At 37.5% G+C, this 72,089-nt stretch overlaps 2 protein-coding genes across 9 annotated transcripts; one reads left to right on the plus strand and one right to left on the minus strand.

Moving 5' to 3' along the window:
* Positions 1-21,721: 21,721 nt before the first annotated feature.
* Positions 21,722-42,746, minus strand: kif2a (kinesin family member 2a). 6 transcript variants are annotated; one of them, XM_075468107.1, is made up of 22 exons: positions 42,551-42,746; positions 35,057-35,151; positions 33,661-33,783; positions 32,594-32,648; positions 32,154-32,276; positions 31,881-31,925; positions 30,438-30,538; positions 30,233-30,328; positions 30,081-30,135; positions 29,823-29,985; positions 29,420-29,510; positions 29,221-29,284; positions 29,008-29,099; positions 28,777-28,919; positions 28,367-28,571; positions 28,072-28,182; positions 27,889-27,956; positions 27,503-27,595; positions 26,146-26,293; positions 23,224-23,325; positions 22,864-22,999; positions 21,722-22,725 (listed from the first exon to the last, which is right to left on the minus strand). In XM_075468107.1, the coding sequence occupies exons 1-22, from the start codon at positions 42,609-42,611 to the stop codon at positions 22,640-22,642; spliced, it is 2,256 nt and encodes a 751-aa protein (XP_075324222.1). In that variant the 5' UTR covers positions 42,612-42,746; the 3' UTR covers positions 21,722-22,639. The 6 variants fall into 6 exon arrangements, with proteins under 6 accessions (XP_075324222.1, XP_075324221.1, XP_075324225.1 ...); XM_075468106.1 differs by having other exon boundaries at positions 27,470-27,595; XM_075468110.1 differs by lacking the exon at positions 31,881-31,925.
* A 5,028-nt stretch (positions 42,747-47,774) lies between these two features.
* On the plus strand, positions 47,775-56,042 carry LOC142382359 (protein unc-45 homolog B-like). Of its 3 annotated transcripts, none has more exons than XM_075468114.1 (20): positions 47,775-47,901; positions 48,605-48,766; positions 48,864-48,900; positions 49,035-49,210; positions 49,404-49,493; positions 49,630-49,797; positions 49,931-50,096; positions 50,245-50,415; positions 50,501-50,672; positions 50,803-51,103; positions 51,264-51,358; positions 51,612-51,753; positions 52,091-52,231; positions 52,345-52,472; positions 52,777-52,843; positions 53,497-53,610; positions 54,609-54,724; positions 54,847-54,964; positions 55,059-55,214; positions 55,349-56,042. In XM_075468114.1, exons 2-20 carry the CDS (start codon positions 48,605-48,607, stop codon positions 55,619-55,621), a joined length of 2,793 nt encoding a protein of 930 aa, XP_075324229.1. In that variant the 5' UTR covers positions 47,775-47,901; the 3' UTR covers positions 55,622-56,042. The 3 variants fall into 3 exon arrangements, with proteins under 3 accessions (XP_075324229.1, XP_075324228.1, XP_075324230.1); XM_075468113.1 differs by lacking the exon at positions 47,775-47,901 and adding an exon at positions 48,096-48,161; XM_075468115.1 differs by lacking the exons at positions 47,775-47,901; positions 55,059-55,214; positions 55,349-56,042 and adding an exon at positions 48,096-48,161 and having other exon boundaries at positions 53,497-53,602; positions 54,847-54,960.
* The last annotated feature ends 16,047 nt before the right edge of the window (positions 56,043-72,089 follow it).

Raw genomic sequence — 72,089 nt, forward strand, 5'->3', positions numbered from 1 at the left:
CAAGATCCTCATCTGTTATGTCATTCTCCTGTAAAAAAGGATAAAAATAGTATCATTTATCTTCAAGGACACATTTTAACAATAAAAACACAGATTGAGATCATATGGCAGAAACATAAAGATGAAAAATGTATGAATAAAAGCAAGATCCTCATCTCTTTTGATGCTGTTCTCCTGTAAAAAAGGAAAAAATTAGATTAATTTATCTTAAAAGACACATTTTAACAACAAAAACATTGATTGAGATAATACAAAAGTAACATAGATGAAAAATGTACGAATAAAAGCAAGATCCTCATCTGTTATGTCATTCTCCTGTAAAAAAGGATAAAAATAGTATCATTTATCTTCAAGGACACATTTTAACAATAAAAACACAGATTGAGATCATATGGCAGAAACATAAAGATGAAAAATGTATGAATAAAAGCAAGATCCTCATCTCTTTTGATGCTGTTCTCCTGTAAAAAAGGAAAAAATTAGATTAATTTATCTTAAAAGACACATTTTAACAATAAAAACAGATTGAGATAATACAAAAGTAACATAGATGAAAAATGTACGAATAAAAGCAAGATCCTCATCTGTTATGTCATTCTCCTGTAAAAAAGGATAAAAATAGTATCATTTATCTTCAAGGACACATTTTAACAATAAAAACACAGATTGAGATAATACAGAAGTAACATAGATTAAAAAATGTATGAATAAAAGCAAAATACTCATCTGTTTTGATGCTGTTCTCCTGTAAAAAAGGAGAAAAGTTGATTAATGTATCTTAAAAGACACATTTTAACAACAAAAACATTGATTGAGATAATACAGAAGTAACATAGATGAAAAATGTACGAATAAAAGCAAGATCCTCATCTGTTATATGTCATTCTCCTGTAAAAAAGGATAAAAATAGTATCATTTATCTTCAAGGACACGTTTTAACAATAAAAACACAGATTGAGATCATATGGCAGAAACATAAAGATGAAAAATGTATGAATAAAAGCAAGATCCTCATCTCTTTTGATGCTGTTCTCCTGTAAAAAAGGAAAAAATGAGATTAATGTATCTTAAAAGACACATTTTAACAACAAAAACACAGATTGAGATAATACAGAAGTAACATAGATTAAAAAATGTATGAATAAAAGCAAAATACTCATCTGTTTTGATGCTGTTCTCCTGTAAAAAAGGAAAAAATTAGATTAATGTATCTTAAAAGACACATTTTAACAACAAAAACATTGATTGAGATATTACAGAAGTAACATAGATGAAAAATGTATGAATAAAAGCAAGATACTCATCTCTTTTGATGCTGTTCTCCTGTAAAAAAGGAAAAAATTAGATTAATGTATCTTAAAAGACACATTTTAACAACAAAAACATTGATTGAGATAATACAGAAGTAACATAGATGAAAAATGTACGAATAAAAGCAAGATCCTCATCTGTTATATGTCATTCTCCTGTAAAAAAGGATAAAAATAGTATCATTTATCTTCAAGGACACATTTTAACAATAAAAACACAGATTGAGATCATATGGCAGAAACATAAAGATGAAAAATGTATGAATAAAAGCAAGATCCTCATCTCTTTTGATGCTGTTCTCCTGTAAAAAAGGAAAAAATGAGATTAATGTATCTTAAAAGACACATTTTAACAACAAAAACACAGATTGAGATAATACAGAAGTAACATAGATTAAAAAATGATGAATAAAAGCAAAATACTCATCTGTTTTGATGTCGTTCTTCTGTAAAAATGTAAAAAAGTTGAATAATTTATCTTCAACGACACATTTTAACGATAAAAACACATATTGAGATCATATAGAAGAAACAAAGATGAAAAAGTGATGAATATAAGCAAGATCCTGATATGTTTTGATGTCGCTCTCCTGTAAAAAAGGAGAAAAGTTGATTAATGTATCTTAAAAGACACATTTTAACAACAAAAACATTGATTGAGATAATACAGAAGTAACAGATGAAAAATGTACGAATAAAAGCAAGATCCTCATCTGTTATGTCATTCTCCTGTAAAAAAGGATAAAAATAGTATCATTTATCTTCAAGGACACATTTTAACAATAAAAACACAGATTGAGATCATATGGCAGAAACATAAAGATGAAAAATGTATGAATAAAAGCAAAATACTCATCTCTTTTGATGCTGTTCTCCTGTAAAAAAGAAAAAAAAATAGATTAATTTATCTTAAAAGACACATTTTAACAATAAAAACACAGATTGAGATAATACAAAAGTAACATAGATGAAAAATGTACGAATAAAAGTAAGATCCTCATCTGTTATGTCATTCTCCTGTAAAAAAGGATAAAAATAGTATCATTTATCTTCAAGGACACATTTTAACAATAAAAACACAGATTGAGATAATACAGAAGTAACATAGATTAAAAAATGTATGAATAAAAGCAAAATACTCATCTGTTTTGATGTTGTTCTCCTGTAAAAAAGGAGAAAAGTTGATTAATGTATCTTAAAAGACACATTTTAACAACAAAAACATTGATTGAGATAATACAGAAGTAACATAGATGAAAAATGTACGAATAAAAGCAAGATCCTCATTTGTTATGTCATTCTCCTGTAAAAAAGGATAAAAATAGTATCATTTATCTTCAAGGACACATTTTAACAATAAAAACACAGATTGAGATCATATGGCAGAAACATAAAGATGAAAAATGTATGAATAAAAGCAAGATCCTCATCTCTTTTGATGCTGTTCTCCTGTAAAAAAGAAAAAAAATAGATTAATGTATCTTAAAAGACACATTTTAACAACAAAAACATTGATTGAGATAATACAGAAGTAACATAGATGAAAAATGTACGAATAAAAGCAAGATCCTCATCTGTTATGTCATTCTCCTGTAAAAAAGGATAAAAATAGTATAATTTATCTTCAAGGACACGTTTTAACGATAAAAACACAGATTGAGATCATATAGAAGAAACAAAGATGAAAAAGTGATGAATATAAGCAAGATCCTGATATGTTTTGATGTCGCTCTCCTGTAAAAAAGGAGAAAAGTTTATTAATGTATCTTAAAAGACACATATTAACAACAAAAACATTGATTAAGATAATACAGAAGTAACATAGATGAAAAATGTACGAATAAAAGCAAGATCCTCATCTGTTATATGTCATTCTCCTGTAAAAAAGGATAAAAATAGTATCATTTATCTTCAAGGACACATTTTAACAATAAAAACACATATTGAGATCATATAGAAGAAACAAAGATGAAAAATGTACGAATAAAGCAAGATCCTCATCTGTTATGTCATTCTCCTGTAAAAAAGGATAAAAAATGGTATCATTTATCTTCAAGGACACATTTTAACAATAAAAACACAGATTGAGATCATATGGCAGAAACATAAAGATGAAAAATGTATGAATAAAAGCAAGATCCTCATCTCTTTTGATGCTGTTCTCCTGTAAAAAAGGAAAAAATTAGATTAATTTATCTTAAAAGACACATTTTAACAACAAAAACATTGATTGAGATAATACAAAAGTAACATAGATGAAAAATGTACGAATAAAAGCAAGATCCTCATCTGTTATGTCATTCTCCTGTAAAAAAGGATAAAAATAGTATCATTTATCTTCAAGGACACGTTTTAACGATAAAAACACAGATTGAGATCATATAGAAGAAACAAAGATGAAAAAGTGATGAATATAAGCAAGATCCTGATATGTTTTGATGTCGCTCTCCTGTAAAAAAGGAGAAAAGTTTATTAATGTATCTTAAAAGACACATATTAACAACAAAAACATTGATTAAGATAATACAGAAGTAACATAGATGAAAAATGTACGAATAAAAGCAAGATCCTCATCTGTTATATGTCATTCTCCTGTACAAAAGGATAAAAATAGTATCATTTATCTTCAAGGACACATTTTAACAATAAAAACACATATTGAGATCATATAGAAGAAACAAAGATGAAAAATGTACGAATAAAGCAAGATCCTCATCTGTTATGTCATTCTCCTGTAAAAAAGGATAAAAAATAGTATCATTTATCTTCAAGGACACATTTTAACAATAAAAACACAGATTGAGATCATATGGCAGAAACATAAAGATGAAAAATGTATGAATAAAAGCAAGATCCTCATCTCTTTTGATGCTGTTCTCCTGTAAAAAAGGAAAAAATTTGATTAATTTATCTTAAAAGACACATTTTAACAATAAAAACACAGATTGAGATAATACAGAAGTAACATAGATTAAAAAATGATGAATAAAAGCAAAATACTCATCTGTTTTGATGTCGTTCTTCTGTAAAAATGTAAAAAAGTTGAATAATTTATCTTCAACGACACATTTTAACGATAAAAACACAGATTGAGATCATATAGAAGAAACAAAGATGAAAAAGTGATGAATATAAGCAAGATCCTGATATGTTTTGATGTCGCTCTCCTGTAAAAAAGGAGAAAAGTTGATTAATGTATCTTAAAAGACACATATTAACAACAAAAACATTGATTGAGATAATACAGAAGTAACATAGATGAAAAATGCACGAATAAAAGCAAGATCCTCATCTGTTATGTCATTCTCCTGTAAAAAAGGATAAAAATAGTATCATTTATCTTCAAGGACACATTTTAACAATAAAAACACAGATTGAGATCATATGGCAGAAACATAAAGATGAAAAATGTATGAATAAAAGCAAGATCCTCATCTCTTTTGATGCTGTTCTCCTGTAAAAAAGGAAAAAATTAGATTAATTTATCTTAAAAGACACATTTTAACAACAAAAACATTGATTGAGATAATACAAAAGTAACATAGATGAAAAATGTACGAATAAAAGCAAGATCCTCATCTGTTATGTCATTCTCCTGTAAAAAAGGATGAAAATAGTATCATTTATCTTCAAGGACACATTTTAACAATAAAAACACAGATTGAGATCATATGGCAGAAACATAAAGATGAAAAATGTATGAATAAAAGCAAGATCCTCATCTCTTTTGATGCTGTTCTCCTGTAAAAAAGGAAAAAATTAGATTAATTTATCTTAAAAGACACATTTTAACAATAAAAACAGATTGAGATAATACAAAAGTAACATAGATGAAAAATGTACGAATAAAAGCAAGATCCTCATCTGTTATGTCATTCTCCTGTAAAAAAGGATAAAAATAGTATCATTTATCTTCAAGGACACATTTTAACAATAAAAACACAGATTGAGATAATACAGAAGTAACATAGATTAAAAAATGTATGAATAAAAGCAAAATACTCATCTGTTTTGATGCTGTTCTCCTGTAAAAAAGGAGAAAAGTTGATTAATGTATCTTAAAAGACACATTTTAACAACAAAAACATTGATTGAGATAATACAGAAGTAACATAGATGAAAAATGTACGAATAAAAGCAAGATCCTCATCTGTTATATGTCATTCTCCTGTAAAAAAGGATAAAAATAGTATCATTTATCTTCAAGGACACGTTTTAACAATAAAAACACAGATTGAGATCATATGGCAGAAACATAAAGATGAAAAATGTATGAATAAAAGCAAGATCCTCATCTCTTTTGATGCTGTTCTCCTGTAAAAAAGGAAAAAATGAGATTAATTTATCTTAAAAGACACATTTTAACAACAAAAACACAGATTGAGATAATACAGAAGTAACATAGATTAAAAAATGTATGAATAAAAGCAAAATACTCATCTGTTTTGATGCTGTTCTCCTGTAAAAAAGGAGAAAAGTTGATTAATGTATCTTAAAAGACACATTTTAACAACAAAAACATTGATTGAGATAATACAGAAGTAACATAGATGAAAAATGTACGAATAAAAGCAAAATACTCATCTGTTTTGATGCTGTTCTCCTGTAAAAAAGGAAAAAATTAGATTAATGTATCTTAAAAGACACATTTTAACAACAAAAACATTGATTGAGATATTACAGAAGTAACATAGATGAAAAATGTATGAATAAAAGCAAGATACTCATCTCTTTTGATGCTGTTCTCCTGTAAAAAAGGAAAAAATTAGATTAATGTATCTTAAAATACACATTTTAACAACAAAAACATTGATTGAGATAATACAGAAGTAACATAGATTAAAAAATGTACGAATAAAAGCAAGATCCTCATCTGTTATGTCATTCTCCTGTAAAAAAGGATAAAAATAGTATCATTTATCTTCAAGGACACATTTTAACAATAAAAACACAGATTGAGATAATACAGAAGTAACATAGATTAAAAAATGTATGAATAAAAGCAAAATACTCATCTGTTTTGATGCTGTTCTCCTGTAAAAAAGGAGAAAAGTTGATTAATGTATCTTAAAAGACACATTTTAACAACAAAAACATTGATTGAGATAATACAGAAGTAACATAGATGAAAAATGTACGAATAAAAGCAAGATCGTCATCTGTTATGTCATTCTCCTGTAAAAAAGGATGAAAATAGTATCATTTATCTTCAAGGACACATTTTAACAATAAAAACACAGATTGAGATCATATGGCAGAAACATAAAGATGAAAAATGTATGAATAAAAGCAAGATCCTCATCTCTTTTGATGCTGTTCTCTTGTAAAAAAGGAAAAAATTAGATTAATTTATCTTAAAAGACACATTTTAACAATAAAAACACAGATTGAGATAATACAGAAGTAACATAGATTAAAAAATGATGAATAAAAGCAAAATACTCATCTGTTTTGATGTCGTTCTTCTGTAAAAATGTAAAAAAGTTGAATAATTTATCTTCAACGACACATTTTAACGATAAAAACACATATTGAGATCATATAGAAGAAACAAAGATGAAAAAGTGATGAATATAAGCAAGATCCTGATATGTTTTGATGTCGCTCTCCTGTAAAAAAGGAGAAAAGTTGATTAATGTATCTTAAAAGACACATTTTAACAACAAAAACATTGATTGAGATAATACAGAAGTAACAGATGAAAAATGTACGAATAAAAGCAAGATCCTTATCTGTTATGTCATTCTCCTGTAAAAAAGGATAAAAATAGTATCATTTATCTTCAAGGACACATTTTAACAATAAAAACACAGATTGAGATCATATGGCAGAAACATAAAGATGAAAAATGTATGAATAAAAGCAAGATCCTCATCTCTTTTGATGCTGTTCTCCTGTAAAAAAGAAAAAAAAATAGATTAATTTATCTTAAAAGACACATTTTAACAATAAAAACACAGATTGAGATAATACAAAAGTAACATAGATGAAAAATGTACGAATAAAAGTAAGATCCTCATCTGTTATGTCATTCTCCTGTAAAAAAGGATAAAAATAGTATCATTTATCTTCAAGGACACATTTTAACAATAAAAACACAGATTGAGATAATACAGAAGTAACATAGATTAAAAAATGTATGAATAAAAGCAAAATACTCATCTGTTTTGATGTTGTTCTCCTGTAAAAAAGGAGAAAAGTTGATTAATGTATCTTAAAAGACACATTTTAACAACAAAAACATTGATTGAGATAATACAGAAGTAACATAGATTAAAAAATGTATGAATAAAAGCAAAATACTCATCTGTTTTGATGTTGTTCTCCTGTAAAAAAGGAGAAAAGTTGATTAATGTATCTTAAAAGACACATTTTAACAATAAAAACACAGATTGAGATAATACAGAAGTAACAGATGAAAAATGTACGAATAAAAGCAAGATCCTCATCTGTAATGTCATTCTCCTGTAAAAAAGGATAAAAATAGTATCATTTATCGTCAAGGACACATTTTAACAATAAAAACACAGATTGAGATCATATAGAAGAAACAAAGATGAAAAAGTGATGAATATAAGCAAGATCCTGATATGTTTTGATGTCGCTCTCCTGTAAAAAAGGAGAAAAGTTGATTAATGTATCTTAAAAGACACATTTTAACAACAAAAACATTGATTAAGATAATACAGAAGTAACATAGATGAAAAATGTATGAATAAAAGCAAGATCCTCATCTGTTATATGTCATTCTCCTGTAAAAAAGGATAAAAATAGTATCATTTATCTTCAAGGACACATTTTAACAATAAAAACACAGATTGAGATAATACAGAAGTAACATAGATTAAAAAATAATGAATAAAAGCAAGATCCTCATCTGTTATATGTCATTCTCCTGTAAAAAAGGATAAAAAATAGTATCATTTATCTTCAAGGACACATTTTAACAATAAAAACACAGATTGAGATCATATAGAAGAAACAAAGATGAAAAAGTGATGAATATAAGCAAGATCCTGATATGTTTTGATGTCGCTCTCCTGTAAAAAAGGAGAAAAGTTGATTAATGTATCTTAAAAGACACATTTTAACAACAAAAACATTGATTGAGATAATACAGAAGTAACATAGATGAAAAATGTACGAATAAAAGCAAGATCCTCATCTGTTATGTCATTCTCCTGTAAAAAAGGATGAAAATAGTATCATTTATCTTCAAGGACACATTTTAACAATAAAAACACAGATTGAGATCATATGGCAGAAACATAAAGATGAAAAATGTATGAATAAAAGCAAGATCCTCATCTCTTTTGATGCTGTTCTCTTGTAAAAAAGGAAAAAATTAGATTAATTTATCTTAAAAGACACATTTTAACAATAAAAACACAGATTGAGATAATACAGAAGTAACATAGATTAAAAAATGATGAATAAAAGCAAAATACTCATCTGTTTTGATGTCGTTCTTCTGTAAAAATGTAAAAAAGTTGAATAATTTATCTTCAACGACACATTTTAACGATAAAAACACATATTGAGATCATATAGAAGAAACAAAGATGAAAAAGTGATGAATATAAGCAAGATCCTGATATGTTTTGATGTCGCTCTCCTGTAAAAAAGGAGAAAAGTTGATTAATGTATCTTAAAAGACACATTTTAACAACAAAAACATTGATTGAGATAATACAGAAGTAACAGATGAAAAATGTACGAATAAAAGCAAGATCCTCATCTGTTATGTCATTCTCCTGTAAAAAAGGATAAAAATAGTATCATTTATCTTCAAGGACACATTTTAACAATAAAAACACAGATTGAGATCATATGGCAGAAACATAAAGATGAAAAATGTATGAATAAAAGCAAGATCCTCATCTCTTTTGATGCTGTTCTGCTGTAAAAAAGAAAAAAAAATAGATTAATTTATCTTAAAAGACACATTTTAACAATAAAAACACAGATTGAGATAATACAAAAGTAACATAGATGAAAAATGTACGAATAAAAGTAAGATCCTCATCTGTTATGTCATTCTCCTGTAAAAAAGGATAAAAATAGTATCATTTATCTTCAAGGACACATTTTAACAATAAAAACACAGATTGAGATCATATGGCAGAAACATAAAGATGAAAAATGTATGAATAAAAGCAAGATCCTCATCTCTTTTGATGCTGTTCTCCTGTAAAAAAGGAAAAAATTAGATTAATTTATCTTAAAAGACACATTTTAACAATAAAAACACAGATTGAGATAATACAGAAGTAACATAGATTAAAAAATGATGAATAAAAGCAAAATACTCATCTGTTTTGATGTCGTTCTTCTGTAAAAATGTAAAAAAGTTGAATAATTTATCTTCAACGACACATTTTAACGATAAAAACACATATTGAGATCATATAGAAGAAACAAAGATGAAAAAGTGATGAATATAAGCAAGATCCTGATATGTTTTGATGTCGCTCTCCTGTAAAAAAGGAGAAAAGTTGATTAATGTATCTTAAAAGACACATTTTAACAACAAAAACATTGATTGAGATAATACAGAAGTAACAGATGAAAAATGTACGAATAAAAGCAAGATCCTCATCTGTTATATGTCATTCTCCTGTAAAAAAGGATAAAAATAGTATCATTTATCTTCAAGGACACATTTTAACAATAAAAACACAGATTGAGATCATATGGCAGAAACATAAAGATGAAAAATGTATGAATAAAAGCAAGATCCTCATCTCTTTTGATGCTGTTCTCCTGTAAAAAAGAAAAAAAAATAGATTAATTTATCTTAAAAGACACATTTTAACAATAAAAACACAGATTGAGATAATACAGAAGTAACATAGATTAAAAAATGTATGAATAAAAGCAAAATACTCATCTGTTTTGATGTTGTTCTCCTGTAAAAAAGGAGAAAAGTTGATTAATGTATCTTAAAAGACACATTTTAACAATAAAAACACAGATTGAGATAATACAGAAGTAACATAGATGAAAAATGTACGAATAAAAGCAAGATCCTCATCTGTAATGTCATTCTCCTGTAAAAAAGGATAAAAATAGTATCATTTATCGTCAAGGACACATTTTAACAATAAAAACACAGATTGAGATCATATAGAAGAAACAAAGATGAAAAAGTGATGAATATAAGCAAGATCCTGATATGTTTTGATGTCGCTCTCCTGTAAAAAAGGAGAAAAGTTTATTAATGTATCTTAAAAGACACATTTTAACAACAAAAACATTGATTAAGATAATACAGAAGTAACATAGATGAAAAATGTACGAATAAAAGCAAGATCCTCATCTGTTATATGTCATTCTCCTGTAAAAAAGGATAAAAATAGTATCATTTATCTTCAAGGACACATTTTAACAATAAAAACACAGATTGAGATAATACAGAAGTAACATAGATTAAAAAATAATGAATAAAAGCAAGATCCTCATCTGTTATATGTCATTCTCCTGTAAAAAAGGATAAAAAATAGTATCATTTATCTTCAAGGACACATTTTAACAATAAAAACACAGATTGAGATCATATAGAAGAAACAAAGATGAAAAAGTGATGAATATAAGCAAGATCCTGATATGTTTTGATGTCGCTCTCCTGTAAAAAAGGAGAAAAGTTGATTAATGTATCTTAAAAGACACATTTTAACAACAAAAACATTGATTGAGATAATACAGAAGTAACAGATGAAAAATGTACGAATAAAAGCAAGATCCTCATCTGTTATGTCATTCTCCTGTAAAAAAGGATAAAAATAGTATCATTTATCTTCAAGGACACATTTTAACAATAAAAACACAGATTGAGATCATATGGCAGAAACATAAAGATGAAAAATGTATGAATAAAAGCAAGATCCTCATCTCTTTTGATGCTGTTCTCCTGTAAAAAAGAAAAAAAAATAGATTAATTTATCTTAAAAGACACATTTTAACAATAAAAACACAGATTGAGATAATACAAAAGTAACATAGATGAAAAATGTACGAATAAAAGTAAGATCCTCATCTGTAATGTCATTCTCCTGTAAAAAAGGATAAAAATAGTATCATTTATCTTCAAGGACACATTTTAACAATAAAAACACAGATTGAGATAATACAGAAGTAACATAGATTAAAAAATGTATGAATAAAAGCAAAATACTCATCTGTTTTGATGTTGTTCTCCTGTAAAAAAGGAGAAAAGTTGATTAATGTATCTTAAAAGACACATTTTAACAACAAAAACATTGATTGAGATAATACAGAAGTAACATAGATGAAAAATGTACGAATAAAAGCAAGATCCTCATCTGTTATGTCATTCTCCTGTAAAAAAGGATAAAAATAGTATCATTTATCTTCAAGGACACGTTTTAACAATAAAAACACAGATTGAGATCATATAGAAGAAACAAAGATGAAAAATGTACGAATAAAGCAAGATCCTCATCTGTTATGTCATTCTCCTGTAAAAAAGGATAAAAAATAGTATCATTTATCTTCAAGGACACATTTTAACAATAAAAACACAGATTGAGATAATACAGAAGTAACATAGATTAAAAAATGATGAATAAAAGCAAGATCCTCATCTCTTTTGATGCTGTTCTCCTGTAAAAAAGGAAAAAATTTGATTAATTTATCTTAAAAGACACATTTTAACAATAAAAACACAGATTGAGATAATACAGAAGTAACATAGATTAAAAAATGATGAATAAAAGCAAAATACTCATCTGTTTTGATGTCGTTCTTCTGTAAAAATGTAAAAAAGTTGAATAATTTATCTTCAACGACACATTTTAACGATAAAAACACATATTGAGATCATATAGAAGAAACAAAGATGAAAAAGTGATGAATATAAGCAAGATCCTGATATGTTTTGATGTCGCTCTCCTGTAAAAAAGGAGAAAAGTTGATTAATGTATCTTAAAAGACACATATTAACAACAAAAACATTGATTGAGATAATACAGAAGTAACATAGATGAAAAATGTACGAATAAAAGCAAGATCCTCATCTGTTATGTCATTCTCCTGTAAAAAAGGATAAAAATAGTATCATTTATCTTCAAGGACACATTTTAACAATAAAAACACAGATTGAGATCATATGGCAGAAACATAAAGATGAAAAATGTATGAATAAAAGCAAGATCCTCATCTCTTTTGATGCTGTTCTCCTGTAAAAAAGGAAAAAATTAGATTAATTTATCTTAAAAGACACATTTTAACAACAAAAACATTGATTGAGATAATACAAAAGTAACATAGATGAAAAATGTACGAATAAAAGCAAGATCCTCATCTGTTATGTCATTCTCCTGTAAAAAAGGATGAAAATAGTATCATTTATCTTCAAGGACACATTTTAACAATAAAAACACAGATTGAGATCATATGGCAGAAACATAAAGATGAAAAATGTATGAATAAAAGCAAGATCCTCATCTCTTTTGATGCTGTTCTCCTGTAAAAAAGAAAAAAAATAGATTAATGTATCTTAAAAGACACATTTTAACAACAAAAACATTGATTGAGATAATACAGAAGTAACATAGATGAAAAATGTACGAATAAAAGCAAGATCCTCATCTGTTATGTCATTCTCCTGTAAAAAAGGATAAAAATAGTATCATTTATCTTCAAGGACACATTTTAACAATAAAAACACAGATTGAGATCATATGGCAGAAACATAAAGATGAAAAATGTATGAATAAAAGCAAGATCCTCATCTCTTTTGATGCTGTTCTCCTGTAAAAAAGGAAAAAATTTGATTAATTTATCTTAAAAGACACATTTTAACAATAAAAACACAGATTGAGATAATACAGAAGTAACATAGATTAAAAAATGATGAATAAAAGCAAAATACTCATCTGTTTTGATGTCGTTCTTCTGTAAAAATGTAAAAAAGTTGAATAATTTATCTTCAACGAAACATTTTAACGATAAAAACACATATTGAGATCATATAGAAGAAACAAAGATGAAAAAGTGATGAATATAAGCAAGATCCTGATATGTTTTGATGTCGCTCTCCTGTAAAAAAGGAGAAAAGTTGATTAATGTATCTTAAAAGACACATATTAACAACAAAAACATTGATTGAGATAATACAGAAGTAACATAGATGAAAAATGTACGAATAAAAGCAAGATCCTCATCTGTTATGTCATTCTCCTGTAAAAAAGGATAAAAATAGTATCATTTATCTTCAAGGACACATTTTAACAATAAAAACACAGATTGAGATCATATGGCAGAAACATAAAGATGAAAAATGTATGAATAAAAGCAAGATCCTCATCTCTTTTGATGCTGTTCTCCTGTAAAAAAGGAAAAAATTAGATTAATTTATCTTAAAAGACACATTTTAACAACAAAAACATTGATTGAGATAATACAAAAGTAACATAGATGAAAAATGTACGAATAAAAGCAAGATCCTCATCTGTTATGTCATTCTCCTGTAAAAAAGGATAAAAATAGTATCATTTATCTTCAAGGACACATTTTAACAATAAAAACACAGATTGAGATCATATGGCAGAAACATAAAGATGAAAAATGTATGAATAAAAGCAAGATCCTCATCTCTTTTGATGCTGTTCTCCTGTAAAAAAGGAAAAAATTAGATTAATTTATCTTAAAAGACACATTTTAACAATAAAAACAGATTGAGATAATACAAAAGTAACATAGATGAAAAATGTACGAATAAAAGCAAGATCCTCATCTGTTATGTCATTCTCCTGTAAAAAAGGATAAAAATAGTATCATTTATCTTCAAGGACACATTTTAACAATAAAAACACAGATTGAGATAATACAGAAGTAACATAGATTAAAAAATGTATGAATAAAAGCAAAATACTCATCTGTTTTGATGCTGTTCTCCTGTAAAAAAGGAGAAAAGTTGATTAATGTATCTTAAAAGACACATTTTAACAACAAAAACATTGATTGAGATAATACAGAAGTAACATAGATGAAAAATGTACGAATAAAAGCAAGATCCTCATCTGTTATATGTCATTCTCCTGTAAAAAAGGATAAAAATAGTATCATTTATCTTCAAGGACACGTTTTAACAATAAAAACACAGATTGAGATCATATGGCAGAAACATAAAGATGAAAAATGTATGAATAAAAGCAAGATCCTCATCTCTTTTGATGCTGTTCTCCTGTAAAAAAGGAAAAAATGAGATTAATGTATCTTAAAAGACACATTTTAACAACAAAAACACAGATTGAGATAATACAGAAGTAACATAGATTAAAAAATGTATGAATAAAAGCAAAATACTCATCTGTTTTGATGCTGTTCTCCTGTAAAAAAGGAAAAAATTAGATTAATGTATCTTAAAAGACACATTTTAACAACAAAAACATTGATTGAGATATTACAGAAGTAACATAGATGAAAAATGTATGAATAAAAGCAAGATACTCATCTCTTTTGATGCTGTTCTCCTGTAAAAAAGGAAAAAATTAGATTAATGTATCTTAAAATACACATTTTAACAACAAAAACATTGATTGAGATAATACAGAAGTAACATAGATGAAAAATGTACGAATAAAAGCAAGATCCTCATCTGTTATGTCATTCTCCTGTAAAAAAGGATGAAAATAGTATCATTTATCTTCAAGGACACATTTTAACAATAAAAACACAGATTGAGATCATATGGCAGAAACATAAAGATGAAAAATGTATGAATAAAAGCAAGATCCTCATCTCTTTTGATGCTGTTCTCCTGTAAAAAAGGAAAAAATTTGATTAATTTATCTTAAAAGACACATTTTAACAATAAAAACACAGATTGAGATAATACAGAAGTAACATAGATTAAAAAATGATGAATAAAAGCAAAATACTCATCTGTTTTGATGTCGTTCTTCTGTAAAAATGTAAAAAAGTTGAATAATTTATCTTCAACGAAACATTTTAACGATAAAAACACATATTGAGATCATATAGAAGAAACAAAGATGAAAAAGTGATGAATATAAGCAAGATCCTGATATGTTTTGATGTCGCTCTCCTGTAAAAAAGGAGAAAAGTTGATTAATGTATCTTAAAAGACACATATTAACAACAAAAACATTGATTGAGATAATACAGAAGTAACAGATGAAAAATGTACGAATAAAAGCAAGATCCTCATCTGTTATGTCATTCTCCTGTAAAAAAGGATAAAAATAGTATCATTTATCTTCAAGGACACATTTTAACAATAAAAACACATATTGAGATCATATAGAAGAAACAAAGATGAAAAATTGATGAATTAAAGCAAGATCCTCATCTGTTTTGATGTCGCTCTCCTGTAAAAAACAAAAGAGAAAAAAAAAGAGTGCTGAGTGAAGGTAGGAGCCATCACTGCGGCAGTCTGAAGAAGCTTCAAGCGGCTTCCTTCATTTGGAGCGCATCTCTGAACACTTTGCTTGAGTCACAGCGAACTCCCTCATTCAGCATGCAGTGGAGACCCTTACCTTCAAAGTTTTGAAGTTCTTGAGAAAAATGATTGATTTTCTTATATTATCCTTTTTTCAAAGATTTTCCCAACCCTAAACTGCTCAACAAACAACAACTCGGCCATAAAAACTGCAGCCAGAATATAAACTGTGGTGACTGTCCAGTCTGACATCAGAGTGATGTCACTTTAGAATATGAAGGATCAGAGAACTGATGTCATAAGTGAGAACACCAGTGTTGCCATAGTTACTTTGAAACAGTAATCTGACTACTCACTACTGACTACTTCTTTAAAAAGTAACTTAGTTAAGTTACTGACTACTTGCTTTTAAATAGGCTTACATGTTTTTTAAATGAAAAATAAATAAGACAGTCTTTCTTGACTTTACTTATAATATCAAAAAGACCTCTTACGTAAAAAAGTAATACATAACCCCCCCCAAAAAAAATTCACTTAAAGCTGCGGTCGGCAACTTTTTTTTAGTCATATTAGCTTGAACTGTCATGGGATTCTGGAAGTAGAATATTAAATAGGCCGTTTAGGAAAAATAACGAAATCTGTAGCTCCCTCTGAAGCCTGTAATCATGCTTGCAAAAACCGAGCGCTCCCGGCTGTTTTTAACCAATCAAGTTAGGGTGGAGGAATCCTACCTGTCAATCACAGCTCGTGCACACGCTGCTGAGCGTGAGTCTGCCCCAGCTTGTGTGCGCTCACACTGGTGTGAACTCACGTGCACAACCTCGTCCACAGAGGGGGAGGGGTTTGGGGGGCGATTCGGAGCTTGTTAGAGGTTGGGGGAGGGACCTGAAAGTTGTGTCAGTTCGAATTTTCCGACTTTAGACTCGCAATTTTGAAAACCTGCCGACGGCAGCTTTAACATAAATACTTATAACAATAAAATAACATACTCGGAATCTAACGGCACTCAGGCCTATGTAAATGAATGAACATGTAGGCATATATTGAACATCCCATTGAACCTGTAGTTGTCTATCATTAGAGCAGCAAGAAGTTGTTTTATGAAACAAAAACAGTATAAAAAAAAAAAAAAATCAAAACCCTCTTTCTTCACTTCATTTAACTGAAATACTTATTACAAATTAAATGATTTTTTTGACTTCATTAAATCTAACTTAATTACTTCTTATAAAAAATAAAGTAGCGTTTCTTGACTCAATTTAACATAAACAGTTCTTTAAAAAAACAAAATACAATAGACATTCTTGACTCCATGCATTTAACTCTGATTGCATCCATCCATATGAATTACGGTAAAACTTAAAGGGGAACTCCGGGGCATTTGAAGCGCGTTTCCATTGCTAGAGGTTGTCAAATACTGATAGTAGGACACAGAGAGGTGCAAATCTGCGCTCCCTGTGTGGAGATCGCGCTGTTCGCACAGCGTGTCATGCGAGGCTAATACATGGTGGCTAAGGGGCAACTGCTAACCCGTCCACGTAAAACAACAACTTGCACACTGCAGAAACGTCACACCACTTTATAAACCATCCGACAATAAAGTCACAAGCCTTACCATCAAAACCATATGCATGGTTCTCACATTACTGGCATGGGGACGTTACAAAACAACTTTATAAACAGCATGTAACTCACCGGATAGTTGTAGGCTCGCGCATGTGAAAGCCCAAAAGAGTCGATGGACGATAATCACATATACAAAACAATTATTTTCTCTAGAAAAACTGCGTTCAAGTATTTAAAACATTACAACAATACATGCCCAGTAATATTGTTGTAATGTTTTAAATACTTGAACGCAGTTTTTCTAGAGAATATAATTGTTTTGTATATGGGATTATTCTCCATCGACTCTTTTGGGCTTTCACATGCGCGAGCCTACAACCAGCCGGTGAGTTACATGCTGTTTATAAAGTTGTTTTGTAACGTCCCCATGCCAGTAATGTGAGAACCATGCATATGGTTTTGATGGTAAGGCTTGTGACTTTATTGTCGGATGGTTTATAAAGTGGTGTGACGTTTCTGCAGTGTGCAAGTTGTTGTTTTACGTGGAAGGGTTAGCAGTTGCCCCTTAGCCACCACGTATTAGCCTCGCATGACATGTTGTGCGAACAGCGCGATCTCCACACAGGGAGCGCAGATTTGCACCTCTCTGTGTCCTACTATCAGTATTTGACAACCTCTAGCAATGGAAACGCGCTTCAAATGCCCCGGAGTTCCCGGTATTTTCAACATTAAGCCTCTTTTATGAGTCGTCTGCAATGTTTTAGAACCCCCCTCACCGCTTTTTTGATGTTTACTGCTGTCTCCGGTATTTGCCTAATTTTGATTCTTCTCAACCTGCTTCAGAATGGCAAGTCATATGCATGTACAAAAAGGTCCGTAAAAGCACCATAAACGTCCATTTTCAAAATCAACTCACCGGAGTGGTTACTGGTGTGCACTGGTAATCCATATCAAGTTTCGTGGCGAAAAGTTGCTTCTGTCGTGTTTTATTTGACATTTTGTACTGGATGTTCGTTGATATTACTCCGCCACCGCTAAGAAAATAGTTAAAGCATGAACGAGCCTGTATGTGGGTTTTAACTCGGATTCAGATGTCAATGACACCAGGCCGTCAAAGATGAATGGTTTGAGACACGGATCAGGCATTTTGTCACCACAACCAGGGCTCTCATCACGGGGTTCTTTTTTTTCACAAAACCAACACCTTTAGTTTTAGAATTTGGCTGAGTTTTGCATTTTTAAAGCTAAACAATCAGCAATGACATGTCCAGGTTTGTGATAGTAGAAACATTCACAATTTTCTTTTGGAATTGCAGTTTTAACCATGTGTGTCTGCGGCACAGAGCTAATACGCGTCTTTTCATTAACAATGAAGGTTGACTTATGAGTAAGCACATACTCGTCTGCGAGAACAGCAGCAGATGCCAGAGTAGTCACCTTCTGTTCATTTAAAAACACCACACGATCTGGAATACAATTTTTAAAGTCCTCCAACAGTATTAACTCACATAAAGAGTCATTACTGTTGACTTTTGATGCCACACAACACTTATCAAAACTAATGCCTTTCTCTCTGGCAAACTCGACATGCGTTTGTCCAACAGCTTTCTTTTGTTGTCGGAACTTCTCTCTATATGTTTCTGGGATCAACTCATAAGCTTGTAAGACAGCAGCTTTAACCATTTTATAATTTAAGCTGTCCTGTAAAGGAAGCGCTGCCAACACCTCCTGAGCTTTACCAGAGAATTTGCATTGTAACAAAAGAGGCCAAGTGCAAAGCACCAGCAATGCGTTCAAATGCTGCAAAGTATGAATCAACCTCAGATTCTCTGAAAGCAGGTACTAGGGAAATACACTTACTAATATCGAATGGGATAGCAGACATGGAGGTGAAACCTGGGGTCTCAGCAGAGGAAGGAGGCGCTCGAGTTTGGGCCTCCAGCTCAAGTCTACGCAGCTTCACCGCTTTATCTGCCTCCATTTCCAGCCTCCTGGTCTCAAGCTCCATGAAAAATAAAAAATAAAGATTCTCCTGACAGTCAGAAAACTAGTGAGAACTCCAGGGACCTGCCCCCATCACAAATAATGGACATGTTCCCATGTGTCCCCAGAAACAGAGTTAAAAAAACTGGAAAAGTGGGATTTTCCAATCTAATCAAATCCACTGTTCATCTTTCAGGTGATGTGTCCAGTCTGTGGAGGGAGGTGTTCCAGAATGATGTCACTAGAATGTTGAGCATAGAATAATGGAACATAGAATTAATGGAGGAGAACACACACACACACGCAGTCTTTACCTTGACCACAACCTATCATACTTCTCATTTTAACCATAAAAAACGAGTTTTGACCTTCAAAAACCCCTTTAAACCAGTAGGGCCCACCTTTAATTCAACATTTTTGACCCCACAAGCATAGTGGGCTCCTCATTTTTAAACCTTATGAATATAGAAGCGTAAACACACACACATAATAAGAATTAAATATACGATCCATGAAGTTGTATGTTTACTACTGTTACGACCCCAGGTCTAGGGGATCAGGGTGATAACATAAATGTGTCCAGAGGGGAAAAGTAAAGTTTAAAATAAGTTATTACAAAGAAAAAGGTTCCATAAACAAGACAGGGGGTACACTTTAACCACACAAACTACTAATTGGAAGCACTAGAGTCAGCTAACTCAAAATGTTAAACCGAGCAAAAGGTGGAAGTACAAATTCCATTGAAGTTTCCATAAACAGTTAACAAAAGGCTGCAGCAAACAAAGTTGGGGATCAGCTCTATAAATTCTGTTCCTAAGACTGTCCCCTGAGGGGAAATGAGTTCAGGAGCGTTTTATAGAGTGCAGGTGGACCTCATCGTTGACTAATTGGCTTGTCATCTCCTGCTGGTCCAATAGGGTTGCTCTGCAGCTCCCAGGCAGCCAATCACCGGAGAGTGCTCCCACACTTGAATCTGCATGAAAAAAACCACAGAGACTGCACAGCCTCTAGAGGCCAGGGGCCGTAACAACTACGCTGACACACATGTAGCATATAGGCAGGTAACCTCTACTGATAACATGCTGCTGTTGAGATCTCTGTTGATACAAGCTGGTTTACTCTCCAGCACAAAAAGCCCAGAGCAGAATTAACCCTCAGGTGATTTCAGCACTTTGTTTGGTTGAAAATACAGGGTGACACTTTTGAAAGTTAAAAAAGATAAGCTCCTGAGAATCTAATCCATCACACAAATGACAAAGTTTCCTCTAAAACTACGAATTAGTGTTGAGGATTTGGAGAAACAAATCCTTAAATTTCAGGCTACGTGTTTGATTATTTCTTTGAGTACTGTTGTTTTCTCTTTGTCAAACTCCCTATACTGAGTTTATTTCTCATTGAAGTCCAACACAAAGTCTCCTTGTAGAGTATGTCATGCCTGCCCCCCAGCGCAATGTCCTTATAATATCCAAATGAGCCAGTGTGAGAACAGAGAATCGGGTCCTTGGATTGCTAAAAGTTGCCCATTCACACCAAATGAACGCGTTCTGGTGACATTAGCTGCTTTCTATTCTTTTCTGCTTGCTTGTATGTTCCATGTTTACTTGGATACTGTCTATAAGTCCTTATTCATGGGATTTCTTCATTTCTTTTGAAAGCCCTTCATGGTTTAGCTCCACAGTACATTACTGACATGGTTGCTGCTTGTAGCAGGTCACTTATGTCATTATTACACTTTGGTAATCTTAAATTCAGACATAAAAGCTTTTCCCCCTTGTTGTTAGACACATTTGTCAGGTTCACCCATATGTCTTTGAGTTATCAATGATTACTGAGCTTTTATTTGTTTCTATCCTTAGTTATTGTCCTTTTATGAATACGTTTTAATAATTTTTGATTCTACTCTCCTGTGATATTTAACATCTTACCTTCTATTACATACTTTTCTTGTAGTAAAGGTGACTTAATTTGACTTGACATCTCACACAAACCATCACCATTGCAGATAAATTAGTGGCTCAATCCACCATCCTCTTCATGTAAACAGACCACTGCCTTTTTCAGAATACTTTCTGGATCATTTCGCTGAATTATTTCCATTCCTTTTTATTTTCCTTGTGGGAAATACTGTGACCATTAGTATGCATCAGTTTTTTTTTAACTTAACAATCCAGATCAACAATTTTTAAAGTTAAAACAATCTAATACAGGATATCTTTGTCCATAATGTATAAATTATATCCTGGTTCGATAACCAGGAAATAATAATACATGTTTTTATTCAAAGAAATGATGTGGGAACACACAGTAAGCTTTTGAATGAATGCAAAATAAATGGATTTCCCTAAATTGATCGATACCATAAAACATATTAAAGCCACGAGACAGAACTTGATGCACTGTATAGACCAAAGCTCAGAGGGACCATTTCTACTCAAAGTTGGGTTCAAAGTGAAGGAAGTTAATCCATTTATTTCCATAACCGATTGTCACACAGGCCATTCAAATGAAACATGAATCTTTTATTACGTCATCCAGCATTACATCCGTTGCAAACACTGAGAAACATAACCAACGGTCGGTCAAGTTGCCTTCACTATACATTTATTAATCTTTTTTTCTAGTTTCTTTTTTATAACAAAGAGTTAAATGGGTGGAAAACATGTTTTACATGAAGTAAGAACTTTTAAGTCGGTTGCCACATAAAAATGACGTAAACTGGCGTAAACTGAAACAGACTACATGTAAAAACCTCTCAGGGACAAGAAGGAAAGAAACACAATGGAAGGGCAATGTGGTCAAAGACTTCTTCCAAAGTGGTTGAAACTTTTAGCGGAGAGGAAAAAGAGATCACCTACAATGATATGACTTCACAACGCCAACTGAGGACTTCTAAAGCAGTGTCGTCAGTAAGCTATTACAGAGTGCACATGCAGAAATGTCAGCCAGAGCAACGAGAAATCAAAATACTGTCGGAAACTTTCAATTAGGATCTCTTCTCAAACCGGGGCGATAATATTCTGCTAAAAGATGTATAAACAAGTATAAAAGAAAAATAATTTAAGAACAGGAAAAGGAAACTAAACATTCTTCATATGGGGGGGAAAGAAAAAAAAAAAAAAAATGGAAGGAAATGAAATTATTTCCTTTCCTATATTTTCAAACAGGATCGGAGTGAATGAAGAGTCAGTTCTTTTAGGAGGGCGATTAGAACAAATACAATTCCTCGAGCCTGTTGGCATGTTAGACAGTCCTTTTATTTGTGTTTTCACAGCTGCTACTGACAGCTAGAGTTGTGCCAAACATCTAGTGGTTATGTTTCTGTATGTGCCACTTAAACCTCCCGAGCCTTCAGTCTCTAAAGAGCACGCGGCCTCTTCGGATTGATCTGCTTACTGGCTTGCTCCTCCTCTTGAAGTGTCGAACGGAAAGACTTCACTTTATCTGTTATAGAGCAGAAAAGATGACATCAGTCAATAAAAAAGTGGAACTTTAGCTTTACGAAATTAGCCGACAAAAATAAAAACATGGATAGGAGCAGGATATAGTTTATTAGGGAAGTGTCCAATGCTTCTGTCATACCTCGGAGCTCAGTAAGGATTTCTATTTTCTGGTCTAGGATCTGCTCCAGCTGGGTGGCATAAGATTCCACATCATAGTCCACCTCCTCCGTCATCTCCAGCAGCACTTTTTCATCTTCCAGCCACCGGATAGACTCCTTTTCAGATTAAAAAATAAAGTAAACCCATAAATGTGTTAAAGTAGCTTTTATATCTTAAGAGAAACAATCAGCGATATCAGGACTGAACCTCTGTCATCTCTACGTTTCACTGTCAGACATGCAGCTGTCGTTTACATAACAGCATTATCAGGTGACCGGGGGGGGACGGGGGGGTTTTAGGTAGGAGGTGTGTGTATCTGTGTGTCTTTTGTATGTTTAACCTGGAAAACAGCTCTGTGGTCTTCCAGGACCTGCTCCTCCATCTCAACTAACTGAGACACCGCCTCATGGAAGGTGAAGAGCTGCGGGGACACTTCCTCCTCCTGGGAAACATTTACACGATGAGCAGGAAAGACACACTGAGGTCAGTGCTGAAATATTTACACAGTGAATATTCACTTTACAGTCGACAAAACAGATTCTTTAAAGCGGTCACTCTTAGAAGCAAGGAAATCATTCAGGTCCTTGAAAATTGCCCGTATTTCTAAGGTCGGCTGTCAGATTCTGCTCTGCAACTGTTGAACTCGTGTTGAACTTCATGCTATAAGAGCCTCTACGCTGGGAGTGAGAATGAAATGGTTTGGAGTAGTGTTGTTCCGATACCAAAATTTTGACTTCGATACGATATCTGCCATAAATACCTCGATACTCGATACTGAACCGATACCACGGCGAAAATCTTAAAAAAAATAAATAAATACAAAAATCTGGAAAAGAGATGAATAATGGTCCAGCCCGGTCTCACTATGGTTTCATTTTCAGCGGCTTGCTCCTTTCCTGCTGTTTGAGCAAATTACTACAGAGCAAGTATGAGCACAATCTCTTCTGTTAACATATTGGCTTTTGCTTAACAAGCTACTTTTCTGTCCAATATCAACGTTGGAACAGTGAACACATTAATGACTGACTTACACATTTAAAATACCATTTTATTTGAAACAAAACAAAACATGCCACTACATGGTATATGCCATTACACTATGGTGGACAAACGTACATCAGAGAATTGCAGTGAAGTATTTCAACCTTTACAACCTTTAACTTTTATGTATTTTTAATGCTTCTTGCACTCCCTGCTGCAGTGCTTTTATTTTATGTAAAGCACTTTGAACTGTTTGTACATGAAATGTGCTATATAAATAAATTTGATTTGATTTGATTTACACTCAGAATAAATAATTTAAAAAATATAATTGCCAAAATAAATAGCTACTTAACATGTTTTAAGAAAAGTAAAATTATTGCTTTCCTCAAGAACAATGAAATCCCAAATACACTGTCTCTCAACCTCTGAACATCTGCAATATGTCACTTATTTAAAATGTCCACCTAGAAATAATTATGAAGACATTGACTCCCAAGTCACGTAAAACTACATTTTTACTGCCCATGCGTAGGGTCCCACATGGTAAAAATACGTTTTTACGTTTTTTTATGGATTCTAAATCTATACATTCTAATGCACATTCTGTGTGATTTTTGTAATAATGTGATGAACAGAACTGACATAGATGGCAGTCAAAAACTGGTGTCATCATCTGGACATTTTGATCATTACGCCAATGGCTTTGCGTCAACTCAAGAACAATTTTGATAACGCTACATTGATTGTTGTGCATTTCCGCATTTTGTCCAATCGCAGGTGTCGGTTTCCAGAGGGTGGCGGTAAAGTAACATAAACAAACAACAAGAAGGAGAAGAAGACACGCGACAAGTCTAAGGAGGCGGTCTTATGAACAGGTTAGCTTTGCAACATGCGACACGACGCAAATCCTCTGACCTAAATATATGTAAGTATCTAAAGTGCGACAGGCTGAAAGAGCGCACGTTTCACAAAGCCCCGATATCTCAGTTTGTTGTTGATTTTGGTGGATACCCGCCTTGGTTTAGCTAAGGATAGCTCGCTAATGGCGGCACCTAGAGACACGCAGTTTTGACCCACAAAGAGTTTAAAGTCTTAGCTTTCAAACGAGCCATAACATGTTTCAGTGGCCCTATCCCATAATATGCTGTGACTGTACCAAAAACGTAAAAAAAAAATGGTTTAGAACGCTGGGATTCTACGACATAATTCCGTAAACACCGCCGGTATTCAATGTGTTAACAAAACGGCATATATATCATGACATTACCAGAACTGATAGAATATTAAATAGCATTTGCAAGTTATGCTTCAGTCAACATTACTAATGTGAACAACATGCCCTTTCATAAGCTAACCAGTTGAGAATGATAAAGGCTCTATGGTAAGAATAGCCTACAGTTGCTACCTCGACAAGTGTTGGGCAAAAAATGTTGTTTCATTCACTCGATAAGAAAGGGGCTGTTCGTGTAGGGCTAATGGTGATTTCAGTCACATTCGCTAACCTGTCGGTCTTTGAATTCTTTGTACAGCAGGGGATGTCTGTCAGCGAGGTGCTTTGCCATGTAAGACGTGTTCCCTCCCTTCGTCTGCACTCCTCTGTAGCGTGTTTTACACACCGGCTTTAGTGGGTCTGTTGGCTCGCCCTCGCCATCTGCGAGGTAAGCCAAACAATTCCAGATTTCGCTTCTCCCGTCTTTTTCGTTTGCAAGCCGGGGACGGTCGGCAGGAGCTTCCGAACTTGTGGCCATCTCTAGCTACTCTCTCCCTCACTCACCTCCTGCTGCGTGTAGCTGAGTGCGCGAGATGAGGAGGAAAGCAAGTTAGGCACGCCCACTAGCCCCTGCGTGCGTGGAGTGTGACCAGAGAATGACAAACTTGGCGTGGCTCGCTGATCGTTATCTTAAGAGCAGTATCAATACTAAAAAAAAAAAAAAAAAAGTACGTATCGCATCGTTTTTTGCGTCAGGGTATCATGATACCTTTCTAGTTTCGGTATACCGTCCAACACTAGTTTGGAGTGAAGAAGGGGTTGAGTTAAGCTACCAGTTCAATTTCTAACACTGGAAACTGATCAGATGATTGATTGAAAAGCCAATGCAGACATTTTTGTACATTTTCTTTTGTTGATATTTTCTTTTTTCTTGCTAGTTTCTTTTAACAAAAAGATATCGATCAAAATATAAAAACGTGTTTCTTAGAAATCAAAGAATTTCAATCCCTCTACCCCTTCCTAACAATGTAGTTTTCAGTTGAAAAGAGCGCGTCTTCCTGTACTTACATTCTGCTCACAGAGCAGTTTGAGGTCGTCTCTCTGCGGCGACATACTGAGCCACTCCTCATCCAAAAGATCCAGCTGGTTGACTGGGTGGATGTTGGGTCGTACCCCCTCTATCACTTGGTTGGGATCAACCGTCAGTTCCTTCACCCTGCAGACCAAAGGGACACCAAACTAATGACGATCACTTCAGCACAGACCCTGAACGTGGCTGTTGGGAGTTATTTGTGGGGATCAGAAGTTGGACAAAGTATTGCTGAGGAAAATGAAAAAAAAAAAAATAGAGCAAGTTTTTGTTTTTTTGTTTCAAGTTTCCAATTTTGAGAATAAAGTTGTAACGCAGAGAATAAATTTTAGAGTTTTGTCGTAAAATAGAAAGAATTTTTATGCCACACAAAACCTATTTTTAAGCACAACGTTTCCAGATCATCTACACAAGGGATTTTGTAGATATAATCAAACTATATACGAATCTAGTTTGATTGTTTTCCAGCTTGACTTTAATCATGATGTGTCAGGTTTGTTCTCGACATCAGAAATGGTATTTCAACTTTTTCAACTAGTTCTGAAATGGGAAAAACAAGCTTCCTGCTCTCTTTTTTTTTTTTATCCTCAGAGTCCCCAACACTACTTTGTAGAAAAGTGCTCACAATGTGTACATCATGGTAGTATTATGAAAGCTGTGACATCATGCAAGGAGAACAAGTAATCTCTCTACTATCTGTAGACATGGGTTATCGTGCTAGCTGGTCAGAGCTTGTGTTTAACAAGGCATCACAGAGCTGAAGAGGGATTACTGCCATGTCCCCAACCTCCAAGTGCAGCGCTTATTAATTAGGGCTTGGACCGTAAGAGAGATTACCTGCTGAGAGTTGGCTCAAACAAACGCTCATCCTGGATGCGTTTTCCAACAGCTAAAGTCAAGTTTGGACCCACCATGCACTCGTTTTCTGACTTATCACTTCCAGCTTTCACAGCCTCATGCGGGTGTCACAACGGACAAGTTGCCACATAAAACAAAAAGACACACCAACACAGACAGATGGATGTGCTGTTCTTCACGACTCGCTGAAAGGAGCAGGTTTGCTCTACCAGCTTAGCAGAAACTGAGGAATAAGCTAAAGCAGCGAGGAGGGTGAAAAGTGTCACACCGTGCAAACGAAGAAAAAAAAAAAAAGAGGGAAAAAGGATGGGCAGCTTTCCTCGGTGAATGGCAGATGAAGTGAATGGTAATAAGCTCATGAATGTGTAGTCTAAGGTAAGCAGCACATGCAGTGTGTGTATATTAGTTTGTGTGTTCAGTGTTATGCTTAGAGCAGTGCTTGACCTGCTGGGAGAGGTAGCAGCAAAGTCATCATACTCAAAGGTATTGGTGGGAGAGTGCTCAGGGCGACTTCCCTGACCGCCCTGGGAGAAGGGAATGTCTGACGGACTAATCCCAAACTCCTTCACTCTGCATGACGGCACCAGCCACACCAGCACACAGAGGAGCAAAGGGTAGGACACGAGAGGGAAACAAAGCAGGAAAAGAGAGAAATGAGAGGGAGTATAAAGAGAGTCAGAGAGATCTAATGAGAGCAAGCAGAGAAACTGACAGTAGCACCATTGGTATAGCTAATTCACACCTAGACTAAAGCCACTGGGCATTAGAGTGGGGAAAAAAAAAGCTATAACGGTGAATAATTTCCTTGGTCTCTGCATCACAAACACTAACAAAGTGACTGCAGAGGGTCAACATGTTCCCACCTGTTGGCATAGCGTAGTGTGTTGAGTGTGTTCTCACAGGATGTCATGCCAGGAGAGATTGTTGCAATCTGTTTTTGAGAAAGAGAAAAGCATCTAGATTAATACACATCGACATAGAGATGAATTAACATTGACAAAGATCGCATGTGTAGATAAAAATAAATACATAAATTAATAACTGACCATGCATGTGCGTGAATTTTCCCCAATGAAGGAGTCTCTCAGGACCTGGGTGAGCTTACTGGCTCGGAATGGGGTGTGGGGCTTGTTACGACCCAGAGCTCTGATACATTCCTGAAACAAAACGGTGAGAGGGAGACACACAGATGATGTGGCAATTAGGAAGACGGCCATCTATAATCACAGTATAATTGTCTTTTAACAAATGGAAAAAAAAAATAATAAAGTAAAGTCGCTCAAACACGAGGAACAGAGCCACCATCATCCCTGTTGCTTTTGCTCATTGCCGTCCACAGACCTTGAGAGCCAAAAGGCTTTTGTTAATTTCAGCTCCCTCCAGGCGCGTCTGCCGGTCGGCGCTCGATGTATCAGCCCCCCTCTCATTCCCTGCGAGGTCGATGAGGGAGAACTTCCCGTGCATCTTCCCCTTCCTCCGAAGGATGATTTGGAAAACAGCATGGCTGCGAGATGAGTGAGCGTTGGCTGATGTCTGCCCTGATGTTCTAGCAGAGGGATGAAAGAGACTTAAGGATACACAAGAGGCAAGAGTGAATGGAGGAGATAAAAACATCTTTTAAAAAAGAAGAAATTCTTGTATATGGCATGAAAGAGGTGTACAAGGGATATGAGCGGGAGCCTGTCTCAACCTATCCTATTAATGATTTGTAATTTTGCCAATTTTGACCGACAAAATATCTGCTGTCATACCTGCAACTGTTTCCCACTTCAATAAGTTTCAGGACATCTTCTGTGCACTTGACATCTTTCTCCTGAAGCCCCACCACCTGCACTTGCTGTTTCCCATCCTCCAGCACCCTCAGCTTAGCTTTACGATTCAGCAGGTCAAACACCTAATAACGCATACACCATACAGTCAGCACTGAGGAGCGCTGAATTTGAGGGCATCAATGAATAAAAGAAAAATCATCTATCACTTGCCTTTCCACTGTAGATTTCAAAGAAGGTTGCATACACCTGCAGATCTAACTTCTTGTAGGTGGGTTTCTTCAACATGAGAAATACATCCCGAGCTGCACAAAAAGAAACGACAGATCTACAAATGACACGTTATCAAAACAAACCCTTTATAAAAGGTGACAAAGTCAGCAGAACACATAGAAGCAGAGTGTAAATGATGGCTTATTTGCCTACCAGCTAATGCATAAATTCCTTTAGAGCAGTCTTGGTTCTTCCCAGAGAAGTCTCCACCCATTGTCTAAAATACCGTAAACACGACAGTGTAGGTGAAAAAAAGCACTTTTCCCCCCAATCATATACACTCAAAAGAAACAATGAGGTTTTAGTGCCTTTAAAGCATTTGTGTGTGTTTTCTCAGTCACATGTAACTCACATGTGTTTTACCGCTGCCCGTCTGCCCATAGGCAAAGCAGGTAGCCATGCCCCTCTCAAAAATGGTCTCCACAAGAGGTCTGGCGGTGAACCTGCGGGATCAATACAATGCACATTCATTCAAAACGTCATTTCAAAAGCAATACGTGACAACCTATGAGGCACATTTAAAAAAGGAACAAAACAGACAAACCAATAGTTGGCACCTTCGATTCTGTAAAATAATGAAGCAAACCTTTTTTTACACTATACAACACAACATTTAGTGAACACTGCTGTGGATGATTTTGTGCCTCACTGTTGCTGTAAGAGTGGTGTGGGGGGGGTGGGAAGCTGGATTGAACTTCTGCAAACTGTTAAAATAGAGGAATAAAGTCCGCAGGTTTTATGGTTATGTTACAAACCTATAAACCATCTCGTTGGCTGTATTGTCATCAAAGGCGTAATCGAAGCGGAAAGTCTGGTTTTCCAGGTAGCGAGTCAGGTCCACCTTTTGTTTAGGTTCATGAACCATCACCACATCTTTACTGGGAATGGTGATCACATCCAAATCCTTCACGGCCAACTCTGGAAAACAGAACAGGAAAGATTTCCAATTATAGATCTACTTTTTGGCGGAAAAAAAGAGCAGCACAGGCAAAAACAGGAGGAGAGATTCTTACCTTTTTTGTTGAGTGGACGTTTCCTCACACAAACACATATTCTGTGCTCTTCGATCTTAACAGTGCAACAAAGGAGGGAATTTTTCATATCATCATTCAGAGTCAATAATTACCAAACAAGAGAGGAAGAAGAAGATTCATTTTCAACTCACCACGTCCGCTGTGGTCAGGGGCCGGTAGTCGAGACTGGCTCGGAAATCTCGGATCATGTACAGGATCTCATAGTTGGGTACGGTGGTATCCACCTCCTGAAAAAGAAAAGGACACGTGTGTTACCAGAACACTTATTCATTCAGCAATCAAGGTCCAATGCATACATTTAATTACAAAGGAAGAAAATGAGTAGCATTGCTGTACCTGAGCTCTCTTCTCCCTGAGCTCCTGCTGCTGAAGTCGCCGTCTTTCTCTTTTCTCCTGCAACTTCTCCACTTCCTTCACACAGTTTGACTTCCTCCTCGCTGACATGAGAAAAAGAGAAATTGTGATTCCTCTACTCTTCGAAGCATATACTAACAGCCTGACTTCCTGAAAGGGTCTCTTTTTCTCTCCAGTCTCTCTTTCACAATCAGCTTCCCCAGTCTCTTCCCTCTGGTTACCGTATGGCTACTGGTCTTTCTCCAAACGGAACACCCGCCCCCCCCAAAAAAAACCCAAGGATATTTACAACAAAGCAGAACAGTGATAATGCAACCACAGATCAGGATGCAGTGGCTGGCACACAGTGTTTCCAACACAACACTGGCTGCTTTCTCTTTAGAAACAACAAAAGACCTTTACAGTACGTTCAAAACCAGCTCGTCTTATGGATCCCTTTTATCAGTTTCATCGAACACAGACAGAATGGGGATCACTAAAGCACATCAGTTGTAATGTAGGTACCTTTTTCTTTCATTATTACATTTATATAAGGGCAGTTCTGGATTAAACCAAACTTATTCCATGAACCAGCAATCAACCAAAATGTTATCCCGAAGCTCCCAGCACAGCACACCCACTGATTAGTTTTGTTTCGTGTCAATCACACACTATTAGTAGCTGTAACAGAACACAAGTTAGAAAAAATGTAAGCGAGAGCAACTTCTGATTGCTTGCAGATACTTTTTTTTTTTTAAAAACCCAGCATTATCTGATTCGTGCTAGCTTGCTGCTGCAGCCCCAGCCTCCCAGCGAAAGCCTAGCCAAAGCCCTGTGATACAGTCCTGGCGTCCTGCTGGCTCCGGTCCCCGAGAACCCAGACTATCAGAGCAGAGGGATTAAAAATCTGCTCTAATCTGGGAGAAGAAGATGAGCTGGGTCAGCATCAGGACAAGGAAGTATAAGTGGAGTGCAGCACCATCCCTACTTGTGGGCTATTCAGTTTCACGGGGACTCAGTGGGGAGACTGATGGCTGAGGAGGGGGAACAAGAGCTTTCTGTTCTCCTCTCAGACCATCAAATAAGAGGGAGCACTTTGAAGGAGGTTATTGTTGCTGTTTAACTAACACACACAGCGCAGTACAACGGGATTTTCCGTGTGTGCTTGTGCGTGACTCAGCGGAAATCAGAGCGGGAAAAGGCAATGCAGCCAAAAAGCAGCACAAATGTTCTTTTTTTTTTTACTCTCTAATGCCCAGAAAGCCTGTCTGTTGGATGGATTGTGTTTGTGCTGCTTCATTTGGTCACCACAGCTCTGACCACAGATGGTACATGTTTGGATGTACGATCTTCCTGTGAGACTAGGACCTCTCACATGCTATTGGGAAATCTATTAGAATCACCATAAAGCACTGAGGGTAGGAGTAACATGCAGATGATACATACAAAGCTGTCCAAACTCCTTTCTGGATATCAGCTGATGTGAGGATTCTGTGATAAATATGTGATCAACAAAACATGAATAAATTAAGACATTAGTATAATATGCTTCTGTTCCAAGATTTAAAAAAAAAAGAAAAAGAAAAAAGGTAGATGGCACCTTTTAATATTCATTTGGCAACATATTTAAAAAGCATGGTTTTGTGGCCAAATGTCTGAATCTACCTCCCTGAAAACATTTTCTTGACAAAACTGCCATTGCATTTGTATGATCATTACCATTCTGTAGTTGCTGTTGTGTTTGGGCTTGGGTGAGCTGTGACGGCTGCTGTACAGGAGGAGGAGGAGGAGGGGCAGGCTCTGGCTGCTGAGGCTGTGGAGGTCTGGCCCGGGTTGGAATTGCTGAGACAAAAAAAAAAAAAAAGCCCCACAAAGATTAAGACAGAGACCTGTTTGTCCAGATGTTGCTAAGAGATAATACTTGCTCTTGATATTAAAACAGAGCCAACTGTTGTGAAAGTGTTTTTTTTTTTTTTTTAATCAACATGTTCCTCTGTAAAGCTTTTCCTTGTGCGTTTAAGCTCAACTTCACATTAACAGGTTAAAAATGTGTGAAAAAAGCAGAGACTATACTGAAAAAAATTTTTTTACGGCTTAAGTCACAGGCGTTTCCCGTGTTCTGGCCAGTGCTAAATGCAGTTTAACAGTACTGAACAAACCTCTGTTATCTTTGGACGGGGTGTCATTCTTATTAGGTGCTATTGTCCGTCGGTTCTAAAAGAAAAAGGAAAATTAGACAAGTCAGATGTTAGGTTTCTTTCTGGGATTCCAAATGTTACTGTTGTACTTCATAGGCGCCCTTGAGAAAGTCAACATTTATTTTCTTGCCACTCAGTTTTTAACTTTATTTTAAAAATAGACAATTTCCAACAGGCGGATTAGTGAAAATTACAGAGGTCCGGTTTCTTGATACAAATGCCTGAGATGATGTTGCTAAAACAAACAAAAATACACTTTTAAGTAATGTACAGAAATGGAAACAACTCTTTACGACTACTTCACACATTCAAAGCATCACTGAATCTTACAGGGTGTAAAATGACAAAATCATACGACAGCGCAGGTTCAAAAACCTTGCAGCACTGCACTCTACCACTTAGCTTGTATAGCTTGTTCGTGAAACCATAAATCAAATTGTTTTTCCTCAAAAAATAAATCTTTAGCCCAAGAAACTGTACTAAAACGCACCACCACAACACTTATGTACCAAAATAATCTATATCACTGCAATGGTCCAATTAGCAAGTGTTGTCGAGTTGTGTGCTACATCAGGGATTTTTCAAAAGGGAAACTTTAGCTTTTATTTATTTATTTATTTTTTAAGCACTTCTATGCATGACTACATGACTAATTGAGGAGTATGCTCGACATTTTCACTTTACTTTGCGTCACACCTCATTAAACAACACAAAATGGGATGGCATAGCTAAACATCTGCATCAAGTTACCATGACATTAAACAGAGACGGATGTTCTCCAGTGATTGGTTTGTTCGTTCCCCATCAGTCAGAATGGAGGCAAACTCAGACTGAAGTTTGAAATTTGGTGTTATGATGTGATAATTCTGAGAAATCGGGCGGTCTCCATCCTGATCTACAGTGCATTACACACAGGGAACTTAACCTGACCGATTTGTTGGCTACGAAATATAATCCAAATTCTATATTAACATGACCAGAGGGCTCAGACACGTTAAGTTGTCGAACAAAGTGAAAGCAGTACTCGCCTTTGCAATTTTGTTGATCTTCACACCAGTGGGTGTAGGAGGGGGTGGGGTCTCTGGACTAGGGACAATTTCCTCATCTGGGGCCACATCTGGATTAAGTGCAAATATACTCTCCAAGTCAATCTGCCATGGAAACACCAAAGTGTTAATTCAACCAGCTGTAAGTATGCATATAAACCAAGAAACAAATGAGTAGCCAGATTAGTAACAGCTCAAAATAGTTTAAGGTGGACCGGAACCATGACGGTAACCCGTAATGATTTGTTCTGGCTTTAAAAGTCGATACGATGAGGTAAAGAGGCCTGACTCATCCAACAGATTCAATGCTGTAAAAAGTTAAAGGGCAGTTAGTATTAAAGCTCAGAGTGCAGCTTTAAATTAATTTTAAATCTATTCAGGAGTGTCTATCCTGAGTGAACCAGTCGAAAGACAGGCAAAAGGTATGCAGGTAGCAAAGGTGTGGACTGCATTGATTTTTAAAACACGAGGAAGACTTTAATATTATTTTAGTTGTGATTCACGGGTGTTTCTGCTTATCGGAAAGATGAAAAAGAAACACGGAAGTTGGCTGTAAAGACTTAAAGAAACCACCAGTTACTTTGTGTATAAGAAGTGTACATAGATGTAGCACAGAGAAATTGTGATTAAACTTCTTCCACAGTAATTAATACTAACAATTAGTTCGCTATAAAGTTAATGTGAGCCTGAGGAGAAGCTCCACACGGTACCGTTGAATTTAATCTTCACAGGGAATTCTTGGTTTAAATTACATCCTGAATAAAACAGACAGAAGGGTGATATCATTCAAATCGATAATTTGATCTCTGCAGCCAACAACCTGAACATGACAACTTCTTAACGGCAATACCAAAAAGTCCAACACACTTATCTGACTGTGAAAATCCAGTTCTTCCTCACAGATGGAGAGGCTTCTTTTTGCAACAGTTTCTTTACCTTGCTGGGACATCTTACACGCACATACTCGTTTCCACTTAGTAAAAAGCATTTATTAATTCATTGTTTAGATTTTCTTTAAATATCTAACCCTGCATGTATCAGCTGGGTCACTGTAAAGCTGACAGAAAGTCACTCATCAGCGCATGAGAACTGTTTCTTTTTTTGCAATATCTACATTGATCATTTCTAATGCTCATCTTGGAATATAATGTGTACAATGGGAAATGGGATCAGAGTGACAGGGTGCAGAAGCTCTTGCACATCAGTTTGCAGAGGGTGATGTCTACTGGGACTGTCGGGCTTGTGGGCTCGTTGCGCAATCACAGCAGTTCCAGAATGTCTCTGAATACATTATTCAATGCCGTGGAAAATAAAAGCACATCCGGCTGCTGGTGAATGGGCTTTGAGTGGCAATAAATGGCGGTAGATGGTGGTTTACCTCTTTCCCTTTTGTGTCACCATTCTCGATCCACTCCACAGTTACACTCTCGTTGTCATCATTCAGTGAGGTCACCATTGCCTGATGAATACGTCCTGTGAAAGTACCAGAAATAAGAAAACTCAAACATAAGACTGGCAGAAGGACATGAAGGACATGTAGACGGGGTTCACTCTTCGAGGGAAATTAATTTTGTACCAAACGTGGGGGAAATATTTTCCATGTTCAGTACAATAACAATGGCCCTGCACGTGATGTTCATCGCCTACAAATGTAAGAATTACAAAGGGACAGAGAAATTAAAAGCATTTCGGTGCAAATCCATTCAATTTTTATGCCTTTTTTTTTTTCTTTTTCCATAACACAGTCACACACATGTAACATGTATTCAGCCAACACATCTGACAGACAACGTATCCAACTACACCTACAACCATAATAAGATCTGCACATGTGTTCCTGTTAAAATAGAGCTGATTTTAAAGTGGAGATGCACGAATGTGGAAAAAAGCTTAACGTCGCTCAGTGATTTTAATAACACAGCATATCAGTCACGTCCCATCTGCATAGCTTCTGCGAGTGCTATTAATAGACATGAGAACTTTGGTGTCAGGAAATGCAAATAAACACAATTTAAATGTTCAAAAGAAATGCCTGTCATTGTTCAATAATATCCAAGAAAGAATTTGATTTCATTTGATACATTTCTATGTGATGACATTCAAACCCATGCGGTGTTGTGTGAGAACAAGGAAGTGGGCCGGGGCTAATCTCAGTAAATTCTGACATTAGGGCTGATAATGACCAGTGGAGTCAACCACAGCTGCTGCTAGCTTGCAGGCTCCTCTCCACCCCTCCCTGTAATAATAACAGCTGTAAAAAGCCTGTTCTGTCCTCCCATATTTGCCTGCGTGGACTTGACTGTGCAGTGCAAGATCCCGTCGCAACTCAAGGAAACACCCAGTTCCAGTATCCATTATTCAGAGGCACGTTGGCAACTAGCGAGCAAAGATGCTTTCGGTGTTCTTAACAAGAGAACATTTGACTTCATGGTTTTATGTTGACATGATGATACAAAACAGGAAAAAGGGAACTATTGTGTTCAGGCAGCGGGATAGGAACACTCCCAGATACTCTCAGATAATCTGGAACAGTCAAAAGGGTATTTCAACTTCAATGATGGAGTTATTGAAAGATTAAAGTAACTACAGGTTGAATGCTCTTTAGACTATTATGTCTTGACCCACCCTCCACTCAGTTATTCATTCTCATTTAGACATTTTCTGTTGAGTAGCATAAAGGGATCAATGGTATACTGTTACACAATCTTTGGTTTGATAAGAATGATCAAATTCAAACAAAAATTTGAGCTGGGACCGAACCAATGCAACATCTTTATCTGTCAATACAAACATTACAGTCACTGATGCAGGTTACCCATCAGGTTCCACAGTCTCACATTTTGACGTATTATGAATAATATATGTTATAGTGCTAGTTGATAAGCAGACAGACACATTTTGTTGGATTCCTGAATCCTGAGACCTGTATTTTTAAGACTGGTAGGGAGACGTTTTCTGGACTGCGACTCTGAGGTAGCAAAGATTAGAAAGAAGATGCTTGGTTTCATTATATGAAGACTTCAGCCTGCTGGGATGCTTTGAGGTAAGGTATGCTTAACTATGCAGGAATTACACAAGTGTCAGTACAACCTGGCAAAACTGATGTAATCATCTCAGTCATGTGATTTCATGTTTATAGGTTTTTATGTTTAAAGAAAACAGAGTGTTAAATAAAAATGTTTTGTCTAATCTAAGTTTTTTTTCTTCTTCAGGGGTTGCACAGTTTGTGCTGCTAAACGGATCTGATGTCAATTAATATGTTAAATTCACGAGTTGTACAACTTCATCAGTCCAAGAGAAGGTTAAAAGTAATGACGAGTTGTCAGCGAGATCAAGATTTATTGTGCCATTAATCGCTGACGAGATAAATGTGCCCAATAGTATTTAAGGACTTTCTTCATCCATATCAGTGTTGGATTCGTATCAACCATCAGATCGAGGTGGGTCTATATGCCGTCCGTGGAGGCTGATGTGCGGCTTAAATGGTGAGCAGATTCCAAAATAGTGAAATCCTATTTTGCTGTAGAGTGTGTCCTCAATCACGCACACACAAACAAGATCGCCCCTTACTTCTTGACACAAAGAAAACCAAACAATACCCGATTATGCACAGGAGTATTTTTGCCACTGAATTTAGGGACTTTCAAAGCCTTTTAAACCACTTTTATATTTTTATCTAAAAACAATGACACCCTAACAGTCGGTATGACCTAAATAATTTGAATCTAAAGTTTGCAGACCGTGCGTCTGTTTAGAAAGTGGCAACAAGGACATGAATCTTACTCCATGACTGTGAGAGGATAAGCACATCACGCCATCACGTAATGTACATGTGACTATAAATTCATTAAAAAAATACAGAGTTATAGCACACACAGGAACACATCTGGCGTCTCTGGCATTAGAATATACTCGTATCAGCAGATGTCAAAATTCAGTGATCAGAATTGGATCAGAACTCACAAAAACAGTTGAGTGGTACATCCTTATGAAGAAGGATTAGCATCTATTTCAAAATAGCGTCAGTCATCCATTGTGTTGCGTACATAAACATCTCCACTTGTCACATTTCTTTGTTTTCCTTCAAATAGTTGCAAACTACTCCTTACTGTGTACTACAATACTTCTACATCAATCAACACCTGCAAGGATGGCATCGTGGAAAGAAAGAAATGAGGGTGTAAATAACACAATTTTGACAAGCGACTGAACACAAACATATGTGGACTCAACCCAAGCCCTAAAAAAAAAAAAAGGGACACCTTATCGCTGCAAAATGAAGGGTTAGGTTTGTGAGGTGTCAGGGTCAGGGAGGAGGAAATAGGAGTGGGCCTCGGTTTTACATATGTACTCGAAGAGGACTAAAGGCATTCTGCAATAGTCACCGCAGTACTCAAGAGGATTTTTGTACACATTGTACAGTAACAGTGCCAAGCACACTGAACCAAATCACTGCACCACCTGATAATAGCTATTAGCTAACAATACAGAACAGATCAAGGAAAATCCAGTGTGGGTGGCAGCTTGGCTAATGTCAAGTCTGAGAGCAGGCCTTTTTTGTGGGTTCAGTCATAGGATTTCTTTAATTACATACTGCACATGCAACAGCAGTCAAGCAGAGACCAACTTCCTGCTAACCACGGGAGTTAAAAAACCTTGTTAAACACAACACATAACATTTAAGTTTAGAATTAGAGATATATGGAATCTTTGGACTGTTACACTAGCTAATAATACAAGCATATACTCTGTTGCTGATGTGTCACACAATATGTATCACACAAACGTAGTGTCTGTCCTCTAGTAGCTGAAAGACTTCTTTCTCTGAAACTGGATGACTAAAAACAAAGTGCCTCAGGTTACTGGGCAGAAGTATTCGCACAAATAAAATACAAATGAAATACAAAAATCCGACTGAAAATAAACAAAGAGTCCATTCCTTTTATACAAGCGATTATGTGTCCTTTAACATTTCTCATTTCAACACACATCAAAATATGAAAGAGCACCTGAATTTAGGAGCAACATATTTTTCCGCAAGCTTTCAACTTAAAACAAAGTGCAGCACTGTCCAACATAACATTGGGGGGGGGGGGGTCTCTTCTGTTAGGCCCTTAAAGGTTAATAAATCATAAATCTTATCTAAGACATGCACATGGATATGAAGTAGCAGACAGTAAGATGAAAGCTGTTGGCTGTTCAGCCCACATTTCTATTGCGATGCCCCTATTTTCATCATATAAACTGCTGTCAGTTTAGGCACTTGATTTTCTTAAAAACTGTAATTCTTCAGAAGATTAGAATTGATCCAAATCTGAAATTAGCGGTATATACCCGAGAGGCAGTCTGTTCTGGACAACCTTCATTAACTGACCCACCTTTTGACCAGGGTTGAAAAACTCTGATGTTCATACAAACACTCAGTTTGTATGAACATCAGAGTGAAAATACAGGACAAATACTAGTTTCCTCCTACATTTGCTGGCTAAGGCCAGATAACTGTTCTATCAAACAGCGAGCACTGGTTTCTTTACACGTATGTTGACAACATTTCATACCCAACGTGAATAAAAAGCAGTGCATTTTTCCATTACCAGTCTGTTAAAATGGCTTTTAATGTCAAAAAAGATGATCGCCTACTAAATGTTGGACACAAAAAAAGATGATATTGTAGCAATAAAAAACTGATGCATATGGAGCTGCTCAATTAATAGCACAAACTATGTAAACTTAGACTGGAAACCATAAGCTCCATAATATAATATGGCAACAATAGAGACACAAGGCCAGTCTAACCTGTTACTGCCAGAAGACATCATGGTCTATCTTCTTTTAATTGTAATTATGTGTGAGTAAGAAAGTGTTTTTAAATTGTACTTCAGTGATCCCAAAAGACAAATTCTATTACTAAAGTATAAAATATTCATACAGAGAGATGACGAAATTAAGAAAAAGAGAAAGTTGAAGTATAGCAATGAGAGAGGTGTGGTAAATATCTTCAGAGATCACCGTGAATGGATTGGGGTGTTGTTTTTGTCGCTTGGTTACAACTGAGCTTTTGATCTCATGCATGTGAACTCTGTCAGTAGACATTACATTATCTGTTGTTAACAAGCATTGAAATCCCTCCTATTTTACTGCTCTTTGTAGTATCTGTCTGCCCATATGGTCTGAAAGCGATGTCAAGAGGTCTCAGAGTTGTTCCTGCAGCCATGCCTTCTGCTACATCCTTGTTAGGGATGCTCCTCCATTTTTATCTTGCAACAAACCTAACATTTTCCATGATGAACAAGGGGAATAAAATGGTTGGCTTCCTCCTCCTTTCTCTCAGTTTTGTTCCACCTCTACATTCTAGACATCTCTTCTTTAGCTCATCTGTGGTTTAGGTCTTATTCCAGGCATTACCGGCTTTGGATAGCGCAATCAGCTGCTCCCACATGCAAACAACTTTCCCACTGGCATGATTACACATCATATCAGAGATATATATATATATATATATATAAATATAAATAAAACACAGCATCCAAAGTAGTGTAGAAAAATGTTTCTGTTTTCACAGAAAAAAAAAACTCAAGAAATTTTTAAAGAGGACACAATACAAGGATACAATATTTCCAGAGCTACAGCAGCAGGATGCCACTACTGTGGTGCCATTATAGCACATTTAAAAAAAAAAAAATGTAAGTATTTTTCTATTACACTCTATTCTATTTAACTCACTCAACTATGACATTAAGCTCTGAACATATGGAAAACCATCATTAAACCTTTTACTGTACGTAAAGAAGTTCTGACAGGTTTCAAGTGCACAGCATATGTTCTGTGGCTGAGATCGCATACCTACAAGTTCCAGATAGACTTTTGGGTCGCAGCACGTTATGAGTTTAATTGCTGGCCGACATCTTTTTCATACATGCATTGTACCCCTGTAGGTATTTGGGCTGAAATGCTAGGTCACAAACTGACTTATCTAACAGCTGTTGATTGCCGATTCTCTGAAAGTGAATACACCATCAACAGTGTCCCATTTTCATAATAAAACCAAGCTGAATGGGTATGCCCACATCAAGCGCTAATAAGTCTGTGTACTAGGTTTCTATATGTCATGTGAAAATGGTGTACATGAACAGCTAATACTGTCACAAGATTAAAAGAGGAATCTATCAACATGTTTAGAAAGAGTTTAAACAAGCCACTGTGCAAAGGCTGACGAACTTAGCATGAGCAAATCATGTATTTAATGGCCCCATATTTTTTTATTTTAGACCTTGCTCTCAACAGAAATGGCTTTGAAATGAGGGAAAAAAACAGGGAGAGCAGTTCTGGCAGAATCTAGGGAGCTGGCTGCAACAGATGGGGTGGTGGCTAATAGCCTGAATCTGGACCAGCCTGCCACCAACCCCCAGAGACAGGGCAATCCCTGCTCGGGATTCAACACTAACTAGCAGAAAACTGACAGACAAAACAGCTTTCCTCTCTGGGCCTGCTGTGCATTTAATTCACATCTCACCTATGATCGCAGGCTTTTCACGAATGTGTCAGATGATGGAGACTTTTAGTCATTACATCCACTGACAACTACAAATATTCAGTCCCTGGCACCAGCATTCAGCTGTTTATTTAACAAAAAAAAAACTCGGTCCAAAAGATTGTTAGTTATTTTAGGGTCTATTGGTATACTTTATCACTGGCTGAAATCAGGACACATTATAAACTTTGGTGTGGTCTTGTCCTGAAAGGACAGATCAAAATTAGACAAACCTCTCTGTCATGTTTGTCTGCCCCCCCAGTAGAGAAGTTGAACAAATGCACAGGACAGGCAGGAGAAAACTCACATCAACACAGAGAAGAGTTGTCTAACAAGCAGCCACTCCATTTCTGTCTACTCATCTGTTATCTTTCCAAACAAAGCTTAAGTGAGTGCATTGTAATCCCATTTTCTTCCTGAATACATTATGCAGTACCTCCGTAATAAGCACAACGTTAGCATGCTTCAGTCATTACATCATGTTTGTCTTCATGCTGTCATTATCTTTGAACAACGTTACATTATACATAATCTGAATGACTTGAAGTGAAGAATGCCCATCGTCACTCATTATTTACATCTGCAAGCCAGCAGGATAAAGACCTTGGGACACACCTGTCTTTGGGTTTATCAACGCATTGCAAGGCAAATATCGAGACAACCGGTTCAGAAATGTACCTTAAGATAATTAATGGTTTCCCTCACAACTAATATGATAGCTCATTAAATATGTCATACCTAAAAATGGATCACATGAGCCAATATTACAGATAGGGTGAAAACAACTAGTTAACTAGATTTATGGGGGTTAAGTTTCACTCCAGCATTAACTGCTTATCAAAGCCGGGAAACAGCAGTGTTAGCCGCTGCGCTAGCTATAAGCTAACGCTAATGTCGCTATTAGCTCACCAACATTAGTAAGCTAACTTGCTTGGTTAGCTAGCTTGGCTAATCAAAAAAAAAAATCTTGTCAAAATAAATCCTTTAGGTTGTGAGATGTTCAATTGTTCATTTGTTTGTGTGCTTAGTTCAATTCATACTGATGGCATGTGCTGTTAACAAACGATATCAATTTGCAGCTAAAGGCAAACATCTCTTGAATCCGCATAGACACTCGCTAACAATGGTAAGCGCCCATTCAAACCCTAAGGCCATGATGAAACTCTCCGCCCTGACAGCAAGACCACCGTCTTGCTGTGCTAACGCTACTAACGCTAACGTGAACGTTACGCTCTGCGGCCGGGAACAACGGTTGCTATATTCAACAGCACCGCAGCAACAAAGATCCCTAAACAACTTACACAGTGCGACAAAAAAAATATCAGACAGAGTGAAACTTACCATCACTCCGCTTTATCTCCACGTAAGTACCAACGACTATCTTCCCAAACGCAGACGCCATTCTACATCACTTAAAAAGGAAAATAACAAATACAGGACAACAGACTTGTGATAAGCCGGGTAAATGCAGCCTCTTCGGCAGTCTTTGGTTTGGGAGGAAGATGCGGGCAACAGAAAGAGGTAGCATTACGTAGCAACGAAGACTAACAAAGTATTTCCGGTCTGGGATTTTCAAAATACAGTGAGAAACGACACTATCAAGTTAGTGTGAACCAAGGCTGCCCGTGAACCAATATAAAAGAACATTAAGTGCAAACATGTCACAATGCATATATACTGACTGCAAATTCACTTAATTTTGTATATAAACAATAATTTAATCCTGTTCCCGCAAAGGCTTTTCTCATTGAAAGAACTCAGGCACCTGTGTATTTGTTATGTTTATGAAAGTAGTACTGTTTCATAGAAACAACAGTTACCCGTAAATGTTCAATCAAAATGATTGAGAGGTCAAGTCTACACCTTTTACTCCATTAGGTTAATCCCGAAGTCATAAACTCTGACTTTTCTGCTTGTCTGATTTAACTGGGAAAATAGGACACTTGAAACGGAAGTTTTATTACATAAGATTCCGGATAGTGGCCCAGAGAGCTTACTGCACAGCAAAGAACCACGGCAGGAATGGTGCCGCCCTTGCGGCAGGCAGCCTGCAGGTCTTTCTTTACATCTTCTTGAAATTTTCTTCTGAGCTTTTTTCTGCAAAAACACAGATTCCTGAAACAGATGGTGTAATTCTGGCGCCTCTACACCCCAGGTGTCCATGTTGTCTACTGAGAGAGCTCACCTGTGTTACCTGCCGACGCTGCGCGTGACATCATCAGCTAACTTGTTTCCAAGCAACGGAAACAACACCCGAACCAATTGATGGCAACCTATGAAGATTTCTACCACATCTTCCTCTCTGCTCCACTTGAACTTTGTACATGTTTTTTTTTAGCTGATTTATCTTTTATTTTGTAGTATTTCTGTAACAATAGCATAACTTTAATCATCATTAATATCGCAGCAATGAAATTCTTAGTAAAGTATTAATAGGAATTAATAAAGCATTATTGAAGTGAATTCAATTCAATTTAATCTGGCTATACATACACGATATACACAGAGAAATACAAAAGTAAAAGCATGCAGATTAAGTAAAAATGAATTACAGAAACTCTGGAATCCAAAACATCAGCAACTAAAGGGACATAAAACATCAGAATAACTCAGTATCACAATTACTTCAGGTATAAAACGGGCAGAATAGTCCGTCGTGACATGCACAGACACATGTGCCTTCCTCCAAGTAATGTAAAATGTCTTTGAATATCATAAAGAAACTAGTTACATCATATTTAGGTGACTCTGGAGATTAATTCATGCAGAGGGAGCAGTATATTTGAACACCTCTTCAATTTCAGAAAAGGTGTTTTAGACAGATAAATAGAATAGGTCTTGAAAGCAAATAAAAATAACTTCTGATACTCTTTGAAGAATTTATTGCCGGTGTGAAGACAATAAGAGATATATGTGGGAGGACAGAGCAGATCATCCAGTTCAAAAATACACTCTGCAGTGGTGTATAAGCATTTTGAGGTTTGTGATAAACCCAAGCACACTACAGTAGACAGAATCAAAACACTTCAAAAGTGCACGTATATTCTCTTCAAACACAATGCACGGACATTAAACTTGCTCCTCTACTGCAGGTCAAACAGGTCACTGAAATGGTTCAAAAAGCTGTAGTGTGAAAGATGAAAGGTTAACTTCATAAACTGATTAAACATGTTGTGTCTGAATAGACATGGAAGTGGTTTCAGCGAGTCTCCCTCTGACCTTGAAAGAATGGTATGACTTGACTCTAAAGTGTTATCAAAGCCGAGCATTTTAAAATCCAAAATATGAAACACTGTTTTATTTGCGTTGTGACTAATGTAACATCACATAATAATTAAAGTGTTAATTATTGTTCAAACTGAGCAATTTTACATTTTTGTACATGTAATTTGCTCCTTGAAAAGTAAAGTTTTCTGGAAGTGTTCACATTGTGTTACTTTAATTCATATAGGGAGACTGGGGTAAGTTGAGCCAAAGGGTAAGTTGAGCCACGCCTTGTTGCTAGGAAACGGTAAAAAAAAATTATCATGTGACCAAGGCATCATTTCATGGAGTCTGTGAAGGTAAGAACCATATGGATAAAGTGGTTAGACATTTATTTATAAAGAAACATTTTTCACTCTTGAAAGTGAATTTAGTCTATCATGAGTTCCATGATAATTGTGTTTAGACCAAAATAGATCATTTTAGATTTGTTTATACATCAATTGTGGTATCTTTGAGCTACAACCTGAGGTCATGAACTTAGCATAGAAGTGCACCATTTTAGCTATGGGGACTAATAAAGTCAAAATGGTAGCTCTGGGGTAAGTTGAGCCATTTGGCCAGGGGTAAGTTGAGCCAACATTTAATAAGTGTATTTTGTCTGTAGCTTATATGTCTTAATTATTAAATCAAGATTCTGCATTTGTATGAGTACAGAGTGGGCATCATGCCTTAAGTATATAAGCGCAAAACAAGCAGGGGAATCACCACTAATGTTCTTGAAAGAGCCACCAGTAAAGTGAGAGAATGGTAGTCTATTAGCAGCAGCAAAAGATGCCAATATAGACAGAATGACACCGAAGAGGTACATTGACAAAAAAGAAAATGTACCTTTGAAAAAGGATTCTCTCAGATGGCATGGATTGCCCTGATGTGGTGATCCAATATGAGAAATGGCTCATCTTACCCCAGTCTCCCTATATTCTGATTACTCCCTCATTTACACCATCATTTGTCATACTACAAATATTTCTGGATGGACGATGCTACAACAACACGTACATGCTATATTTTCGACCAATGTCAACAATCCCAAATAGGATGAAGCAGGTACAGAAAATGGAAAATGGGTGGATAGGTAATACCCCCTAGTGGCAATAAGGCTTTAATACTCCATATTTGTTGTGTCTTAGAGGGCTAGAACTCCTCTCTCTTTCCTTGAATACTTAAGTTTGTTACAAGCATATTTAAATTAGATTTAGTTCAGTTGATTCATATTAAGACAATTCACAACATAAGCCAACTTTTTCACTCTAATTTACAAAGAGAGTGAAAAAAGTTAAATTCAAGTCTAATTAAATACAAACAATGGGATACTGCTTTAATCCAGTGAAGTCAAAGTCAGTTCTGTTAAAGTCAGCATGAGTACTGATGTCAGTTAATCAAAAAGGTCCAGCTAAGAAATCTGAAAGATTGCATCAAATCTTCAGTTTAATCTAATCCTCCATGCTGAGCACATAAAGGGCGGCTGGTGAAAGTGAAGAAGAAAAAACTCCGCTTTAACGGGAAGACACCTTCAGCAGATTCAGGCTCAGCGAGGGCAGCTCCCTGCTTTGAGCAGTTGTGAAGTGAGAAACCACGAGAGACTTTGTTGAGCTGCCACTTGATACAAAGCACAAATGTTGGTTTCAAATGTTTTCAAAGAAAACTTAAAAAAAAATAGGATGTAACATTACAGTTAACATGAAAGCTAACAATAAGCTACAAAGTAGGAAACCCACTAGTCAGGCTCCGTCAGAGGTCACAGGGATGACAGTGTAGAAATAGAGTGCAGACATAGACGGAAGTAAAAAGTGTAGTGGGGGGGTAGGGAAGTATAGGGTAGGAGATGATCTCTGAAACACTTTCATCGGGCGAGAAGAGGGGTACACCCAGGACAGATCACTATTCAGATAAAAACAGGCAAAACACAAGTAAAAATTTTAAAAATAAATAGATAAATAAATGAAAAATAAGCACAAAAACTGAAAAAAAAGCATAAAAAGCAATCTTCCTTCTACTCAAGCCAAACCTGATTTAACTTAAGTCACAATTAGAACCTACCACCTGTAGATGGTGACCTCTAAAGTAATATATTTTGAAAAAAAAATAAGAATGTACGGTTTTTCATTTGAACCAACTCCAACGGATGACAACTATTAAAGAAACAAACTGAACCAGCATGTCACTAAAGCTTGTGCCATTTATTAATCTGTGTGTTATATCAGACTATGAGAAAGCCTGGGCACACATAAAATGCTTTGATCGTTTATAGAAACAGAACAAAAAGGAGAAAGGTAACCTGGAAATTTAACATGGCAAACATACACATTTTCTTTTCTTTAACAAAGAACGACAAAACAAGACCCATAATGTAAAGGTGCAGCCTCCACAAAGGTGTTTGCTTCTTTTGCCTGACAGGTGTGTTCAGGGTACCTGAGGTAAGAGACAGACTATAACTGTCAGTAACAGCAGTGAAGAACAGAAATGTGCATACATGAAAATATTCATTAGGCGACATTTGCACATCATATCTGAGGAAAAAGAAAGTTAATATCAGACACATATGTTGTCTCGCAGTCATAACATATACATGCCACCCAAATAATACTAAAAGGGTTTTACGTTGTTATGATAGAGATTCAAAAAGAGACAAAGAGCAAAATATCCCTCTGTGAAACATGTCGACCTGCATGTAGCAGTTTACAAAGTAATGTATGTTATTGTGGCATCTTTCTGCGCTGAATAAGCAGAAGTGAGAAACAACTTGAGCAGTCAAATGGTTCTCCACAGTTAGGTATCTATTTCAACCTCTGCTCTTTCCTCGAACAAGTTGAATGTTTAAATCAAACTCCGGATGTGTGAGATCATATTCTTTCTAGAAGCTACCAGTTTCTTGTGGTCCTACAGTTGTCAGCCCCCCCCCCCCACATCAGTGTGTCTACACACCCTCTCTTTAAACCCACCTCCCAGCACATCTTGCATTTGCTGGTGAGTTCTCAGCTGTCTGTGTCCTAAATAGACCTTATCAGGAGCAGACCATCTTTGAGGGGTCACTCAAACTTAACCTACCGTATTTCAAAAAAATGTTGCACATAAAGTCTTGAATAATTCACTAACCCTGAAATGATATTTGTTGCAACCCAAGCAGAAATGATTTCTTATAATCTATAGTGCAAAGCTATTTTTTAGGGGGGGGGGGGGGGTTAGTTATATTAGAAGGAACCCTTTAATGTCACAGTTGGTCCACCATAGCTCTGTCCCACCTCATTGAGATCCACTATAAATATAAACTGAGGTGTTAGTGGGGGGGGTTACAAAAGACAAAAAAGGTCTGTTGATAGCACTGGAGGCACTGAGTGACTGGAGGTCCAGATTATCTACGCAGGACAACAATTTAAACGACACAAAGAAGAAGAGGGGGGTAAAACAAGACGCACAACATTAAGGTACAGTACAGCCTCCACAAAGATATTGTTTCATTTGCTTGACAGGTGTGCTGGGGGTACTTGGAGTAAGGAGACAGACAATGCCTTTCAGAGAAGCAGGAGTAGGTCTGTCAATTGGTGGCATTTGTTGTAAGTCTCAGACTGGTGTATGAGACCATGCCCAAATAAGGTTTGAGAGGAGGCCATTTAAAGTTAGAGATAGCACATGCATGGCCATTTGCCACAGGAGACCCTGGTTGGCAGGACTGTGCTTTGCAACGGTGAGCATTAAAACAAGAAAATTTATTTTCTATGGCTTTAGTGACAGATTGTGGTTACTTGGCTCCAGTGGGAATATGAAATAAGTAAGTCTATACAGGTCCATTATTGTATTCTAATGTTGTACATTGTAGTGACAAAAAAAAGCATAACACATGTTCAGCAGATTTTTTTTAAAACCCACTGGCTTCTTTGAAATATTTTTGTCCTTTTCCAGAAATCTTAGTCCATACACAAAATATATAGCTTTGCTTTGCTGTCTTTACTGCAGCAGATTTAACTGATTAGTTAAACTAAAATCCTTCAATTATTATCACTGTTGTGTTACACAGAGTGATGAAACATAGGGATAGCCTGTTTAGGGTTGGATTTTACATGCTAAACCAACATGCTATGTGATCTGTAAATTCTACTTGTTTTAACTAATAACCCACTTTCCTGCCAGATGGGAGACCCAGTCCAGTTAAAAGATGAGGGAAACAAACACTTTCAGGAAGAAAATATTGACAAGGCCATTGAATGCTACACCAGTGCCATTAAGGTGTGCAAGGACAACAAACTCCTGGCTGTGATCCACAGGAACAGATCTGCATGCTACCTAAAAAAGGTAAGCTGCTTAGAAACAAACACGTGCTTACACCAAGCAGATTACATTTGAAACTTAAATAGACAAATTTAGACATTTTTTCCAATGTTTTTTACAGGAAAGTTATGCCAATGCAGCATCTGATGCATCCAAAGGTAGATTGTTCATTAAGAAATGACAACAGCTGTAAACAAACGTTCAGTAGGAACAATACCACGCAAATAGATAACTACGAACATAACCCAATAGTCCCAAGTTCAATATGACTTTTTTTTTCACTCTTTCATAGCAATTGATGTCGATGCAGCAGATATTAAAGCTTTGTATCGCCGCTGCCAAGCTCTGGAGAAGCTAGGCAAACTTGACATGGCCTTCAAAGATGTTCAGAGATGCGCCACCATCGAACCAAAGAACAAGACCTTCCTGGAGACTCTCCGCAGGCTGGGAGCAGAAATTCAGGCCAAGGTCAGCTAAGGAGTAGATACATTGAAACAGCATTTGACAATGAGATCTGCATGAAAGCTGATGAAAATTTAGCTGATTTATAGTTTATTTTGATCACTTTCTTTGTGGACACAAAAAAGAAAGAAGACGGTGGCATGTCAACATCACTTACGGTACAAGTTTTATTTACAAGATACTTCCTTTCTTTGTTCAGCTCAAGACGTCCTTCTCCACTGACTCAAGAGTGCAGAACATGTTTGACATTCTCCTCGATGAAGAAATGGACAAGGACACAAAGGAAAAAGTATGTATCATCAGCTTTTTGCAACAGAAAAAGGGGACTGAACTAAATTCCCCTTCTTATTATTTGTTAGCTTGCTGTGGAGAGGATACAGTAATGGAAGGTTTTGATGCAGCTGTGCTTCATTTTTTATTTCAAGGCTGCCAACAACTTGATTGTGCTGTCAAGAGAAGACGCTGGAGCAGAGAGACTCTTCCAGAATAATGGTGTGCCCCTGCTACTCGACATGATAGGGACGGGTAAACTAGAAATGGTCCTGGCTGCTGTCCGTACTCTGTCAGGAATGTGTACGGGACACAAAGCTCGGGTGAGTCAAGAGGCAGTCAAAGTGAAGGGAGAGATTCAAGAGCAGTTTAAACAAATACAGCCTTCAAATACAAGAGACTTCTAATTCATTTAGTATTTTCCTCACAGAATTGAATTTCACTCTTTCTAAACAGGCCATGGCTATTGTTAACATGGTGGGTGTTGATAAGATCTGCAGTATCATGGCACTTGACAACGAGGAAATCGCACTGGCAACCTGCAACCTCTTTCAGTGTATCAATGATTCTCTAACTGGCGCAGATTCAAGAGAATATGGGAAAGAAGCATCCTTGGTTTTGGGTGAGAAAGGATAAGCACTTGTCTAACTTTATTATATGATGGACATTTTTACCAAGCATTCAGCCTTAATCCTGGACAAAATCCAACATAACCAAAGTCATATTTTAAAGACTAAGACAAATATGTTTAGCTTGGTGTCTCTCTACAGATACATCTAAAGACCTGAAAACTATTCTACTTGCTCTGCTGGAGATGATTGCCAATGCAAAGGTGTCTGGTCATGGCAGAGACCAGGCACTGAACCTCCTGACCAGGAATGTACCTCGCAAAGACAAGAAAGATAAAGACCACTCCAGGACCCTCTTCACTATTGATCATGGTGAGCCAGAGACAGCTCCATCAGGTGACTTTTACCATCTGCTGCTGCCACTCAGATTCCCTGACGTCATGTATGTGTTCTTCAGGTCTAAAGAAGATCCTCAAAGTATGTGGTCAGGTTTCCGAACTGCCAGACCAGTTGCTCATGACAGATAACACACAGCTGATTGCTAGCGTGCTCCTCAATAAGCTTTATGACGACCTCAAATGTGACCCAGAGAGAGACAACTTCAGGGACATTTGTGATGAATACGTCAAGTACGTTCTTACAAAAAGAGACCCACAATTTACTAGGGAGGCAATAAAGACCTTCTCAAAATAGACATCAAATGAACCTGTAATCACACCTAATTTTTCCTTTATCACGTTCTCCACTTCCTTCCCACAGATCAAAAATTGACCCCAACAACATGGACAAGACCCTTCATGCTATCAACACCATCTCAGGGCTCTTGCAGGGTCCTTTTGACGTCGGTAATACTCTGGTGGGACGGCAAGGCATCATGGAGATGATGGTTGCGCTGTGTGGCTCTGAACGTGAGGTGGACCAGATGGTTGCTGTGGAGGCCCTGATCCATTCTTCCACAAAGATGAGCCGGGCCAGCTTCATTATTACAAATGGCGTGTCACTGCTCAAGGACATCTACAAGAAGACAAAGAATGAGAAGATCAAAATTCGTGCACTGGTGGTGAGTTTGCCAAGAATGAGACAGAGTAAAGATTTATGTCAACACAAAAAAGAGATCAAAAGGGATTCTTACCTCAGTCCAAGAAGTGTTACAGTGACATAATCTCTGAAAATATCAGTGTCACAGGTGTGATCTGTATGCTTACTTGTGTTCTTGACAGGGTCTCTGTAAACTGGGTTCAGCTGGAGGTGATGATTATGGTTTAAGGCAGTTTGCTGAGGGCTCCACAGAGAAGCTGGCCAAGCAGTGCAGAAAGTGAGTGCTCCAACACCAGTGGTTAAAATGACTTCCTGATTCAAACTGGTTATTATCCATAACCACAGAAAAAAATATCACTTCAAGGAAATATTTGTAAAATCTGTTAGTAACACAAGCAACATTATGTGCTAAACACATTATAATATAGAGCCACCGACGTAGCTATACAGTATCACAGTGTCATAGCAATTCTAGTACCTCAAAATTTCCCTTGATGTTCTGTAAAATGTTTCTCTTTCTTCTTTTGTAGGTGGCTTTGTAACCCTCAGATTGATACCAAAACAAGGAAGTGGGCTATTGAGGGTCTTGCTTATCTGACAAACGATGCTGACGTGAAAGATGACTTTGTTGAGGATGAACTTGCAATGAAAGCCATGTTTGAACTGGCTAAGGTACGGAAATAACAGACTGAAAGAAGCACAATTCTCAATGAGTCCCTTCTTAATTCTCCAGTGAAAGATGACCAAAGCCGACAATGCATCATATCTGAAAACCATCATCCCTCAAGTGTAGATTTAGCTACACATGATCTGAAATTAAAAACCATTATGCAACAAACCATTTGTTCAAGTCAAGACACTCCATATTGTTTTGTTGTCTCTATTTTTTAATGAATTAATGATTTACATATTGCCTATTATTAAAGTTCACTTCACACTAGGCATACCGTGGAATATGTGCATAAATGCTCAGACATTTACAAATATCCCTTATTTCTCTGTGTTTTAGTCTAGGGATAAGACAATCTTATATGCAGTTGCTTGCACCCTGGTTAACTGCACTAACTGCTATGAAAAGAAGGAAATCATCCCTGAGCTGGTTCAACTCGCCAAGTTCTCAAAACAACATGTGCCTGAGCAACACCCCAAGGTAAAGGTGAAACTGTAACCACAGTTGATGAATTAGCATAACTACAGCAGGAAATTTTGTATGCATGCACGCCCACGGTCTGTATTATCAACTTTCTTTTTTTTTCTTTTCAGGACAAGAAGGACTTTATTGACAGGAGAGTGAAAAGGCTACTGAACGCCGGAGTCATATCAGCTCTTGCTGTCATGGTCAAAGCAGACAATTCTATCCTGACTGATCAGACCAGGGAGATGCTGGCAAGGTGAGACAGCAAACATGTGGTGGGAAGGCCTTTTAACATGCTGTGATGCATACATCATGTCACTCTACATGGTACTCTGCATCCTCACCCCTCTTCTTGTAAATAAATACATAAAATCCCTCCATTTTCTGTGTGAAGCTCATCTTCAGCTATTTAGAAGCCACTAAAAGACAGGTGGATTGAAATGATTTTGTTCCCATTTCTACATTTTCCCAATTTGACTCTTGATTGATTAGAAAATGTGTAATAAGCTTGACCAGTGACCTGAAGTACAAATGCAAACGTTTTCTGTTTTGATCTTCAGAGTTTTTCTAGCATTGTCAGATGATCCCAAAGACCGTGGTACTATTGTTGCCCAAGGTGGTGGAAAGGTGAGAAATAGTTTTTGGATACCAAAATACATGAGAGTCAGCAGCACTCTGTACGATTGTCAGGTTCAGACAGACAGTTGGACCCACAGAGCAGACCAGAAATGGACAAGGTGGGAGGAAGGGAGTTTATTCAATCCAAAGTCGGTACACAAAAGGCAGTCCGTTCAGGCAAAGGTACAAAAACGCTCGGCTTAAGGGATTATCCAGAAAAACTCAGGCAAAAGTAAAAAAAAATAGGAATAATCTAGTCACGAGGGAAATACTGCCGGAAAGCTACTCAAACGACGCAGACAATCTGACAAAGGCACACTGGGGAGAACAGGTAGATATAAACAAGACACAGGTGAAAACAATTGGCAATCACACACACACACACAGGAAGTCAAGAAACCTAAGGTAAAGCACGACAGGAAGTGATGAACAAAAATAAAACAGGAAACTGACAAGACTATCAAAATAAAACAATGACCAGACAAGACAGTTCCTGACAACGATAAATGTGAGATGACATGAGGTACTGTCACACTGTACATTAAACCAAAATATTTCATACTCAATAATCCAGACAGACCACTTTTTGCTGATTGCACCATCCCCCACTACTGGTCGATACTCTTCTTAAACATTTTGTTTTTCTTGTCTTATGCCCTCAGGCTCTGATACCACTTGGTCTGGAAGGTACAGATGCTGGAAAGGTGAAAGCAAGCCACGTCCTTGCTAAAATAGCAGCTGTATCCAACCCAGAAATAGCCTTTCCTGGTGAGAGGGTAAGTCATTCAGCTATGGCTGCTATGTGTTAAGCTGGATTTACAGTTGACGCGTCTGTCACGGCGGTGGCGGACCGTGACGTCAAAATGACGTATCAGGCCTGGCGCTTGCCTTGAAAAGACGGCGCATCGCGTTGTCGTGCACCAGTCGATTTTTGTAACTTGGCTGCGCCGAGAATGAGAATGACAAACCGGATGGACCAATGTGAGACCAGACAGTCAGGAGGTGCGTTTTTACAGCACCTGTACGAAACTGCAGTGAAACAGCACAGGGACCAACGTAAACTCCCAAAACTTTGAGATTGAGATTGGCAGAACTTTGGGGAAAGAGGGAGAGTTCTGTAAGAATGTGTGGAAGAAGCTACGGGACAGATACGTGAAGGCAAAGAAGAGGGCAGAGACTCAAAAAGTGGTGATGCCAGGGGCTTCAGAGTATCACCTCTTTTAACTGAATTAAAAAATTAAAATTATCCGAATACTGCAGCAGTATAATTAATGACAGTATTCCTGCTCTTCATTGTTTTTTTCTCCACTTTCGTCGTTGTAGAGTAGCGGTAACCTTAACGTAGCAGCGCCACCTCTTGTGAAAATTGCAACGACTGGCGCATCGATTTGCGCCACTATATATTGCGGGCACGAAATCGTGACGTTATCAACACCGCTCGCGCTAGCAGACGCGGCAACCATGCTAGAGCCTTTAGTCAGTCCAATGCCTCTGCAATGGAAATGTATAGAGGTACAACATTCTTTAAACCTACATAGTACTTTACTCCCTCTCAACAAACATTTTACTTCAACTTTTGAGATTTATCTTTGCTTTTACACATTATACTTAGATATACTTCGATAGATGTCTTGATCAGAGGGTTGATTATTATCAGAATTATTGCTGTTTGCAGAATTTCATATGTAAGCTGCCCTGGTATCTAATTCCCAAATGATTGAACAAATGACCTTTTAAAATTCAGCTCTCATTTTAATTTTGTTTCGGCTGACAGATGTACGAGGTGGTGCGGCCTTTAGTCAGACTTCTTCACACAGACAGAGATGGATCACAGAACTTCGAAGCTCTGAAAGGCCTCACCAACTTGGCTGCCTACAGCGAAAAACTAAGGTGACATTTTTAACCAGTGCATGGTGTTGTGGTCACAGAGATGCTCAGTATAGACTGCTTGGCCTACGTGACTTCACTGCAACAGCTGTGGTTACCGATCTTAACCCACTTCTGATTTTCAGAGTAAAGATTGTGAAAGAGAAGGCTTTACCAGAGATTGAGAACCACATGTTTGAGGAAAATGAAAAGATCAGACTGGCTGCCACCGAGTGCATGTGCAACCTTGTGTCATGTAAAGAGGTGAGGATGGTTGAAAGATGGTTACATGACATCGGCTGCACGCAGTCAGTGTATGAAAAGTGTAGCTAAACGTTTTTTTATGTGGATGTTTTAGGTTCAAGAACGTTACCTGGAAGATGGCAATGACAAGCTGAAGCTGCTCGTGTTGCTGTGTGGGGAAGATGACGACAGTCTTCAGATAGCTGCAGCAGGAGCTCTGGCCATGCTCACCGCAGCTCAGAAGAAGCTGTGCTTCAAAATGTCCCAAGTGGTATGTGATCACTGTTTTTTTTTTTTTTTTTCCAGTTAGTAGTTAGTAAATGTTAGTGTCACAAAAGAAGATCTAATCTACGGCTACAATATCCAAATAGTTTCACGGACTAAGTGACTGATTTCTCCCAACAGACGGCTCAGTGGCTTGAGATCCTGCAGAGGTTATGTCTCCACACCAACCCTAGGGTCCAGCACCGTGGTATTGTGATTGTCTACAACATGCTCAACTCAGACAACAACGAGCTGGCCAAGAAGCTAATCGAGAGTGAGATACTGGAAATCCTCACGGTGGTTGGAAAGGCAGCAGACAATCCTAAGAGGCAGGAGCCCATTGAGGCTGCACGCTCATGTCTTATCACAGCCATGGATCTTGGTCTCATCAAACCCCTCACCAGCTCTTCATAGAGTCCCGGAAACAAAACGTCAAAAACAGCAAAGGACATTTTTTGTTTTTTTCCTCTGTTACATAGATGCTTTGTATCCATTTGCTTTTTTTTTTTAAGGATTTATCAACCTGGCTCCAAATCTTTAAATATAATTCTTACAGTATAAACCTGTATATCATTTTCTTTCTTTTTTTCTTTTTTTTTTTAAAGATTGACGTTGTAAAGCTTGAGCAGTGGGGAGTTCCCATCATGAATGGGGAGTTCCCATCATGAAACACCTCTTCTATGCTGGAGTAGGAGAAATATGTTGTTTTCTGATTTGATACTCAGACGTAATGCTTTGATTCTCAGAGCGAATTGATTGTTTATACGAGGTCCCACTGTTGTGTGAAGTTGTGTGGTTAGATGAGCCAAAATATACCAATCTAATCATTGATGAACTGTTTTGCCTTTTTATGACTCGTGTACCCACATTTCTCAGACCAACTCATGTTGGAAGTAAACTGTACAATTCTAATAACTGCTGAACTCTAGCTACACTGCAGTCTGAGCCCGTGACTTTCACCTACACTGCTCGTGTTTGACGACGCTGAAGTTGACTTCTGATTTGTGACTCAAAATGCCATTTCACTGCTTTTTTTCACTGCTGATCACATAAGTTTTTGACCTGTATGAAAGCTACAATAGGCCTACTGCTTAAATTGGACATTATTATTCCAAAGAGGGTGTAGATTAATTAATACCGTGTTTGGGATTTGTGAAAACTTTATTTGATCTGTGAAAATGCAAAAAAAAAAGGCCATCTGAGCTTTCTTTTTATTTCTGAATTTAGACCATCCAAAACCAAATGTTGTATGGAAAATAATAAGATATAGGCGTTATATAAGAGTTATTCAAAATATGACATACTCGTCTCTCCAAGTTCATCTTTGAAACGTGCTGAACGTTAAACACGGTGTGGCCAGAGCTATAGGGGTGTGGCAAGAAAGTGGATGCTTGGAGCAGAAAAACCTGTTCTGCAGCGAGACAGTGAGGAGTGAGAATGAGGAGGCAACGGTAGCTCACTTACTGATGTGAGGCTGTTGAAGAAAAGAAGGCTCAGCTGACATTTGCACTCGACCGTGGAGCGGGATCCATCTTTCCATCATTCAAACGAAGCAGGCAAAGAGGTAGATACCAACTTTCATCCAATCGAGAAGTCCTTTGGTTTTTGATCTGTGTGCCGTCTGCTGTGTGTGGGGCGTGCCTCAAAGTGAACACGCCACTTGGAGACTTCTCATTCGGAGCTCACAGAAAAGGTTTTTTGCTATACCTGTTGTAAGGAGGAATGTTGGGCCAACAGAACTGATTATGTTTATGTTTGGCAGACTGACACTGGTAGGGTAAGGGGGTCTTGTCTAAGGAGGTAGCACCTTTCATGCAGGGGATTTGATCCATGTGATCATCATCATACCCATCATCATCATGTAATCTTACCGTACCCATCCTCTACTTGATTGGTTGATCCGTGTCACACAGCTTTTAATAGGGGTCTCTCTGAAAGCACGAGCGGATCTGCTACATTACGTTAGAAACCCCCGAGATTCTGACACACAGCGAGCGAGAATAATCTGCCCTGATCAATTATTTTGTTGCTGTTTGTTCTTTATGTGAGCCGAGCAGACGCTTTAAAAGAAGTGCCAAGAGACTTGAGTGGAGGTGATCGGCATTTTCATAGTTCTAACAAGTTACGAAAAGGAATATGTTGCTGAGGCGTTCCACAAGTCGCATTTGCTAGCTTTCCCTTCCTTTTTTTCTGCCCAGACAAAAAAGGTTTTATTCTCAGGAGGACAGATGAGTTTTTCAGGGAGTGGGAGCTGGGGTGTGACTTTTAAATGGTTTACACTGTTCATCTCCTACATTCAAACCACTGACAGATAAAGCGAGTAGCTGCTCATGTTATGATTTGTTCATATTTGTTCATGATCATGTTCATATTTGATCAAATGCTCATGGAGTTCCCGGCTTGTTGGGATTACTATATCTCACCATCCCAGCTATAAAAACTAGACGGTGATTGAAATTTCTCATGATTGAACTCGGGTGTTGAGTGCCACCCAGCAACTTACTGTCGTCACTCGTGCAGATCGCCTCCCTCTGTGACCTCCTGTGTGTCTGGAACATTCTGAGTTCTCACCTGTCACCAGTCTTGGTTGGATGTACATTAAGCGGGTGGTTTTGCTTTAGGTTTATGCGCTTGTTTCTAATAAGTGGATAAGTGGATAAGCTTCACGCGGTCGCTTGCTTGGACCACCTGCCTGATTGTTATGTAACATCCGCATCCCAGAATGTCCAATTACTACAGTCACTTGGTAACACGTTTTATTTATGCCCGGGATTCTAGGCTGGCTCCAAATCCGTGGTGTAACTATTCAATTCAATTCATTTTTATTTATATAGCGCCAAATACAACAAATGTCTCAAAGCACTTAGATAATAAAGTCCAATTCAAGCCAATTGGAATTAAATTCATTGTAATCATAATTATTCATAAAATAATCCAATTCGTTCATATAGAGCCAATTCAAAAACAATTTCCTAGCTAAGGATACCAACAGATTGCACTGAAAACTTTTTCTTTTTCGGTCCAATCTCCCATCCTGAGCGTGCCTGAGGCGACTGTGGAGAGAAACGACTCCCTTTTACAAGGGGGGGCACACTGTAACACCATTCAAAGGATATCTGTTGGAACAGGGAAACACGAGTTAATGACCACAATAATGTCACATATACATAAAGAATAAAGTGAGGAAAGGTGTGTCAGATGAGGCCCCCCAGCAGTCTGGGCCTATAGCAGCTTCACTATGGGATGTTTCAGGATCACCTGAGCCATCCCTAACTATAAGCTTTATAAAAAAGGAAAGTTTTAAGCCTGGTCTTAAAAGTGGAAAGGGTGTCTGCTTCCCGGACATTTCCTGGCAGCTTATTCCACGAGAGAGGGGCCTGATAACTGAAGGCTCTGCCTCCCATTCTACTTTTAGAAACTCTGGGAACCTCAAGAAAACCTGCAGTTTGGGAACAAAGTGCTCTGTTAGGAAAATATCTTACAATGAGATCTTTAAGATATGATGGAGCTCGGTCATTAAGAGCTTTACATGTAAAGAGAAGAATCTTAAATTCTATTCTGAATTTAACAGGAAGCCAATGAAGAGAAGCTAAAACTGGAGAAATATGATCTCTCCTGTTAGTTCTCATCAGAACTCTGGCTGCAGCATTTTGGATCAGCTGGAGGCTTTTCAGAGAATATGTGGGACAGCCCATAAATAAAGAATTACAGTAGTCCAATCTTGAAGTAACAAATGCATGGAGCAGTTTTTCTGCATCACTCTGAGACAAGATGTTCCTGATTTTAACAATATTACGAAGATGAAAGAAGGCAGTCCTAGAAACCTGTTTTATATGCGAGTCAAATGATAAATTGTGGTAAAAAATAACTCCAAGGTTCCTCACTGTAGAACTAGAAGGCAATGAAATACCATCTAGAGTAACTATATAGCTAGACAATTTCTCCCTGAAACGCTCAGGTCCAAAGATAACGACTTCAGTTTTGTCTGAATTTAGAAGCAGTCATCCAGGTTTTTATGTCTTTAAGACATGCTTGTAGTCTGACCAACCTATTGGGTTCACCTGGTTTTATAGATAAGTACAACTGGGTATGTTTCAAAATCCGTGGTGTAACTAGGACATGCTATCGCTTGCCTGGTTGTCGCTGTGGCCTAAGCTACAGGAACGCTGCTGTTTTGCCCTAAGCTTCATTTTTGTGACCTGGACTCCATGCAGACTCTCGTTGCACGGCACACATGATGTCGATCGAGTCGGATCATTGTTTGGTAGCAGATGACGCCACTGGTGCTTAATTGATTATTTCACGTGTTGTGTTTTAAACTGCAAATATATATATTTATAGATCTCTTTGTAATTGATTCTTATTTCAGACGCTGAAGGGCTTCCAGTGGTGGGGATCAGGGTCCTTCTGGTGGCAGAGTCTCCCAAGTGCAGGGATGTCCACATCGGGTCCTCGAGGGCTGCTGTCCTGCAGGTTTTAGATGTTTCTCTGCTTTAACACACCTGATTCAGCATCATTAGCAGGCTTATGTAGAACACGACAATCTTTTGAAGAGATCCATTTAATCTGGATCAGGTGTGTTGAAGCAGGGAAACATCTAAAACCTGCAGGACAGCAGCTCTCGAGGACCGACTTTGGACATCCCTGCCCCAACTGTGTTGCATGTGTCCCACTTTTGGGTTTGGGTTGCACCACCGCGTGATTGTGATTGAGATTGTGACAGGTGTGCTGTGGGGTGATCTTGAGATGTTTTACTCCCCCAACGACACTAAAGTTGGCATCCGATTCGCCAGCCTCCGATTCTCGAATTAATGGGATGGGCATGGGCCATTTCACTGCATTTTTTTTTTGCATTTTGATCGCCCAAAAACAAGGTCCTGTATGGAAACTACAATAATTAGACTGCTCAAATCTGGATGGAATTAACACATTTTCTGATTTGTGAAAACTTTATTTTGTCATTGAAATTTCAAAAAGGCAAGGCAAGGCAAGGCAATTTTATTTATAGAGCACAATTCGTACACAAGGTAATTCAAAGTGCTTTACAGCTACATAAAATCACAAGAAGGCAATAAAATCATTAAAAAGAAATAAAAAATAAAAAAAACTTCAAAATAATCATTAAAGCTATGGTAGGTAATCCTAGAGAGCTAGCAAGAGAGCTAGCAAGATTCGAAAGTGGCCCCTCCTCTAAGCTCCACCCCCCCATCTCCATTCCGTCAGTGCTTCATCCAAAGCCACGCCCCCACAAACTTGAACGCGCATCTGACGCTGGGACATGCCCCACTCACCTGTAAGTAAACTATATTATTATTGCAATGATTATTTAAAAGAAAAAGAAAAAAAAGTACCGTAGTATGTCTCTGCACACCCAGAGGCTGCAGATTCAGCTCTCCAGCTAGCATGTCATGTTTAGCATGAAGTTTAGTGTTAGATTTCTTCCACACTTTGTGGCCTATGATAAACACCGTCCCCCATTACCCCCACGCCATTGTTAGAAGAGGGTGAACTCTCAAATGTACGGCACTTTGGATAAAGCGTCTGCTAAATTACACTGTATGTAACGTAACGTTTTTTCCTCTGGCAAACGTGATTTTTGATTTTTTTAAAGATATGTCTTTGTTATTTTGCTTGTTAGAGCACCCATGACGAGAGCGGCTCTGATCCTAGCTACAGTCCGGAGCCGAGCACGTCTTCAGGTCAAAGAGGACAGCGAGTTCATGATCGAGCAAGAGGGGGCCGTGCAAGAGGTGGTGCACGGGGTAGAAGCCGAGGAACTCGAGGTAGAGGACGGGGAGCAAGCCGGACTGCGACCGGAGAACAACTTCAACATGAAGACATTGTGCGAGTGGATAATCTGCAAGCTCAAAGAATTGCAGATGAGCAGATAACCTATTTAAAATAGCATTTTTTAATTAATATTTTTCGCACCTCTACATCATCAATAACTATAAATGATGACCTGCCATGTAGGCCTACTATGGACATAAAAGTCCTCTTAGAGGACAACAAAGTTGTCAAAAAAGTCTAATCTTCTTGATGAATTGTTTTACAGTCCAGAATTCATACACTGAGCTTGCAAGAATCCCATCGCTTGCTGCAGATCTGCCTGACAAGGGACCCAAGTCTCATGTTTGATATCCTGCACATATCAACATCAGGAGATGTGCTTCCACCAGGCCCTCCAGCTCCAGGTCAACCCACTTGGTGTGTGTGCCGAAACTGCCGGGAGATGCCCACAGATGTCGAAAGAAAGTGTTGTGGGCAACAACCCGACTCCTGCATTTCCACGCTGCCTCACCTTGAAGCGTACATTTTGCAGGAGGGGGTCTTGCGACTTGCCAGAAGGATCTGGAACGATGTACGGGCTGTGGAGGATGTTCCAAACCCAGGGGAGAGCAACAAACAATTCAGCCATGCTGCATACCGGCAATATGTTGTGTGGCAATATGGGGCACTGGGAGCTGGGCACAGAGTAGTGATTCCTAGCTGCTGTGTTTGGAAAATTAGAGACCGCTACCCAGATCCACATGGACAGTACAAAGGTTTCATCCCCAGTAGGGTGTAAGCACAGTGCAATAAATATTATTTGCTCTTGAGCCCTGCCATTCATACTGTTAGTGTTTACATATTTCTTTAAAATTTGCACTCAGGTTTACAGTCTGTACTGTCCAAAGTTCTGTCTTTTTATTGTTATTTATATTTTGTCAAGTTTGAATAAAATTTTTAAAATGATAAATGCCTTTCCTTTACAATTTATGCATAAACAAGGTATTACATTTCTCACATTCTAAATGAATAATGACAACAAATGTGGTATAACACTTTTTATTGTAAAAAAAAAATGCAAAAGATATTTCCAGGGATGGCCGACCGACTGGTCAGGCTGTGCATGTGCGATCTATTCCTTTGGCAGCGATTTACCTTTAGGAAGAATATCAAAATTACACATCTGACAATAATTACTGCGTTTCAGAGACACAATGACAACACTTACAACTTTGTTTCCATTTTACACAGTAACAAACATTTGTGACAATTTTCTAAGTGTTACATCCTTGGCTTTGTTTTGATAATTATTTTAGATCATAAGTTTTGATATGGATTTTTAAAACTAACTTTTGTACATAATTATGTTCAAACTTCGTGATCAAGCTACAATATTGCAAGAAAACTCACCTAGCCCTCTGCTGAGTTGTCTCTGCAAAAGCTCCTGCGTTGATGGGGCCGGGACACCTGAAAAGAACCCCATGTTGACGGGGATCGTCAGGCCTCTTCCTTGCAGTCCGTGGCAAAGCCCCAGCAACGGACAATCTGTGCCGCAGAATTGCACTTTGGAGGTCCACAATGTAACCGTAGTCCTTTTCCACCTTTAGTGCGTAAAGGCTCCACTTCCTGGACTTTTTATTGTACACCTTGCCGTATCTGCCATTAGAGAAAAGATTATAAGCTTAGTGATACATTCATATTATCTTACAATGTACAGTATTTCATTTTTCCACATAAAATTAAACATACAGAATAGAGCCATCAGCCCTTCTCTTGACTGGTCTGTCAACGTGGTGATTGTAGTCCAGGCCAGCCAACAGGACTCGAGCAGTGTACACGGGCGGTTAAAAGCAGAAGCGCTTGCTGGCATACATGAGAATATGATTGTGGAAGGACTCCAACTCTGCAGTTGACCTGAGACCACAGATGAAAGATAAAATTGCTTTATACTCTGGTAGTACAAATGAAGAAATAGCAGGGCAAATACAGAAGTACAGTGAAATATTTTCATAGGAGAAAACAGTAAGTTGAACATAGAACTATGCTGACATACCTAAAATGTAGATATTTGTGTACGCTCTTTAGCCAGCATGCATCAAGGACTACTTCTGTCAGTCTCTGGTGTGCCATAGAACCCTTCTGGATCCACTCCTTCTGTCTGTCCTCCACCAAGGGACCATGATGACAGGCACCAAGGGCCCACGCATGTTCTCCTGTCAAATGGTGAAGTAGTCCAGTCCACCTGTAAAAAAATTACACATGTTGTGAAAAATTTGGTCAAAAAAAATTTAAACCATTTTTGCCCAATAACTACTCAGCAATAGAGTGTGGCCTAGATAGATAGATGAATTTTGATAATACTTACAAAGAAATCTTCATATGTGTCTGCAGTCTTGCAACAGTACCAGAAGTGGTTGCAAACATCCTTACTCCACATCTGAAGGATGGTGCACCCCCTTTGTTGTCCTGCCTTGACATTGGAGCACAAATACATTTTTGGGATGTCAAAAAGGTTTATGAGAAGATAATTGGCGTAGATGATTTTTTAGCGGGGGGAGCCGTCACAAGTAAGGGGATTGGTGGTTTCGGCTGCATTTTATCTGCCATTTTTGCCGTATAAAGTTGTTTTCGCTACAGGTAGAACCGCGTGCGCGCGCGGAGGAGGGAGCCGACAGAGGGTGCGTAGGCAGAAAGCGCAGAGGCATCTGATTGGTTTTTTGTAGGCGCCCCAATCCGAGATCAGCGCCCCCCTGATCTCGGATTGGTCAGCTCTTTCTCAGTCCTGCAGCTGCCACAGAGGTCTGATTATTTTCGTCCCTTTTTCTAAATACATCTTGTATAGATTTCTCTCAGGATAGACGGACCATTTCACCCAGTATTACAAAATGTGTTTCTGAACAGGATTACCAACCATAGCTTTAATTAATTAATTCAAAAGAGAAGAGTGCAGATAAAATACTTTCAGGTGTCATATGCACAGCTAAATAGAACTGTTTTCAGCCTGGATTTAAACATTGTCAGAGTTGAGGCATGTCTCACATATTCTGGAAGATTGTTCCAGATTTTAGGGGCATAAAACTGAAACGCAGCCTCACCTTGTTTAGTCCTGACTCTGGGCACCAGCAGGAGACCCCTCCCTGAGGTTCTCAGAACCCGAGTTGGTTCATATGGCTCTAACATGTCAGAGATGTACTTTGGCTCTTGACCATGAAGAGACTTGTACACAAGCAGAGCTGTTTTAAAGTCTATTCTCTGAGCGACAGGAAGCCAGTGCAGAGACCTGAGCACTGGACTAATATGGTCGTATTTCCTGGTTCTAGTCAGGACTCGAGCAGCAGTGTTCTGGATGTACTGCAGCTGTCTTACAGCCCGTTTAGAGAGCCCAGTGAGCAGGCCGTTACAGTAGTCTAACCTGCTGGAGACAAACGCATGGATCAGTCTCTCTAAGTCTGGTTTAGACACTATTCCTTTGATTCTGGCAATGTTTTTTAGATGGTATAAAGCTGCTGATGTTACTGATTTAATGTGGCTGTTAAAATTCCGGTCTGAGTCCAATATTACCCCGAGATTTCTAACTTGATAATTAGGTTTTAGAGAGAGAGTCTCAGGGTGACTGATAACACTTTCTCTTTGTTTCTGTGGGCCATAGACAATGATTTCAGTTTTGTCTGAGTTTAGCTGGAGGAAATTGTTTTGCATCCACACACTGATCTGTTCGATGCAGTGACACAACGTATCTACAGGTCCATGTTCTCTTGCCGTCAGTGACACGTAGATCTGAGTGTCATCTGCATAGTTGTGCGTATTAGCTGGCCTAGTGGAAGCATGTACAGATTGAACAGCACGGGTCCCAGGATTGACCCCTGGGGAACCCCACAGGTCATAGCCATTTGGTCTGAGACACAGGTACCATTTTCAACAAAATATTTCCTGTCCTCCAGTTAGGGATTGAACCAGTTTAAAGCACGACAAGTGATTCACACCCAGTCTTCTAACCTCTGTAATAATATCTCATGGTCAACTGTGTCAAAGGCAGCACTCAGGTCCAGCAGAACTAAGACGGTGACTTTACTTGCATCTGTGTTCAGGCGGATGTCATTTGTCACCTTGATCAGAGCTGTCTCAGTGCTGTGGTGGGGCCAAAAGCCTGATTGGAAAGTATCAAAAGCATTGTTAGACAGGAAAAAGTCACTAAGCTGTTGATATACAACTTTTTCTAGGACTTTGCCTAAGAATGGTAGGTTTGATATTGGGCCGGTAGTTGTTCAGTACTGTGGCATCAAGATTGCTCTCCTTTAGAAGGGGCTTAATGACAGCGGTTTTTAAGGCCTTTGGAAATGTTCCAGTCTGGAGTGAGATGTTGACTAGATAAGCGAGTTGTGGTAACAAACTGCTCAGTACAGACTTTAGAAATCTAGTGGGCAACTCATCAAGGCAGCACGTTGATGAACTCAGACTGCAGATGGTCTCTTCGACTGTTTTGTCAGTAACAGGTGTGAAATGTGTCAGCTCTAGGTGTCTAGCTGGCTGCAGAGTAGTTATTTGTGTTGTGGAAATTATTGCATTTTTAATGCCTTGAACTTTGTCATTCAAGAATATTGCAACCTCATTACACTTGGATGTAGAAATGAGTTCTAAAGGCAGTGAAACTGGAGGGTTTGTTAATCTGTTTACTGTAGCAAACAGGACATAAGAGTTGGTACTGCAGTTTTTGATGATTTCAGAAAAATAACTCTCCCTCGTTCTACGCAAAGTCTGGTTGAACACACAATGCTTTTCTTTGTAAGTCTCATAATGAACCTGGAGCTTTGACTTGCGCCATTTCCGTTCGGCTCTCCGGCACTCCCTTTTCTGTGCCCTGACCTCAGAGGAGACCAAAGAAGAAGAAGTCCATGCCAGGAGAGATGGCCCAGGATGAAACACCCAGTGATGAAAGAAAGACATATGAAGTTAAGTCCACAACCAGATTATGGACCCCGTAATTGAGGCCATGCAGAGGCGATTCCTGGAGAATGGCAATTTATATGCGGACCTGTAAATTCTGGACCCCAAAAACTTCCCAGACATCAACACCAGTGGTCTTCCTCAGTCCGCACTCCAAGGAGGAGATGAAAATTGTCAGCAAAAGCTGTGCCTCTTGTAAAAACTGCCCCCCTGTGTTGCTACCAGATTCTCCTCCGATTCAACCTGCTTACAGATGCATACCCTCTTCTTGCCCTTTCATACAAATATCTGCTGACCCTCTCAGTGACACAGGTAGCCTGTGAAAGGTCATTTTCGACCTTGAAATTAATCAAGAGCAGACTGAGGAGCAGTCTATCTGCTAGTAAATTGGAGGCCTTCATGCTGATGTCCACAGAAAAGGACATCCTCATGGGTTTGGACACAGACACTGTCATTGACAGAGTAGCAGAAAAAAGTGAACTCCTTCGGAAGCTCCTACTATACTAAAGTAAGACAATATTTTTAATATTAATACCAGTTTTGTTTCTTTTCAAAATTACCTAAACGTGACAGTAAGGCTTAAAAGGCATAACACTTTCATGGTTGATTCTTTCCTTTTTCCTTTTAGGAAGCGTCTGTCTCTCAGGTTTTGGCGACGATTTGTTTTGACAAAGTAAGTATTATAGTTATGAAAATATTGTTGTATATATTGTATATATATATGTCGTAAATATTGTAATTGTTTGGCTTGAAATTAAAACATATTCCCTTTCCCCCCTTTAACATGCATTACATCCTTTTCTGTTATTTACTGTTTTCAGGGTTCCTTTTCAGCCAGGATTGTAGCCTACTATTTTTCGGGAGATGGACAGACATTTGGTTTCTGGGTAAGTGAGGAGAAATCAATCTGATTCGAAAACACACACACACACACACACAGAGGGGGGGGACATACCCACTCTAATGTTAGGCACATACAACATCAGATTTGTAACACTTTTATGTTGTGGTGATGTGTATATGTTTACTCACTTGGTGAATAGCCTTATCTGCACTCTTCAGTTCCAATCAGCTCTTTGGACACATGCACCTACACTCTCACACAGTCAATCAAACAATAATCAAACCTACAGGTAATCACACACACACACACACACACACACAGAGAGAAGGGGGAGGGGGTTGCATACACACTTTGATGTCAAGCACATACAAGGTAATAAAAAAATATGGTTTGCAACACGTTTATTATGTTGTGGTGAGGTGTAAATGTTTACTCACTTGGTGAATAGCTGACTTAACCAACACTCACAAACCCGGTCAATCCAATAACAACTATGTACATGTGAAGCCCTAGAGCTGGGATGTCCACATCCGGTCCTCGAGGGCTGCTGTCCTGCAGGTTTTAGAGGTTTCCCTGCTTCAACACGCCTGATTTAGATCAACGCATCATTACCAGGCTTGTGCAGAACTTAACAATATTTTAAAGAGATCCATTTCATCTGAATCAGGTGTGCTGAAACAGGGAAACATCTAAAACCTGCAGGACAGCGGCCCTCGAGGACCGACTTTGACCATCCCTGCCCTAGAGGAACAGGATTTCATAAAGAGAAGTGAGACTTGAATAAATTTTACATCGACTTTAAATGACACCTTCAAATACTTGGATAGATTTCAGAAATAGAATTGTATGTTACATAGTTCTATTATATAGAAGATAATTATATTTACTGTATTGAGTATTCCCTATATAATCAAAAGCATTACAAAGTCTGCTTACATTAAGTTCTAAAAATGGCATCCTTCAAGATTGAGCAAGATACACCCTGTGTGTGTGTGTGTGTGTGTGTGTGTGTGTGTGTGTGTGTGTGTGTGTGTACACTTGTTTTTTTGACATATCAGGACATTTTTATGATAGCACACCTTCAATATCAGGACTCTTGGAATGAGGACATTTTTCGCATCCTCATTTTTCCGAGCATACTAGAGTGTTCTAGAAGCTCCCAAGATGCCCCTAAACCAAAAATTTCCAATGTCAAAACACACTTTACACACACTTGTACCCATATGTCACATTGTTCAGAAACACTAACACACTCTTCAACATTGGTAGCAGGTTTAAGTAGGACACCTATATATATATATATACACACACACACACAATATGTCCTGAACAGCATGCCATAATACATTGTGTGCACTGTTTTCTTTGGCAGTTTTTTCAAATTCAGAGAAAAAATTGGAGTTAGTCAATCTGTACTTGTGGATTTTATATTTAGCTAATTACAATGATCAAAGTAATTATTCGGAGGGATACATCTTGCAATGTTCCACATTGTATTGCCTTTGAGATTAATTGTACTATCACTCTGAAACCTCCGACTTTCTGATTGGTCTTAAATTCAGTAACACTGCCTTTGATTGGTCAATACAATCAGCCAAAGGCTAAGTGGCTGGCTAGCAACACGAAGAAGTTTAATGGTAAACTTGTGATAACATTACATGTAGGATTTGTCAGTATAGAATTATTTTACAAAGTCTCCAAAAGGATCGTGCTGTTTATGGAGGAAATGCAAAGGTTTTGATATGAATATCGGAGCGCGATGATAAACTGAACATCCGGGACTTTCTGCGCTCCGGAGATTGTCATCTTGGCTTACACAGTATCTTTGATGTTCGTCGGTGAAGCGTGCTTGATGAGGTAAGGTGAGAATGAGTTTAAAGGGAATTTAAATACCCAAAATTACTCTATGAAATTGAATAAGTTGATGATAAATGATAATATATCACTTTTTCTCTGCCTTAAACTGTAGACAGAGTTTAAGTTGTTGCTAAATATAACTGTTGACACATTAACAAAGCTCATTAGCTCCAATTAAAGTAAATGAGGCAGAGCCGCATGGAATTTTTTTCCCACACGATTTTTTTCCCTAACAAACTGCTGTTTAAGTTATTTTTCCAATGACATATGTTATTTCTGCACGGAATATATTTTCTGCCATTTGAATGGTAATGTATTTGTTTTCCTATTTAACAAAAAATGATTATTTGTGCAGTTCTTGCTTCGCTGCTACATTGGTGGTTAAGATTATGCAAGGTCGTTTAATTAATCACAGTTATACAGAGGTTGGCCAGTTTGTTGGCCAAATTATCAGACAAAATTATCAGATAAATTGTAAGTGATGGCAAGAAATGACTATTTTGTCAATTCTATTTGAGTTCAAGCAAGCATTGATAATTGTTTTGCATTTTCCCTGCTGACTTCTCGTTTCACCTATAGATGTTTGCAGGTTAAGGACCAAATGATCACAAGAATAGCATATCAAAAAGAAGAGCAAGACTTAGTCCTGAGGCTGAGGCTATTCAGTTTATTTTATCTGAAAGTGACAAGCCTTGTCTGAAAGTTAAATGGATCAGTGACTATAAAGGTATGTTAAAATTAAATCCTGAAGTTTACTGCTTGAACATTACATAGATGGAGAGAAGAGATCATTTTCTCATTGTTTTAAAAGTTCCATGTTGGTTTCTTCTGTATATGTTTTGAAATTAGTGATTTGGATGTATTACATGACAATGATTTAATTTTGTTTTATCAGGGCGTGGTGTATTTGCTTGTGCACCAATCGAAAAGGGATCCTTTGTTGCTGAGTACCGTGGGGAGTTGATCTCAAAAAATGAACGGGACAAGAGACAGAAAAAGTATACTCAGAAGCAAAATGCATTCCTTTTTGATTTTGAGTGGAACAGTGATATATGGTGGTAAGTAGTGGTCCATAAAAATCATATGTTCTTTCCAGCATTATATCATATTGTACACTGAGAAGTGTTGTGCTGTAGAGACTTCTGTCCCAATAGTCTTAATAAGTGAAGCAGCTTGTCTCAGTGTTAGGAGTATTATTTCATAATTTAAAACCTAATGTAACTGGGCTGAAACCTCTATTCAATAAATCTTAATTATTAATAATGGGTTTTAAAAGGTTGGACATGCTGAAGATGAAGATGATGATGGATGTCATGATGGAGACTATTCAAGCTTTAATGACCAGGTAATTATGACAGTTGTCAAATAGAGAAACAAAAAATGCATTAAGGAAATCAAATGTTATTTCTAGTTTTATGTTTTAAATTATTTATCACTTTCAAAAGTCACTTAAAGGGATACGCCACCCCCAGGCCAAATTAAGTGTATCCCCGCATTCCCGAGACATAAATAAGTGTGTGGGAGCGTTTTCCTGGCGACCCAGGCATTGTCCGAATCTCACAGCACTGACCACTGCTTGGTTTCGCGTAATAGCTCCATGCTAGCGTCGCCAATCGAAAAATTTCGCCCAACGTGAATTAATTTACTTGATTTACCTTCTAATTACTGTGTGAGTGGTGTACTTTCACATCGAGTGCAAATGACTGTGTAAATCAACACGGAAGGCTTGGTTTGCTCATGTCGGTTTGGGAACTAGTTTCCGGTGCGGACAACACAGCCGACGCACACTCCCCACTACGTCATTGGGAATCCCCACCCCCACTGTCCCATCTGTGTTCGAAACAGAGGTTGAGCGGAGTAATATTTCATTCTTGTCCAAACTCTTAGAGAAGGTGGTCGCAGAACAATTCACATCTTTTTTAGAGAACTCTGACATCTTTGACCCTTTCCAATCTGGTTTCCGCAAGCATCATTCCACGGAAACTGCTCTGATCAAAGTGTCAAGCGATATTATGATGTCTGCGGATGTTGGGAAATGCACTGTCTTAGTCCTGCTGGATCTCTCTTCGGCATTTGATACCATCGACCATGAAATCTTGTTAACAAGACTGCGTGACCTGGTTGGTCTGTCTGGTCCTGTACTAGCATGGTTCACCTCATATTTGTCGAGTAGGACCTTTAGCGTCTCTGCAAACCAGTTCACTTCGGACTCTGCAGATTTGCTGTGTGGAGTGCCCCAGGGTTCTGTTTTGAGACCAATTTTATTTGTGCTCTATGTCCTTCCCTTGGGTAAAATTCTTCAGGAGTTTGGTGGTGTTTCTTATCATCTCTTTGCAGATGATATCCAGCTATACTGCTCTTTTAAGTCCTCTGAGATCCACAAACTGGACTCATTAATGAATTGCCTTGTGAGAGTAAAACAATGGCAAAACTCTCTGCAGTTAAACTCCGAAAAGACTGAGGTGCTGGTTATTGCCCCTGACAATGAAATCCCAGGAATCAAGCAATACTTGGGTGATCTGAGCTTGTCTGCTAAATCAAGCCTTAGAAATCTGGGCATTATCTTTGACAGAGAGATGTCACTGGAGCATCATACAAAGCAGCTGACAAGAAACTGTTTTTATCAGCTCAGGAATATTTCAAAACTTAGAAGTTTTGTTTCCAAGAATGATCTGGAGTTGATAATCCATGCGTTTGTGTCTTCTCGTTTAGACTATTGCAACAGCCTGTTTTCATGTCTAAACAAAAAGGAGCTGTCTCGTTTGCAGCATGTCCAAAATTCTGCAGCGAGGTTACTGACCCGCACAAACAGAAGGGCCCATATTACTCCCATTATGAAGTCCCTTCATTGGCTTCCAGTGGCTTTTCGTTTTAATTTCAAAATCCTGGTGATGACTGTTAGAGCTCTCCATGGTCAGGCTCCTTCCTACATTAGAGCCCTTTTGTGTCCATACACTGCCTCGCGAAGGCTGAGGTCAGAGGACCAAAATCTTCTCCTGGTCCCTCGTACTCGTTTTAAGACCCGAGGAGATCGCTCCTTCCAGGCCGTCGCTTTGTTTATTTTAATATTATTATTGTTGTTAATAACTGTATGTTTTTATTGTCGACTTTTATTGGATTTTATGTGCACTTCTTGTGAAGCACTTTGTGACCTTCATTGTCTGAGAAAGGTGCTATATAAATAAATATTACTTACTTACTTACTTACTAAGCACCTTTTTATGGCTCTTCAGGGAAAATGATACTGTAGCTCTTCAATAACTTTTTTTTTTTCCTATCCTCAGATATCTGATTCCGAGTTTTCAGATAACACAGATTATGAAGATGTCGACTATGTTCCAGACTCATGTGGCAACTCTTCAGACACAAGTGTTCATATTAAGGAACTGAGAGTGACAGACAATTCTCCCGAAAAACTGTTAGATGACATTTCATTGGAGATGGCTACAGCACACAGTGTGGAAATCA

The sequence above is a fragment of the Odontesthes bonariensis genome, chromosome 6 (genome assembly GCF_027942865.1).
Source record: "Odontesthes bonariensis isolate fOdoBon6 chromosome 6, fOdoBon6.hap1, whole genome shotgun sequence".
Classification (NCBI taxonomy): Eukaryota; Metazoa; Chordata; class Actinopteri; order Atheriniformes; family Atherinopsidae; genus Odontesthes; species Odontesthes bonariensis.

Excerpts from the sequence above, each read along its gene's own strand:
- LOC142382359 (XM_075468113.1), top strand. The coding sequence starts at position 48,111 with ATGGCCATTTGCCACAGGAGACCCTGGTTGGCAGGACTGTGCTTTGCA. Across the intron at positions 49,798-49,930 it reads GTACGGGACACAAAGCTCGG|GCCATGGCTATTGTTAACAT; the intron begins GTGAGTCAAGAG and ends CTTTCTAAACAG. Across the intron at positions 54,725-54,846 it reads GCCTACAGCGAAAAACTAAG|AGTAAAGATTGTGAAAGAGA; the intron begins GTGACATTTTTA and ends TCTGATTTTCAG.
- kif2a (XM_075468106.1), bottom strand. The coding sequence starts at position 42,611 with ATGGCGTCTGCGTTTGGGAAGATAGTCGTTGGTACTTACGTGGAGATA. Across the intron at positions 26,294-27,469 it reads GCTGCTACCTCTCCCAGCAG|GGTGAAGGAACTGACGGTTG; the intron begins GTCAAGCACTGC and ends TTTGGTCTGCAG. Across the intron at positions 22,726-22,863 it reads AATCCTTACTGAGCTCCGAG|ATAAAGTGAAGTCTTTCCGT; the intron begins GTATGACAGAAG and ends GCTCTATAACAG.